The 72,089-nt window shown below is 40.8% G+C and overlaps 2 pseudogenes; both read left to right on the top strand.

Moving 5' to 3' along the window:
- The first annotated feature begins 5,671 nt into the window (after window positions 1-5,671).
- Window positions 5,672-6,199, top strand: LOC147609488 (phospholipase A1-Igamma3, chloroplastic pseudogene; annotated as a pseudogene).
- Window positions 6,200-46,055: 39,856 nt separating this feature from the next.
- On the top strand, window positions 46,056-47,480 carry LOC147609487 (phospholipase A1-Igamma1, chloroplastic pseudogene; annotated as a pseudogene).
- The last annotated feature ends 24,609 nt before the right edge of the window (window positions 47,481-72,089 follow it).

Raw genomic sequence — 72,089 nt, 5'->3', positions numbered from 1 at the left:
AGGGTTTTCCTTATTTGCCTACACGGGAGATGAGGCATCTTTGAAGCCTTCTTTAAAAAAATTTGATAATAGAAACACTACTTTGCAAAATAGTCACATTTGTTAACTCTGAAAGCAAGCTTCCGGGATGAATGGGCGGAGAAAGCAATTGGCTATGGGAGTGAAGAAGAGATTAGCAAAAGGGGAAGGGAGAGGGAATTGCCCCACAAGTAGGATTGCTAGTTCTAGATAACCTACATGATGCTCTATGTTATCCCACAATTGGGCACCCTATTTGGTTTCTTTTAGGCCCTCTTCTCCATAGGCCCAAAGGCCCTTCCTAGCTATCTAAAATATTTATATTTCTTTAAATTTTATCTTTGCTTGGGAAACTTCTCATGCTTAGAAATAACATTGTTAGGGACATGACCACCATGAACAACTTGAGGGCAAACATGAAGATTATCTTTTAGCATAGACTTTTCATTATCATTATTCTCTTAAATGAATGAAATAGAGAGTATATATCAATATCAAACCCTGAGCTCTTCTCAACATAGGCTTGATAACATTCATAAAAAATATCATTTCAAATTTTAGAAGGATCCACATCATCACTTTTCTAGAAAAAAAAAGGAGTTTTGGATGAACCTTATGTATCTTACATTAAAACCCCCACATGTGACATACTGTTAGAAATGTTGGCTATATATATAGAGACATTCTATATATAGCCAACAAGAAATCCCTTTAAAGTAGATTCTAAATCTACCACCTTTGAAAAATATGGACTTTATATGCTAAAGTTACACCTTCACTAGTAAAAGGTAGATTTCCAATGATTGTGGCATCCATGTAAATGCTGAGGCTGAACCTTCAAGTAGAGGGGTGCTCAAAAGGAGTTTCGGCACTGCAAGAAGTTGCTTTTAGGATCCTTTGTTGAGTGACTCTATTGAGACCTTCTAGAAGTCTACTTAGACAAGCAGGGTGGATAGCTCCCCTTTTGGTGGATAGCTCCCCTTTTGGTAGTTATGTACCTTCTCAAGTGCACCTTCTACTCCATAAGGTATGAACAATAGAGGTCTCAGAGGATTGATTGACTGTTGGGACTGGTCTCAATAGTGGGAAAAAACTAGACCAAATGGAAGAGGAGTTTAGACTACTTCCGAGAGAAAGGAAACTGGTAACTAGTAAGATAGGTGTTGGGCAGAAGTGCAAAAAGAATGGGTCTCTACAACCTTTCATAAGACCTATTAGATAAATGAGTGGGTTTGGTCTAATGGAGTCAAGTTGGATAAACAGGCACCCATGGTTCTATATATGGAACTAAGAAGGAGTGAGGTGAATGTAGAATACTGGAATAAAATCTAGATGTGAAAGGATGGAACTCTAGCATCTAGAGGAAGAAAGTGGAAGATAATTAGGGAAGAAAATATTCCAGTTTAAGCCGAAGTATTCTTGTGGAGAGTATGCATGTGCGACCTCCCTATTGGGCTCACTGCAACAAACAAAGAGCCATGAAAATTACAAAATATCCATAAATGCAAAAAACACTCACGCGATTGTAGGCGCAGCCATATACGTGGCTATAGGAGTGCATATAATCGCGTGTAGACTAGCACATATACTACATCGCGTGGCTATACCATCATCCTCTTGTAGTGACTTAAGCTATTATAGAGGAACTTCACTTCTGGATACTATCCTAGGTGGAAAACTATTATGCAAGATGGGAGGCATGCCTTTTGGGAATGTCCAGCTATTATATCAAAGGAACATGGGGCAGAATTGGGAAATGGGTCTCAAGAAGCATAGAGGTGCAAGGGTATTGGGGGGATTGGGTCCTTGGTAGATTGGGAGTGCTGCTAGGGCTTTAGATTTGTTCTTTAACATAATCAGATTCTGTTGCCCATGGGAGATATGGAATTATATAAACATTTTAATTTTTTAGAAAGAGACTAGTCTTGGGGTAGATGTGCTAGAGTTGATGTATAAATGTGTACATATGTGATGGGACAATATGTTATGTTAATAAATTGAATGATGATACTGTGCTATAGTTAATTCAAGCCCTTCAAGTTGGGATAAGATGATCTTTTCTATAGTGTGGGAGACTCTTGTACATACTAGGCCATCCTAACTGTTGTCATCATATAGGGATACTCAGGGCTTGATGTGAAAGCAAAGCAGCCTAACTTTGGGCCAAAAACAAGGAGGTGGTACCTGAAAGAGAAGTAGCCAAACTATACTTTTATGGCATTCATTGAGAACCCCCCCGGAACTAGGCTAGCCGTGTTTGGTCAAGAGGGAAAGTCTTGGAGAAGCATCCTGCATAAGGGCTGCATTTGTGGGGCCATTGTACTATGCAGTTGGGGTATCACATCTCATGGGGGCGATCTTCCTTTGTTTGGAGGGATGAAAGGTGGGACCTCATCTGCAAATTACTTAACAACAGTGAATTGGAAGGCCTCTGAATTTTGTTGTGGTATGTTGGATTCAAAGTATTTACTTGATATAATCGAATTCAAAGAAGGGTTGTGTTAGTAGGAAAAAGGGACTTTTTGTAAAAGGCAACTTTTGTTAATATTAATATATAACTATTGTTCGTGAAAGTGGCAATATATGGCTTGACTCTAAGGTTGCAATTAACCTAAAGAGAGCGAGATTTGTTGGGCACCCTAATAGGGCAAGCAATAATATATCCAATGCTTTACTAATGACTCTCTACACTTCTTGAGGGTTAAAATGACAATCTGAGACAAGTATTATTCATTATACAGGAATTTACTGAGGCTTCTAGGTCTAGATGCAACATACATTAGTTCAAGATAATCAGCTTAACTAAAGACAATCAATTTGACTTGGAGAGATGGGGGGGTGAGGTAATTAGGAGGTGCCAAATAATTAGACATCTGGGAGTTCCTTTTAATGTGGAGGTGAAAAAAAATAGCTAACTAACTGGGCCCTAGAGAGATTTATCTAGAAGCTAAAGAAATGGGAGGGGATTAGGGTTTCCTTCCATGATAGGGTGACTATTTGTAATGTTGTTTTAAATTCTTACATCATGTTTTTGTGCCCAGTGTTGGATTTCGGTAAGTGTCATTGGAAGACATGATTATAGGGCTTATAAGGGAATTTTTGTGTAGAAATGGGAGGATCGGTAGGAAAGTGGTATCTTGGCTTGTGTGGGACAAGCTGGCTATGTCCAAGAATGAAGGAGGCATTATCATCCTACACTTACCCACTCATGCTATAGCCAAGATAGTTATGTTCCTAAAAGGTGACATCCGCCACGGTGATAAGAGAACTACTGGAAGAAATTCATGTCCTTATAAAAGCTAGATGGCTGGGGCTAGGCTAGAAAGACCACCTGCTATCTTATGCTCCCTTGAGAATTATAGGTTCTCCTTTTTGTAAGTTCCTATGTGGGAAATGGAAGGAAGTGTTGGGGTTGGTGTTTTGGGATGGCTACTCGAGAGTCATAGGAAATTCTTTGTTTAGCCTAGGGTTATGGTGGACTCATAAGTTCACTCCTCCTTTGTCCCTTCTACTCCAGAAGGTATGAACAATAGAGGTCTTAGAGGACTGCTTGACAATTGGGACTGGTCAATAGTGGGAAAGAACTAGACCAAATGGAAGAGGAGTTTAGACTACTTTCGAGAGAAAGGAAACTGGTAACTACTAGTAAGATAGGTGTGGGGTAGAAGTGCAAAAAGAATGGGTCTCTACAACCTTTGATAAGACCTACTATAGATAAATGAGTGGGTTTGGTCTAATGGAGTCAAGTTGGATAAACGGGCACCCATGGTTCTGTATATGGAACTAAGAAGGAGTGAGGTGAATGTAGAATACTGGAATAAAATCTAGATGTGGTAGGATGGAGCTCTAGCATCTGGAGGAAGAGTTGGAAGATAATTAGGGAAGCAAATATTCCGGTTTAAGCCGAAGTATTCTTGTGGAGAGTATGCATGTGGGACCTCCCTATTGGGCTCACTGCAACAAACAAAGAGCCATGAAAATTACAAAACATCCATAAATGCAAAAAACACTCACGCGACTGTAGGCGCAGCCATATACGTGGCTATAGGAGTGCATATAATCGCGTGTAGACTAGCACATATACTACATCACATGGCTATACCATCATCCTCTTGTAGTGGCTTAAGCTATTATAGAGGAACTTCACTTATGGATACTATCCTAGGTGGAAAACTATTATGCAAGATGGGAGGCATGCCTTTTGGGATTGTCCAGCTATTATTTCAAAGGAACATGGGGCATAATTGGGAAATGGGTCTCAAGAAGCATAGAGGTGCAAGGGTATTGGGGGGATTGGGTCCTTGGTAGATAGGGAGTGCTGATAGGGCTTTAGATTTGTTCTTTAACATAATCAGATTCTATTGCCTGTGGGAGATATGGAATTCTATAAACATTATAATTTTTTAGAAAGAGACTAGTCTTGGGGTAGATGTGCTAGAGTTGATGTATAAATGTGTACATATGTGATGAGACAATATGTTATGTTAATAAATTGAATGATGATACTGTGGTATAGTTAATTCAGGCCCTTCAAGTTGGGATAAGATGATCTTTTCTATAGTGTGGGAGACTCTTGTACATACTAGGCCATCCTAACGGTTGTCATCATATAGGGATACTCAGGGCTTGATGTGAAAGCAAAGCAGCCTAACTTTGGGCCAAAAACAAGGAGGTGGTACCTGAAAGAGAAGTAGCCAAACTATACTTTTATGGCATTCATTGAGAACCCCCCCGGAACTAGGCTAGCCGTGTTTGGTCAAGAGGGAAAGTCTTGGAGAAGCATCCTGTATAAGGGCTGCATTTGTGGGGCCATTGTATGCAGTTGGGGTATCACATCTCATGGGGGCGATCTTCCTTTGTCTGGGAGGATGAAAGTTGGGACCTCATCTTGCAAATTACTCAACAGTTAATTGGAAGGCCTCTCAATTTTGTTGTGGTATGTTGGCTTCAAAGTATTTACTTGATATAATGTAATTCAAAGAAGGGTTGTGTTAGTTGGAAAAAGAGACTTTTTGTAAATGGCAGCTTTTGTTAATATTAATATATAATTATTGCTCCTGAAAGTGGCAATATATGAGGTTGCAATTAACCTAAAGAGAGCGAGATTCGTTGGGCGCCCTAATAGGGCGGGCAATAATATATCTTCTCCGTAACCCGTTCAAAGAGCCGATCAGGGGGAGGCGAGGGGAGAGCGCAGCGGATCAGGTCGAGGGCTCAGCATGTTGAGGTGGAGTGCGAGCGGAGGATTAAAATGTGTGTGTGAGAACTACCTATTCTTATTTTGTAGTGTTCCCAGTTTGCGGCCTTCAGAAATAAGTCACGTGCCTTTGAGCGGCTATATAAGTTTCCTCACGTCAGTGCACTAATCCGATCCAGTGAAACGCTTGCTGCATTGCTTGTGGTTTGTTCAATTTGTTTAGAAAATCAGAGACCCTTATCCCCGTAGTGCCTTCTAGTACCTCAGCAGAGACCCCGTTACCATCATCTCATGAGCGCCTCTGTTGGGGATCCTTCTGCGCCTCTGTTGCTAGCACCAATGGTAAAGCCACGTCAAGCGAGGTAAGTAGCCGATTGGCAAGTGTGTGGAAGGAAATTCAAGGGGAGAACAAGTGGAAGGGGCTCCTGGATGTGGAGCCCATCGATCCAACCCTCCATGGTAACGGTGTTCTCTTTTGCAGGGCCTAGGGTAGGCAACTGGGCCTTTAAGACAAGAGTGGAGGAGTTACGATTGAAGGTGTTGAGGGTGGTCAATGTGCATGACACTGTGCCTAAGATGCCTGGATTTTGGGTGAATGAAAGAGGGTTGTGGGGTGCCATCGCGAGAGCAGGCTATGGCTGGGTCCTCGACTTGTGGCCCTGGGCCTACTTCCACGTGGGACAGGAACTCTGCTTTGATAGTCATGTCTCGCCATACCTCCGAAAGCCTTCCTTCTTCTGTACACAAAACCTAAATCTCCACCACAACCTTGAGCTCTACCTTCACATGATAGACGGATTCCAAGGCTTCCGGCAGAAGTTTGTCTCAGTGTTTGGTCGAGATATTGCCCTAGTGAACAAGTCATCCGACATTTTGATGCGCGAGCTGTTTTGCCCATCCAACTGGTGGCAAGAAAGAAACAAGGGTCTCATTAAGAACGAGTTTGGGCGGTGGGTAGTTGCCCCTCAGCCTGAGTACCACTGACCCTAAGGCATCATGGAGGTAGCAGACAATACTTTGTATACAGTGTGGTGCTTGTAATAACTTATATGTTTCAATTGTAAGATGAACAAAATCATGGATCATTCTAAATAATGGATTAGTATTTTTTTAAAGATTATTAACAGCTGGAAAGCCTAAACCCACCGCACTCATTAACACAAATAATAGATAAGGTTACGCACAACACTCCACTTTTTGTTGCATGATACTAAATAAATAGCATGCCATGAATGCAGAACACTTCATAGAAACTATAGGTCTTGTAATGGTGCACACTACACAAATAGTACTATGCACACTTATATTAGCATAATACCTCTAGGTTCCTTAGTGCAATAAAAGGTCATGGAGAATAGTATTGAAAAAGAATACTAGCACTCGATACTACTATACTATAAAAAACTCCAACAATGCACGACACTTCCAAAAGAGCTTATGCGTATTATAATCCAATTGTGGACATGAATTAGTACCAAAAGCAACTAAGTGCTGTATCGTACAAATTTGAGTACACAATACATAATGGTACAACACAACAAATAGTAGAAAGTATGCACAATACTTCCAAGAAAGTACATACTATAAAGTTATAAATAGTACTAAAAAAGAACAATAGCACTTGATAATACTATACTATAAAACCTTCTAACAATGCACAAGTGACAAGACTTCCAAAAGAGGTTATGCCTATCATAATCCAATTTTAGACATGAAGTAGTACCAAGTGCAACTAAAAGTGCCGAATAGTACAAATCTGAGTACATAATACATAATAGTACAGCACAACAAATACTAGAAAGTATGCACAACACTTTTAAGAAAGTACATAAAATGGTGTTAACAAGAACATTATACAAACATAATAAATAATTATATAAACATAGTAAATACTACAAAATATGCACAACACTTCCAAGAAAGTACATACTATGGTGTTAACAAGTACTATAGAGCTTCACAAATGTAGCACAAATTGTAGAAAAGTCCTATATATAAAAAAGATTACAGAATTATACTTTAGATTCCCTAAACTACCAAGTATGCATAGCACTTCCGAACTTCTTTATTACTGCAAAGTACACAAAAGGGAGAAAATAGAAGTTTATTATAACATACCTCCGAGATAAACCAAGTTATAATTAAAGATAATCTTAAGTTTTGGATGCTAGAGATTTTAGTAATGAATTCCAGCAGGTTTTCAATAGTTTTTCAGTAGTAAAAATTCGAAGTGGTAAAATTAAGTGAAAACTCAATATTAAAATTAAGTGTTAATTTTAATTTTAAGTTTTCACTTATGCTTAAATCTTAATGCATATAGCTTATGCATATGACCTATGCATTAAGCTTTATACGTAAATCTCAATGCACAAGGCTTTTTCATAAATATGTATGTAGTTTATTAAGATATAAACTTGTAGATTGTCTTTGCAACATAAACTTGCAGTTTATAAACGTATATATTTGCTTAAACTTGTAGATTGTCTTGGAAACATAAGACAAACTTCGCAATGCAAAATCAACTTAACTTCTTCTCAAGGTAAGAGTACTTTTATTTTATAATTAATTTCTTTTCTTGTTTATGGTGCACCTCTGAGTGCTTGTGAGTATTTTATTTCATGATACATAAAGCATTAGGCTCATGCATTATGGCTTTCATCTATGCTTATGCATTATGTTTTTATTCGTAAAAGCCTTATGTATGAATCTTAATGCATATGGGTTATGTATTAAGTTTTATGCATAAGGCTTCATGCAATGGCTTATGCATCAAGCTTTATGCATAGGGTTTTATGAATAAAGTCTTAATGCATAAGGCTTATGCATTAAGCTTTATGTGTAAGCTTCATGCATAAGGCTTAATGCGCATGAAGCTTTACGGTAATGGCTTATGCATTAATTGTAATGCATAAAACTTTTGCATAAATATATATATAATTTATTAATATATATATATTTTCTTAAAGTTGTAGATTGTCTTTGCAACATAAGCTCAACTTTTCTTTTTGTCACAGGGCGGTAAGAGTACTTGTCTTTCATAATTCATTTCTTTACTTATTTATGGTGCATCCGCGGGTGCTTGTTGGGAGTATTTTATTTGATTATACATAAAGCACAAGGATCATCCATTATGGCTTTCATCTTATGCTTATGCATTATGTTTTTATGCATATGGATTTATGTAAAAACCTTCTGAATTAAGTTTAATACATATGCATAAAGCTTAATGCATATGGCTTATGCATTAAGCTTTATGCACATATATTAAACTAATGTCTTATGCATTAAGCTTTATGTATAAGGCTTTTTAATTACATTTTATGTATAAGCTAAGGCTATTCACCAAAATGAACATACTTCCTTTCATGAGAGAAGAAGAAGAGTAGAGAAAAAAGAGAATGCAAGGGTTGGTTTGGGGAGTAGCACTTAGCCAACCCTATTGAGGGTTAACTCCTCAATGTGAAACCACTAGGGACTCACTCCACCACTACTTGTTTCATCCAAGCTAACTCATCGATGTGAAGCCATCACGAACTCACTCCACCACCACTTAGGTCACCCAGGCAGAGCTTTCCTTAAGCTAGGTTGGGATCAATGAGAGAAGGAACTATGGTGAACTCAACTCCTACTCAATACCTTTATGTGGGCAAGAGTTAAGTGTTGAGAGAGGGAGAGAGACAAGACAAGAGACACCACATACTCTCCACAAGAATGAATCATATTAGTCACAAGTCACATATATATAGTCAAGGCCTACTAGAGTGAGTTAGGGCTAGATTTATATAGCTCCAACACCCCCACTCAAATAAAGGTCTCCAGCTGTGAGTAAAAAAACCCTTGGGAGCACAAGGGAAAAACCTGAGCTCCTACATATAAATGTACAATGCCACCTTAAAGTCCATGTGCAATGTGCTTCTATATACAAAGTACAAAGAATAAATATGCATGATGTGAAGTAATGTGTGAAGTGTCCTAAAGTCTATAGGCTATGTACAAGTCTAGACAAAATTGACATGACATGAGATGTGTTAATCTCCAAAAAGAGAGGCCGTCGCAACTCCAAGTTTTGATCGCAAAAGTGTAAACCGAGCTTCATGGAGTCCTTTGGTGAGAATGTCTGCAATCATTTGATCACTTGGACAATGTTCTACCATTATTGCTCCTTTCCTTACTTCATGTCGAACATAGTGATAATGAACTGCAATATGCTTGGACTTACTATGTTGCACGTAGTCCTTGGCTAGACTAATAGCACTTTGGTTGTCACATCTAAGAGGAGTGCTTGAGGAAGGAGAATGACCAATATTAGCAAGCAATTTTCAAAGCCAAAACCAATTCACGAGCTGCTAAAGATGCAGCTACATATTCAGACTCTGTAGTAGAAACTGTAATACAGTGTTGTTTCTTGCTAGTCCAAGATACCAAACAGCCGTTGATAAAGAAGCAATTACCACTGGTGGGTCGCATGGACAAGTTAGAGCTTGCTGCCTTTTGAGAACTTGGATCATAAAACTTGTAACCCTTTGAGTTGTAACAATAACCAATAAAAATAACCTTCAAACCTGAAGGTTCTAGCTTGTGTTGTGTCTCTTTTGGGACATGAATATAAGCAATACACCCAAAGACTTTGAAATGTGTAATAGAAGGAATTTGGCCTGTCCAAGCTATGATTGGAATCTTACCGGAAGGTGCAGTAGTTGGAAGATGATTTAAAACAAAAATGGTTGTCAATACTACTTCTGCCCAAAAAGAGCGAGATAATCAAGAATGAACAAGCATGCATGTGATTGCATTAATAATTGTATGATTCTTTCTCTCTCCAACTCCATTCTATTCGGGAGAATATGGAATGGTATACTCATGGTGGATGCCGTGGTCAGGGATTTAATATTCACGTGATCACAAGATTTTTTGTGATAATAACACATGTGAACAAGTTATTCACATGTTCTCATGTTACCGTTCACAAAATGACAGGTCACTTGCCGTTTGGGAACCCCGTAAAAGCTTGGCTGCTACACATGGGAATAAGCTATTCACATGTTCTCATGTTACCCTCTTCACATAATAGCAGGTCAGTGGCCACCTAAGAAGATTTTTTATGCCCGAAAAAGATACTTTTTTAGGCCCTTGTGAAAGCTTTGTGAATATAACATGTGATCACAAGATTTCCTGTGTTATTAATATATGTTATTAACATGTTCACATGTTCTCGTTTACGTCAGTGAAATCCCTGGCCGTGGTTGATGCAATGATCATGAAATAAGTTGGAAATATATTCACCACCATTATCACTTCAAAGAATTTGACTCTTGGACTAGTGTGATTCTCCACAGATATTTGGTACTCTTAAATGTGTCCAATGCTTTTGATTTATGTCATAGCAAAAAGACATTTGTATACCGTGAATAGTCATCAATAAAAGTAATGAAGTAATAGTAGCAAGACTTGGATGGAGGAAAGGTTCCACAAATATTAGTATAAAATGAGATCCAAAAGATTATTTGAATGAATATTTATAGACATTGGAAATGGCTTACGATGATGTTTGCCTAGAGCACAATATTCACATATCCCCATATGCGGGTGAGATTTGAGGTCCATACCTCTCACAAGATCATGACGATGAATATCAAGAAGCTTTGATAAATTTGAGTGAGCAAACCGATGATGCCATAGCTTACAATCCAGATCTCCTAGAGCTGTAACAACATTTGCAACATCCTCATTCAATGAAAGTTCAAAGAGATTACCATGTCAAGGAGCAATCGCAATAGTGGTGCCATCCTTTTCGATGCAACACTTTGTATCATCAAATCCAACAAATAGACCAAGATCCACGAGCCACGCAAAAGAAAGTAACTTTCTTTGTAAATCAGGAACATATAAAACTCCTCACAATATTTTGGTTGAGGAAGAAGTCGCCCCAATACCCATTACTTGGCAAGTTGTATTATCGGCAAGATAAACCACTTTCTTTTTTATAGGAATTGGATGATAATTATGTAACCATTGCAATTTATATGTCATGTTGCCAGTAGCACCAGAATTAACAATAACAAGAGAACCATCACGAACATGTAGTACCTTTTCTAGAGAGACATTATAATGAACCAAATTAGCCTCTCGGATGAACATTGTCTTCACCATCATGAGGATTTTGTTGAGTAGCATAAGCTTGATTTCGAGCTTCATCATAACGCCTCTTGAAGCATCGACTGGATGAATGCCTTGTGCTCCCACAATATTCATAAGTTGGAGAAGAGGAAGAACCCCTTGATAGACGAGGTTGCTTATTTGTAATACCATGTTCTTCATCATACTCTCGTGTCCAACATTCAGATACCAAGTGACCAGTTTTGTCACAATAAGAACAACAGTTTTGAGGAAATCTCAAACGAGAAGAATTACCTCCTCTTTGGAAGCCATGAGATGTAAATTGGGAGGAGGAAGAAGGGTGTTGCTGAAATGGACGTCTCTAGACAGCAATGGCTGTCTCTGATTCTATGTACTCTTGCGCAATCATGACCGTTTCATGAGTTACCAACGTCTAACGATCATGACGTTGAGAATATTCAATCAAAGAAATACATGTATGCTCAAAATCAATTCCATCCTTGTTAGATAATATAGTGACAATATTATCATACAAAGGATCTTTCACCGCATCAAGAAGGTGTTTAACCAATTGAGTTTGAGGAATAGGATCTCCTGTAGAGCAGAAAGTTGATTCATAATACCTTTGAAAGATTTAATGTGACTAGACATGGATGTACCTGTCTTGAATTGAAGCTTCCCTAGAAGATTAAAAAGATACAGAATCTCTGTAATAGTTTTCTTCTCAAACATAGTGATAAGATAGTCCCATATAGTATATGACATGGATAACGGATAAACATCTAGCATGAGTGAATCATTAAGGGCAGAAAGTATATACCGACGAGCAGCCTTATCACGAGACAAATCTAGTGTGCATGATCAATTTTCCACTACTCAAAAATAGGACCTTCGGTAATAAGGACATCATTCTCAAGTGGATCAATAGGTTGAGGAGGGCATGCAAGAAAACGAAGAACAATAACTGCCAATTCGTCTCCTTCCAAGATTAATAGCATCTTATATTTCCAACCAAGAAATCCTTGGCGTTGGAAAAGAGGAACAGAATGCTGTCCCTCGAAGGAAATCCGTTAACAAGTATGGTGTTTGCCATGTCGGGTTGTGAGAACACGTAGAAGATAAGATCGCAGAACTTGCAGACCATGTATGAGATATGAGAAACGTAGCCAAAAATAGGCATGCACCAGACGACGAGCATAAAGTGATCGTGTAAAGAATAGAACGTGAACCAAAATTAGAGCTCTAAAAGTGGAGACCTGTGTCTCATGCACATAAGCAAACTTAGAGGTCCATAAAAGACGAAAATAATAATAAGAAAAAGCACCGCGTTAAGAAAAAGCACCACGTTATGACGCAACTTGCATGGCAAGTTTTGTATCTAATTGTAGCTTGTATAGCAAGCATCCGAAGCTTTCATGGAAAGCTTTGACGATCAAATCCTTCTTACAACTCAGAGACAACTACCTGTTTGTTCTCACAAAGAACTTATTTTATTGTTTTAGATGCAGTTTGCCTGAACTGTCCTAACTTTTAACTTAGAACTCCGATTGACAAACCGTTTTGTTAGGATTCACCAGCAATGTACTATCTACATTCCTAAGACAACTTTTAGGAGACTAGGTATGGGAATTATGAGTTCACTATTCTTCCTTTCAGATTGACTAATGCACCTCCTACTTTCATGTGTTTAGTGAATAATGTGTTTTGTGAATATTTGGATGATTTCATTCTTGTATTCATAGATGATATTTTTTTGTATTCAAAGAATGAAAAAGAACACAAAATTCATCTTAGGAAAGAACTTCAAAAGTTGCGGGATCACAAGTTGTATGCAAAGATGAGAAAGTGTTTCTTTGCTAAAGACAAGATTGTGTATTTAGTCTGTGTCATTTCTAAGGAGGGTATTCGCATAGATCTTGAGAAGATTAAAGTGATTATGGAATGGTCTAGACCCAGGCATGTGACAGATGCAAGGAGCTTCATAGGATTGGCACAATTCGAGAGAAAACACATTACAGACTTTTCTAAGATAGCTTCTCCATTAACCGATCTCACCAAACAAGAAAAAAAGTTCAAGTGGGATGAAAGGTGTCAAGTAGCTTTTGACACTTTAAAAGCTAAGGTTGCTGAGAAATATATTTTGAAAATACCAAAAATGGGAAAATCTTTTGTAGTAATTTGTGATGGTAGTGGAACACAAATTGGGTGTGTTCTCTCTCAAGATGGACGAGTAGTAGAATATGAGTCAAAGAAACTTAGGAGCCATGAATAGAAGTATCCTACCCATGATCGCAAATTGAGCGCAATTGTGCATGCCCTTAACAATTGGAGACATTGCCTACTTGGTGTGAAGTTTGAACTTCGGACTGATCATCATCAAAGTTTAAAATATCTATTAACTCAACCTTTGGTAAACAAGAGGAAAAGGAGGTGGATGGATCTCCTATGCCAGTATGATTTTGAGATAAAATACATTGAGGGTAAGGAGAACAAGGTGGCTGATGCTTTGAGTAGGTGACCCTTGATTAATTCCTTGACTGTCACTCAATCGGACATAATGGAAAACATTAGAGATGAAATTGAGAGAGATCCCTTTTATGTGAGCATCCTAGAGAGAATTTCCAAGACTCCATCTCAGAGGGTTGAGGAAAAATATCATTTGTTCAAGGGGAACTTGCACTTTAATGAGAGACTTTGTGTGCCTAGTGAATCATCTTTTAAGGCCAAAATTCTTCATGATTGTCATGATGCACCATTTTCTGGACACGTTGGATATAACAAAATGTATAGTAAGGTCTAAAAAGCTTACTTTTGGCCTAGTTTGAAGAATGATGTCCAACTCTATATTAAAGAATGCATTGTTAGCAAGTGAAGATTGAACAACTTAGAATGCCAGGTCAAATGCAACCTTTAGACATTCCTTCTAGGAAGTGGGAATCAATTTAAATGGACTTTATCACTAAATTTCCCATTGCTAGAGGAGGATACTACACTACCTTTGTAATTGTCGATGGCTCACTTATTTCCTATGAAGAAGACAAATGGTACTCTTGAGGTAGCCAAGTTGTTTGTGAAAGAATTTTTTTGTTTGCATGGTGTGAGGTGAAAAAAAGAAAAAAGAACCTGCCTCTATAGCCCTTCACCTCCCAAACTTGGAAACACACAATACAACGGAGGCACCACCAGCCACCCACCCACCGGCTGGAACACTTCTCACACTTCACCACCGGCTGGAACACTTCTCACACTTCACCACCCACCGGCTGGAACACTTCTCACACTTCACCACCCACCCACGCCAGAAAGATAGCTCAAAACCACGATAAACAGATGATCATTCAGCAAACACACACCGGCTGGAACACTTCTCACACTTCACCACCCACCCACGCCAGAAAGATAGCTCAAAATCACGATAAACAGATGATCATTCAGCAAACACACAGCACCATCCACATTTCAACAAACTCAGCAAATACACCAAAAACCAGGACTCTGGCCAGGATTTACTGCCAAGGGAATGCACCCTTGTGTCTGACAACCAAGCCTCTGTCTCCCGGTCTCTGCACTCTCCAGAGGGCGCCCCACCAGCAACCCTTCTTCACTTCCTCTGTAGCCCGGCTACTCTCTGTCTGTTGCTACCTGCCAAGTGTCGTAGGCGAGTCCCACTGTCTCCAGCCCACACATCAGCACCTCTACTGCAGCCAACACACAAAAAAAACCAAGGCTCTCCCTCTGGTCAGCATCCACTCTCTGCGTGCAATCATCGACCACACAAAACTAGCTACTCCTCTCTTCAGAGGGCGCCCACACCAGCTAACCCTCAACTCAGCAGCTCTCACTCTCTGTGTGTCGTGACCAGCAGCTTTGCTAACACCAGAGCCTTGCAGCTCGTCAGCTCCTCTCGCTCTTCACACTGTAGCTCCCTTCTCTGTCTCTTCTCGATCACTCCAGCGTGACCCTTATCTTCACAAGGCCGCCAGCTTCTTATGACCAGAGGTGTCACCCATGCGGCCCACACCAGCCACTCACCTCTTCGCCTCTAGCTTTGCACAGCCACCCAAGAGGCTCCGTAATAAGGCGGCAACTCTACTCCACGACTGTCTTCGCGCCTCACACCCAACAGCAAGGCGATCTCCTTCTCTCTACCCGGCGACCACTCCACTTTGGCTCTCTCTCTTCAAAGTCACCCCTTGCGCCAGTCTGGTGTTACCACTGAGAGCCTTTGACGCCAGCCAGCTCTCTTCGCTGCTATCCCCAGAGTGCCTGCAGATCACCAGAGCCTCCCCAGCAGCCCTTTGCCTCTCACTGTCGTGGTGACCTCCAGCATAACAAGGCGGCAACTCAACTCCACGCTCTCCACCCATCTGCAGAACCCGGAGCTTCACTCTCTCTCGCCAGCCTCTATATCGCGCTCCCTTCACACCAGGCGGCTCTTCACCCCCCTCGCCTCTGCAGACTCACGAGCCTCTTCGCAGCTTCTCTTCAGCAAGGGCGACCTCCTTCTCGACCCGGTCTCTACTCCTTCGAGGCAGCCATCTTTTTGTTTCTTCTCGACCCGGTCTCTACTCCTTCGAGGTAGCCATCTTTTTGTTTCTTCACACCTTCGCCACCTTCTAGACAACGTGCTGGCAGCCAAAAAGAACCTCCATGTGGCTCCAATATTATTGGCCATGTGTATTATATATTTTTTATTTATTTTTTCTCAAACCTCAATAATGGCCACCATCCCTCTCATTACCTTGCTTTCCGGGTGAACATGCCGCGCCCATAACCTTCCTTCCAGTGCCAGAGCTGCCCACAGCCTCGTTATCAGCAGCATCAACTTACCAAACGCGACAATTTCCTAGTCGATGCCATGCATTTGGCAACCATCTGCACACCATACTGTTGCAAATAAAACTCCCAAATCTCCAGCATCTGCTCCCTAAAAAAACAACACGTGTACCAGCTCACTGCAAAACCATCTAGACTATACATTTGCTAGGGCATTCCAGGGCAAGGTTTATTTACACACCACGCATCCCATATGTACACAAACTCAAAATACCTTTCAGATTTTTGCCTGACATACTTTGCCCAACCCCTAGCCTGCTGAATCATTTATGATCAGCAGCAAGCATATGACCACGTTTTTCTCCGTCAATCCTTTGAGCATCATACAAGGTAATCAAAACATCTCTGTTCCAAGCCTAATCTGAGAAACACTGTCATCTTCCATAGGCGTAGTTTGCCATCCCACATCCCGCAACACAGCATAAGAACTTATGGAAACAAAGCTCTTGACATACACACCATCCTGCCTCATCTCAATACCAAACCCACTGATACAATCAGCACCAATATTGGAGAACCAGTGAAGCAACTCCTGCTAAGGATAAAAACTGATGAAAGCTTCATAAAGAAAAACCTGCTGTGCCATAGCATTTTCTTGTTCATCAACATAAGAAGCATCCCCATCAAAGCCAAGGCAAAACAAATTCCTCTTCAAAAGGCACTATTCCCAAAGCATCCACCTCCGTCCCTGTATGATCACCTTCATCAAGGCCAATAAGAAATTCATCTATCACAGCACCCATAATCTCATCCATAGCATCAGCATCATTCATAATCTTCTGGTGTTGCTCCTCCTTCATAGCATCAATTCTACTCATGGCTTTCTTAACATTAAGGCACATCTGATCATCCAACTCCAACTCAGGTTCATCATCCTGCAGACTTTTTATATCCCACTCATCCCACAAAGGTTCATTATCCAAAGACTTTAAAGCATACTCTTTCACATCATCCAAGCGTAATAGCGCCAATGGTGATCTTCACTGTTCCACATGTGCCTTGGAACCTGCGGGGCCGATTCCAGTACGAAAAGCTCTCTTGCCAAAGCTGATGGAATTACTAAAAGAAAAGATCAGGATGGGAATTTTGGAGCCATCATGCGCTCCATACTCCAACAAATGGTTTACCGTGCCAAAGAAAAATGGAGCATTGTGCTTCATTCAAGACATGCAACCTGTAAACAAGGTCACAATCAGGAATGTGGGAGCAGGTCCGATTGTGGACGAGTTTGCAGAAGCATTTGCAGGGAAAGCTATATACTCTATGGGTGATCTGTATTCGGGATATGATCAGTTCCAGCTGGATTTACAAAGCAGGGACATGACCAGAATGAAAACTCCTTTGGGTTTGGTAAGGATGTGCACCTTACCACAGGGAGCCACCAACTCAGTGGCGCATATGATGAATGAAATGAATAAAGTCTTATGAGACTTCATACCACAAATAACTATGCCTTTTCTGGATGATGTGTCCATAAAAGGCTGTGATGAAAAAGATAAAGATGGGGATTTGGATTCGAAAGGGTGCCGCAAGTTTGTGGCAAATCATATAAAAGATTGTGATAAAATTCTATCCAGGCTTGAAGAGGTGAATCTTACTTTGTTTGGATTGAAATCAGTGTTTGGGGTTGGTGAAGTACTAATCGTGGGGCATCTTTGTAGTACTAATGGGCGCAGACCTTGTCCAGCCAAGATAGATGCGATACAAAGAATGAAAGAGATATGCATTAATGTTACAGAGGTGAGGAGATTTCTTGGTGCATGTGTCTTTTATGTTATATGGATCCTACATTATGCACATGTAGCAGATCCTCTCTACCAACTTTTGAGGAAAAATCAGAGATTTTTTTGGAGTGCTGCACATATTAAAGCTATGCGGAAGCTGAAATGTCTGCTCCAATCATCACCTACTCTAAGGAAGGTAGATTATGAGTGTGGCAGGCCTGTGATTGTAACAGTTGATACTAGTCCTACTGGGATAGGATGGGCAGTAGGGCAAGATGATGAGGATGATTACAGGTATGTAATCAGGTTTGGAGCAAAGGTACTGAGCATTCGCCAGCGAAATTATCTGCAGATCAAGAGGGAGTTATTGGGAGTAGTCACTGCTCTAAAATGTGAAAAAGAATATCTTATTGGAGCATCCATGCTTGTGGAAACTGACTGCTTGCCACTCCTTGGGATAAATGCAAGCTGCACCACTCCAGATATCGCTATGCTCAGGTGGATTGCCTATATCAAGTCACTAAATCCTGAGTTTAAGCATATTGCAGGGAAGGACAACCCAGTTGCAGATATGCTATCAAGAGCCAGGTATGAAGATGAAGAAGGGATGATTAGTGACATTGATGATGTAGGCACAAAGTTCTATACTACTGCACATGCAAAAGGGGACCATGCTTGCTATCAAATGCACTTGAGTCTTTTACTGAGGAAATGTATGAAGGAGATTGGTTGCTTATTGGCCAATACTTGAGTACCTTGACAAGGTAGGAAAATTGGTCTGACTTAGAATTCAAGAGGATCCGCAGAAAGGCATATGGGTATTTTCTAAAGAATGGGTACCTGTGGAAGCATCCTAAGCAGAGGAATGCTATGCCACAAAGAGTTATATGTGATAAAGAGACTCAAGGGAAGCTCATGAAAGAATTCCATGAGAGTCTCTGGGCTGGACATCGAAGTGTGTGGGCCACCTTTACCAAAATAAAGGAAAGATATTGGTGGAAAGGAATGTACAAGGATGTATCCCAATATGTGGAAACATGCATGGTATGTCAAATGTACTCGAATGTGTGACATCGTGATGGCCTGCAACCAACCTACCCACCTGCCATGCACTACAAATGGGTAGTGGATCTAGTTACAATGCCCTTGGGAATCTGGCAGATGCGGTACGTAGTACTTGCAAGAGAAGACCTGACAAATCAGGTGGAAGGGCGTGCTCTTAGAACAAAGAGCACGGAAACAGTATGCAAATTTCTCTTGGAAGATATGATTTGCCGGTATGGTTGTGTTGAGAAAATAACAGCTGACATGGGTGAGCTAGATGCTGAAGAGGCAAGGGAATTCTTTTCTAGAATTGGCATCAAATTGGCCCTAACATGTGCTTACAACCCTGAGGGCAATGGTAAAAGCGAGCGAGGACATCTTCCAATCATTAAAGCTTTGGCTAAGGCATGCAGAGAAAGAATGCGGGAGTGGCCAAGGTTACTACCATATGCTTTATGGGCTGACCGTACAACTCATAGCTCAGTGACAGGATACATGCCTACAGAATTAATGTATGGTCAGAAGCCGATAATGCCAGTTGAAGAAGTAGTCCCAACTTGGAATGTATTACCCTGGGTGGAAGAATTGAACAGGGAAGACCTCCTTGCATTGCGAATGAGGCAGTTGGAGAGAAGGCCTGAAGATGTAGAGCTTGCTAAAGCTCGTTTGAAAGATGCAAGATTGAAAAATAAAGAAAGATTTGATATAAGACACAGACTCCGGCCAAAACCCATTGAAGAAGGTGATTGGGTCCTAATGCATGATAGTAGTCTTGACAACTAGTTCACTGTGGAAAGGAAGTTTGCAAAAAGATGGTTTGGCCCTTACATTGTCAAGCATGTGCATGGAAAACGTATACCTTGTGTGAGCTTGATGGAACAGAGATAAAGAATCTTGTAGCAGGCAAAAGGATCAAGATGTTTAAAAGAAGGCATGACAGTGATCCTTTTGATTCGCAGGAGACTCAAGATGAGAGGCTTGATAGTGATAGCATGGATATGGTTGAAGAGGAAGAGGATGATCTTCCTGGTAATGTAGAAGATGAAGACAACATCCATATATATGTGGATCTTAATGATGACTTGGCACATACCAGAGGATGTGCAGATTTAGAGGGGGCGGATGTCATGCCATGGCACGTCTATGGTGTGAAACCATGCATGTGAGGGCATTAAATACAAATTCAGATGCATGGGATTAAGTTTCATGACTTGAGTCATTATATGATGCCCATGTACATATGTTCATATTGTAAATGAGGTTCAATAAGACGAGCTGAAGCTGAGCCAGGTCTCAAAGCCTCAGTACATGAGTGTGGTGTGAATCGTGGAGTTTTTATGCTTATGGTGAACCTTGGGGGCTAGCAGAAGTCCTTGTGCCTGTGTACATATGGTGTGCGTGGTTTATGAATAAACTTTGCACTGAATGCCCTGGCAAATGTACAGAGCGGGTGGCTTTGCAGTGAGTTGGGCTCCGACGACTGGAATGGTCGTGTTTGGTAAGTTGATGTAGCTGACGAAGGCTGTAAGCAGCTCTTGTACTGGAAGCGTGGCACCATATATCATAATGAAGCAAGGTAATGAGAGCATTGTGTGGTCATCATTTTGGAGCTTTAAAAATAAATAAATAAAATATATGATACAAGTGGCCAATAATATTGGAGCCACATGGAGGTTCTTATTAGTTGCCAGCACGTCATCTAGAAGCTGGCGAAGAAGCGAGAAGGTGGCCGCTTAGAGATGAAACTGCCGAGGGGTCCAGAAGGAGTGGGGGGCCTGGGAAGAAAGTCGGCAGCAGAGCTGACGAAGAAGGAAGGTAGTCGCCTTGGGCTGGTGTGGGCAGAGCCTGGCTGGGGGGTGATTTGGAGACAGGCGAGAGGGCTGGTGGTGACGAAGGGAAAGTTGACGCCTGAGGAGAAGCTGGCAGAGATAGAGCGTGGAGCAGTCGAAGGTTGGTCGTCTTATGAAAGGGAACGCCTCGGGGGGGATTCTACAGACCACGGCATGCTGAAGAGAGGAGTGGCCGCCCTGTAGTAAGTGGACGCCTGCCCAGAGTTCGGTGGGACTAGAGACGGTTAGTAGCCGACTGCAGCGAGGAGAAGTCTCTCGGGTGGAGTGCAGAGGCTACCGGCAGCAGAGAGGACGGGCTAGGGAGCCGTTGGAGTGAAGAACTACTATGGCTGGTGGACAGCGTGACTGCAGCGAAGAGGTATGGGGGAGTTGGCAAGAGGCTGGCAGCAACTGGGGGCCGTTTAGCGTGGAGTGAAACCGGGCAACTAGAAGACAGGCGAGGCCGGAAGATGCTTGCTGGGGATCATGCAGAGACAGAGTTTTGGGCTGGAGTTTTCGTCGGGTGAGAAGACCCCTCGTGTGAGCGAAGAGAGCCAACGTAGAGGGGGTGGCCATTTTGCAGAAGAGAGGCTTCGTGTGTGGAAAAAGGCGCTGTAGAGGGCCAGGCGATAAGCTTTGGGACCGCCTTAGGTCGAGCTGCTGGGGCTCTGGGAAGCAGCTACAGACTGAGAAGAAGCTGGTGTGGGCAGAGCCGGCTAGGATTCGGCGGGACCAAAAGCGAAAGCGCTGGAAGAGGTGGCCGTCGTGTGTACAAGGAAGTGGAGGTTGGCGCAGAGGCATGCTGGGCGAGTATAGTCGCCGCCTCATAGATGACCAAGTGAAGAGTCCGGGGTATCTGCAGGCGTGAAGCAAAGGGAGCAGCCACCTCGTGTGAGAGGGGGGCCCTCGTCATTCTGAGGGAGCCACCTAGTAGAAGGCTCGGGCGCTTGTGCAGAGACAGAAGCTGGCGAAGAAGGGAAATGGCCGCCTAGTGGTTTTACTGGGGGGAAGTGTGCAGAAAAGGAATGGGAGGGAACTAGTCTTAGAAATCTGCAGAAACTCTCATTTTGGGAGGTTAACTTCTGTTCATGCCTTCGTGGTGCTTGAAATATAGAGGTTTAGAAGCTCTTTCAAAGGACATCAGCATCAAAAATCTCAAGAAAGTAACATGAAGTGCTGCTTGATTTTCTCAACGAGTGGAGTTTAGCATTTTTTTTAATGAGATAAGCTAATTATATACGATTTTCAAAAATCGTAAAACTTTTAATGGTTATAGGTTTGGTTTATATTCTTGGTAAATCTTGGGCACTCACGGCTCTGGAAAAATTTTGATGGTTTCTTTTGAGCTTTGAAAGCTGAGGGTCTCAAAGTAGGGTTGATTTTGGGTTTTGAACATGAAGCTTTTGGAAATCACATGATGATATATATATGCCATATGTTATTTTTGCTTTTGTGAAGTTGTTGGATTCAATAAGCAGGTTTTCAAGAGATCAAAATCTCATCTTCATATGATGAAGCTGGCAAAATGTGAAGTATGTTATGTGAATGGTTACATGTATATGGGAATCTTTTGAAGATTGTGCTATGCCTACATGTGTTATGTATGAGGCACTTGGAAAAAGGGTAAGGAGATCTATGCTTGAAGCGGGTCATGCTCTTGACTCGTAACGTATATGCATTCATCAAGCTGAATTTGGGGATGCTTTGAAGTGAATTGGCACATGTACATGTCGACCAAAATTGAGATGTCATAACCCCCTAGAAGAGTTATATGTTTTTGTTTCCTTGCTGGGATTTGAAGCTACTCTCACAGCCAGAAGTCTCGCACTTGCCCAGCGATACCACCCACGTCACGACAACGGTTTGTCAATCTGAGTTCTGAGTCAAAAGTTAAAACAGTTTAGGCAGATTGCATCTAAAATAGTAAAACAAATTCTTTGTGAGAGCAAACAGGTAGTTGTCTCTGAGAGTCGTAAGGAGGGTTTGATTGTCAAAGCTTTCCGTGAAAGCTACAGACGGATGCTTGCTGTACAAGCTACAGACGGATGCTTGCTGTACAAGCTACAGACGGCGGATGCTTTCCGTGAAAGCTACAGACGGATGCTTGCTGTACAAGCTACAATTGGATACAAAACTTGTCGTGTAAGTTGCGTCATAATGCGGTGCCTTTTCTTATTATTATTTTTGTCTTTTATGGACCTCTAAGTTTTCTTATGTGCATGAGACAGGGGTCTCCTCTTTTAGAGTTCTAATTTTGGTTCACATTCTATTCACTTTATGCTCGTCGTCTGGTGCATGCCTATTTTGGCTATGTTTCTCATATCTCGTACATGGTGTGCAAGTTCTGCAATCTTATCTTGTACGTGTTCTCACAACCCGACATGGCAAACACCATAATTAACGAATTTCCTTCTGGGTAGCATTCTGTTCCTCTTTTCCAAGGCAAAGAATTTCCTGGTTGGAAATACAAGATGCTATTAATTTTGGAAGGAGACGAACTGGTAGATATTGTTCTTGGTATTCTTGCATGTCCTCCTCAACATATTGATCCACTTCACAATGATGTTATTATTACCGAAGGTCCTATTTTTGAAGAATGGAAAATTGATCGTGCACACTGGATTTGTCGTGAGTGATAAGGCTGCTCGTCAGTATATACTTTCTGCCCTTAACGATTCACTCATGCTAGATGTTTATCCATTATCCATGTCATATACTATATGGGACTATCTTATCACTATGTTTGAGAAGAAAACTGTTACAGAGATTCTGTATCTCCGTAATCTTCTGGGCAAGCTTCAATTCAAGGCAGGTACATCCATGTCTAGTCACATTGAATCATTCAAAGGTATTATGAATCAACTTTCTGCTTCTACAGGGGGGGATCCTATTCCTTGAACTCAATTGGTTACACACCTTCTTGATACGGTGAAGGATCCTTTGTATGATAATATTGTCAATATATTATCTAACAAGGATGGAATTGACTTTGAGCATACATGTATTTCTTTAATTGAATATTCTCCATGTGATGATCGTCATACGTCGGCAACTCATGAAACGGTCATGATTGCCCAAGAGTACACAGAATCAAAGATAGCCTTTGCTATCCGAAGACGTCCATTTCAGCAACGCCCTTCTTCCTCCTCCCAATTTACATCTCGTGGCTTCCAAAGAGGAGTTAATTCTTCTTGTTTAAGATTTTCTCAAAAGCGTTGTTATTATTGTTCTCAGTTTGATTTAGAAATACAACACCATATTAGTGAATTTGGGAATTTCCCAATTCCCATTTTTGAATACTTAAAAAGGGAGACATGGATAACATGTTTGTAAGTTTCTCAAAACCCTATCATATGACCTATCGTTGGAAAGCGCTTGAAAAATGGAATCTAAAGTGCTATAAAGCTCTCATTTTGGATTAGTGGTGTTCCAGTTATGGTTAATCCAAACTTTTGACCACGTGTCCCAAACTTGTGGGAAATTCCCATATTCCCCAATATGGTGTTATACATCAAATGGATGTTAAGACGACTTTTCTTAATGGAGACTTAAATGAGAAAATATATTTGGAGCAACTTGAAGGATTTACAATTCCTCGAAAGAAACATCTTGTATGCCAACTCCACCGTGCTTTGTATGGACTAAAACAAGCTTCACAATCATGGTACATCAAGATTGATCATGATTGAGCCAAAATACATCCAATTGCAAAGTTTGAAGCATCAATATGGACATGAAAGATTTGGTTCCAATCTGGTGCCCGTAAGATGGGTGTAGACACTAATGCTTGCTTAAACTTTTCAAAGGATTCCTCACACTCGTCAGTCCCATTAAACTTTACAAGAAGAGCATATAATGGTCTAGCAAGGACAGCGTACATGTAGATGAATCGACGATAATAGCCACAATGTCCCATGAATATTTGTACCCCTTTAGGGTTGATAGGCCGAGGTAATGAGACAATGACATCAATTTTATCCATGTGTTGAAATACCATTGCGAGAAACAATATGGCCCAAAATCTTCCCTTATCTTACCATGAATTTGCACTTGTCAGGATTCAAGCATATACAATAAACTTGACACTTTTGAAACACAAGTCTCAGGTGTTCTATATGATTATCACGCTCTTGTGAGTGAACACATAAATCATCCATGAAGATCTCAAGAAATAGCCTAAGGTACTCCTTGAATACATGACTCATTAACCGTTGAAGGGTTGCAAGTGCATTTGTTAGACCAAATGGCATAACACAATAGGCAAAGATGCCATCTTCAGTACCAAAGGCTATCTTCTGTTGATCCTTTGGATCAATTGACACTTGATTGTAACCGGAGAATCCATCTAAGAAACTATATGCCTTTTTCCCTACAACACGTTCCAAAACATGATCCGTGATTGGAAGTGGGTAATGATCATGTACAGTAGTTGCATTTACCTTCTTGAGGTTTACACATACTCGAAGTTTTCCATTTTTCTTGGGCACCACTACAATAGGGGAGACCCATTCAGTGTGTTCAATCTCATAGATAAATTTTGCCTCTAAGAGCTTGTCTATTTCTTCTTTTATCTTTTGTACAAAATTCTCATTGTAAGTATAAGGACGTTGCTTGGAAGGCTTTGCATCCTCTCGCAATGGAATTGTATGCTGACATATGCTTGGATCAACTCCTTTGAGGTCTTTATAACTCCAAGCAAAAACATCGCGATACTCCTTTATTGTTTGAATTAATAACTTCTTCTCATCTAAGGACAAGTCTGTGGCAATCCACACATAGCGAGGCTCTTTTCTTGGCTCAGCGATATCAATTTTTTTTGCATCTTTTGGACCATCATATGAAACCCCTGGCATGCTTGGCTTTTGTCGCATGGGCTGTTGAAGAACAATCTTCTGATCTTGAAGAGTGTACTATGTGAAGTTGGGGGGAACATTGAAACCTTGTTCTTGTCCACTTGAGTCATCACTAATTGAAGACCATGTGGTTTTAAGCTCTCTTTTGTAATTTTGCATCAGAGTTTTTCGTTCAACCTTTATCTTTGCACTTATGACACTCTCTTTTGAATCTGTTTGAGACTTGAGTTTTTGTTTTGGTCTCTTTGTTTTTTTGTGATTTTTGCTAATAGTTTTTAGATTTTCTCCTGGTTGAATCCATTTGGTCGTTTTACTTGGTCTTTGATACTATGTTGTTTTTGGACATAGTATAGATATCCATTCTTTCCTGAGAAGTGAGGTGGTGGTCGAGAGTGTTCATTCTTAAAATCCTAGTCTTCTTTTTGTATTCTCTCACATCGTTCCCTCTAATCTTGTTTACGGATTCTCTTATGGCTCTTACAGCATTTACGTTTGGGTCGGCTTCGAGGGATCTCTATTTGAACCTCCCTTCCTCTCAAGAGTAGGCGTGCCTTTCCTAACTCCTCCTCGGGGATTATCACATCATCATCAAAATCAGAGTCCCATCCATCTTCCTTATCAGCATCATTAGCAGATTCGAGTGTTAAATCCTCCACTGAGACTTCCTCTACATGCAGTGCTGTGGATGCATCCCCATAGTACAAATCATCTAGAAGGTCACGTGGTTGTACCATTCGTATAGGAATAATGTCATATCCATCCGAGTCACAAAATTGAATTGGCTTAGGTAAAGCACGTCGGTAATGTTGCAACGACATGACTCCATTCTAGGGGATCAATTAAGTGCTCAGGGAAGGGTTGTGGAATGTATGCCTCATCTGATACACTTCGTATGCCTTAAGTCTTTCAGTGTTGAAATCCTTACATGAGGCTCCACACATCCACAGATCTTCTCGCCCATCTGACAATGTAACTCTTGAGCCCTCAGATGAAGCAGAATCAAACTCATCTATTGGAGACCTTGTTACATCACGATATGAGTGATTCTTTAGGTTGACCCTTGTGATGACAAAATCATGTCGGAGGTACAAATAATTGTATCCCCAATCTTGAATCATTTGAAATTGTTGCATGAATGGTCTACCCAATATCACTTCATAGTTTGGATGCTTTCTAAAATCCACTACTGCAAATGGGTGCTCATATTCAATCCCACATGTGGTGACCAATATGTTCTCTAGCAGCCTAATGGGATGTTCTAAGGTTCCATCTGCTAGCTACAAGCGCATCCTTGTACTCCTAATAGCTAGTTTGCCCCACTTTTCCCAAATGGACCTTGTCACAATGCCCACTCCTGCACCACTATCAAGTATTGCACTTGAAGCTACTTTTCGCACTTCTAATGGGAGGGTAGCATTTCCTTGATCGTCGTCACAAAATTTTCCTACTTTGTTGATAGGAACTGGCATAACATGCTTTGTCTCAGGGTGTATAGTACATTTATTTGGTGACCCTTTTGTAGCAATACCTGCTCTGACAAACATGTGGCAATATCATTCCATAACTCTGGTCGAAGCTTTATCAAATCAAGCAAAGGTAAGGTACAAGCCACTGGTGCTGATAAAATAGCTTACACGATACCCATATCCATCTCCTTTGTCAACCTTCTATGCATGGAGGATATCCTCAAGGTTTGAGAACAGTTCTCATATTCTCCCAAATAAGATGGTAAGGTTTTCATTGTATGCTTACTTCTAGGAGAAACAATTGTTTGAACTTCCTCCTGGATGCTTGGGCGTCTAAAGTTGTTTTCTATGCCCCTGGTAAAATCCACTTCAGAGAATGGAGGTGAAATAATAGAGGACATATTCTCATTAACTTTCTCATGAACTGCTTCCCACATTTCATTTGCCATGTCCTCGTTAGCATCATTAACTTCATCATTGCATGGGAAGGCAAGAGTAGGTGGTGGCAGAATGCCTTCTTTCAATGGGGTGTCAATTGGTGCAAACTTCTCGCTATGAGCTTGTGAGATCATCTCACTTTTCATTTCCCAACTTGATGACACTTCTGGTATGGTTTCTAATGTTGGCTTAAGAGAGGTTGGGCCCCGAGGGATAGGTGGAGATGGGCCCTCAAGTATTGATTGAGCTTCCCTAATGAGTTGCTGATGTACAGCTAGATTGATCTTCTCCTCATGAGGGTTTGGGTATTCTTGAAGCTTCTTGGGTAGCTCAGATAAAGCTGCAATGCGACTTCTATGAGCATCAATGATGGCATCTAGAGTCTCATTCACCTTATCCACAAAAACAGAACCCCCTGAACTATCCTTGGTTGTACTAGCCTCATCTTGTTTAGCACTAGGCCCAGGTTGAGGTTGATGCTCCTCATGCACTTCTTGGGATGTAAAAGCTTGATCCTTCATGTTTTGTTTAGAGACTTCTTGAGAACTAGTGGATGCACTCTTAGTTTGCTTGTTGCGGTTCTTTTTCCTCCTAGTGGTCCTTTTTCTATTGGAATGTAGGGTCTTGTCCACTAGATTTGCCTTTGCATCCCTAGTTCGAGGTGTCTCATCAGTCTGCATTTTAGCATTTCGTGTCTGTGATCTAGTCATGACTCTAAGTGACACGACATCCTCATTCTCTGATGAAGGTGGCGATGGAACTGCCTCTACAAAGTTGAGTGAGACCTTTGGTTGAGAGGTGCCTTCCTCATGTGGTTTCAGCAAACAATCCTTTGGAAAGTGTTCTACACAACACCCTAGACAATATCTTTCAATTGGTGAAAACTGTGGTACTGTTGTATGGGATCGAGCTGCTTGCCTTTGGCGATGTGGACAATCACAAGCCCAATGGGGTTCTCCGCACTCATAACAGGGGCCCATTAGTTTGGCTTCTACTTTCCTTTGCTGCCATTGACCTGAAGGGCCTGAAGGCCTAGGTTGGTAGCCGCCTAGCAACATCAAAGAATTTTGTTCCCCCGGTTGAGGCTCCAGTGCTTGGCTTGGATATGCGGGACTTTCAAAGAGATTTTCCTTGGATGAATATGATGCATATTCCTCCTCCACATAGCTTGGGTTTACCCAAGTCTCTACACATATTTTAATTGTCGTAGTCAACAAACCTCACAGGAGCAGTCCCAGGAGAAGGAGGTTGAGCTCCAAGTACAGGTCGTGCTTGCCCTTGTGCCATCGATGGCTTGCGTTCAAAAGTAGTATATTGTTGATGCATTTGTGGAGCCACTGCACCCCTTTGCTGCTCACGCTCTTGTCTCATTCTTGCAATGTGAGTACATTCCTATGTGGTGTGGGTATAATTCCAAGCACAAGCCTAGCACCACTTCTTTGTGGGTTGGTTTGTGACTAGAGGCAAAAAGGTATTACATTCTTTGGTTTTATGGTTATCGCCACATGCTCCACAAAGATGAGGACCTGTAGTACTTAGGTAGTACACTCCTCATTCGTCTGCTGTTGTTGTGGCTGCATGGGTGGGCGATAGGTTTGTCCCAATCTCCTTAGTACTAGGTTAGCTATCTGGTCTGGATTTACTAGTGCGCTAGACCCTAAACTTTGGTCATCACCCCACTGATCTCTAGGTTGCACCTCAGGGCCAGTACCATCTTGGAATTTGAAGTTATCCGTGAAATCCATAGCATCATGGCAACACTCATTGAAATTTGTATGCTTCTTTACATAGAGATGTGTGTGCAGTGTTGAATTTTTGAGTCCTTTTAAGAAGAGAGAAATTAATCGACTCTGGGTGGGCTTCTCATCTTCTGGGCAACAATTAATATACTGCTTCATCCTATTTACACAGTCTCTAACACTCTCAGTCTCGCCTTGCTTGAAAGAGTAGATGTTTGCTACTATGTCATGCTGAATCTCCATCAAGGAAAAAGCAACAAAATCTCTCTTCCAAAACTCGTGAAGAAGATTTGTCTGAAGCCTCTAGTGCCTGAAACCAAGCAAGGGCCTTTCCCTCAAGAGTGAGCCCAAATCCTTCAATTCGCGTATGCTTGTCCTCAGCTCGAACTGCTTGCCTAAATGCTACTACATGGTCATATGGATCTCCCAACCCTTTGTACTTCTTTACCAGTTTTTGAAGAGTTGATGGCCTTACTCGTCTTGAATACTCATCATCAGGCCTACAGCCTCTCACTCTTAGTGGTTCCTCTCTTTGGTAAGATGGTCCATATGCATCCCAAATTGGTGTGGGTCCCCTATTACCTCCCTCACCAACCCTCTCCAAAGATCCTGTTACCCGCATTTCAGGATGTGCATTTATGGGAGGCCGAGTTGGCTCCCCTACCCTCTGATTGTCATAGTGAGAGAAACGTTGTTGTGGTGTGATCTGTGGTCACACTTTTGGTGTAGGATAATATCTTGGTGCTAGAGTTGGGCTACTTGCAGTGGTCCACTTTGATGTTGAGGGTCCCTCTCTAGTGAACTCTCGTAGGGGAGGAGCAACAGTTTCTCCAAGAAAGGCTGTCTCTCCTGGTTTAGCTGTATTAGTTGAGAGCACTTCCATGAATAATGGTTGTCCTCTCCATGCTCGTATAGGTATAGCCAAAAGCATAGGCTCAATATTGTAAGAAAGCTTTTATGAAGATCATGTCACTTCTTATTATGAATACAATATAGTTTTTGCAAACTTATTTTCATCAAGTATATCATTGTTTTTTCTAGTTTGTATCATCAGTTTCTTTGTAAATGTATCAGAAATGACCTTAGGGGCCTAGGGGAGCAGTGCTAAAATAGTGCAAATTTTGAGCCGGCACTGTTGCTTTAGAGCCCAAATTCTCACTATTTTGGCACAGCTTCCCGAGCTCCAGAAGCAATTCTGATGCATTGGATGACAAATAATGTATTTTTACACATGATGAAAGGTGTTTTCATCTTGTAAACTATTGTTTCTCATAATCAGTGTACTCAATTTCTTTGTAAATACATCAAAAATGACCCTCAGAGCTTGGAGGAGGAGCAGTGCTAGAACAACGCAAATTTTGAGCCTGCACTGCCGCTGTAGAGCTCAAGTTCGCAATATTCTGGCACAGCTTTCCCAGCCCTCCAGGAGCAATTTTGATGCATTGAATGATAAACAATGTTTTTTTACATATGATTAAAGGTGTTTTTATCTTGTAAACTATTGTTTCTCATAAATCAGTGTACTCAACTTCATTATAAATGCATCAAAAATGATCCTAAGTGGTTGGAGGAACAGTGCGAGAACAGTGTGAATTTTGAGCTCGCATCGCCGCCGCTGTGCAGAGCCCAAATTTGCACTATTCTAGGACAGCTTCCCCAACCCTCCAGGAGCAATTCTGATGCGTTGGAAGACAAATAATGTAATTATCACTTCCCATATCTTTTATGCTTACCTCTATGCATGAAATTCAATTATGCTAAAAGTAACACTTTTATAATAAAATAATCATCTTTTATGCATGCCTCTATGCATGAATTTCAATTATGCTAAAAGTAACCCTTTTATAATAAAATAATTATCTTCTATGCATATCCCTATGCATGAAATTCAATTATGCTAAAAGTAACTCTTTTATAATAAAAAAATCATCTTCTATGCATATCCCTATGCATGAAATTCAATTATGCTAAAAGTAACTCTTTTATAATAAAATATTCGTCTCTTATGCATACCTCTGTGCATGAAATTCAATTATGCTAAAAGTAACTCTTTTATAATAAAATAATCATCTTCTATGCATACCTCTATGCATGAAATTCAATTATGCTAAAAGTAACTCTTTTATAATAAAATATTCGTCTCTTATGCATACCTCTATGCATAAAATTCAATTATGCTAAAAGTAACTCTTTTATAATAAAATATTCGTCTCTTATGCATACCTCTATGCATGAAATTCAATTATGCTAAAAGTAACTCTTTTATAATAAAATAATCATCTTCTATGCATACCTCTATGCATGAAATTCAATTATGCATAATATAAAAATCAATTTCTCTAGGATTACAATGAATATCTTTCAATTAATCTAGGATGATAATTCCTAGAATATGGTAGGAAGTCCTCTTTTTATGCTTTGAATGAAATTATTTTATGCGTAATTTTTATTAAAATTTTACCATAGCTCCGCTGCTATGACTGATAATTCTCAATTTTTCTAAGGGATAAAGCTTATCTTTAAGGAAATAATTAGAATGATCCCTAATTGGATCATTAATCCCTAATGGATTGAATCATCAATATTCATGAAATACATAAACTAAAAGCATAGAAAAAAGCCATTAATTTGGCCTCAAGCATAGATTAATCTTGGATTAAGAAAAAGCTTTATGAAAAGCTTCATTTGGATTGAGAAAGGGTCATGAGGATGACCATTTCTTGAGTGAGAGAGAGAAATTTCATAAAAACCATTTGAATTAAGCATAAATGGAAATTTATGTAATTCTTAACTATTATTAATCAATTAACTTCAATAGCATTCATCAATTTATGTAACTCTTCACTACCATTCATCAATTAACTTCAATAGCATTCAAAAACCATTCCAATTAAGCTTCTCAAGCTTGAGAGGGGTTGAGAAGAGAGAAGCATTGAGAAATTATAAAAAAGATCAAAATTCACCATTTACCTTAAAAATTGGTTGATTCTTTGTTCACAGTAGAGGCCCCCAACCAATCAATTGGTTAAGTATGTTGATGGAGCCACCAATGGGGATTGAAGAAAGAGGGAAGCTCCAATTTCTTCAATTTGGAGAGAATTTTAGAGAATAGTAGAAACTAGCATTATTTCAGCATAACTCTAGTATAGTAAAATTCTTCTCCTTTTTTTTCAAAAGACTCATGTTCTATTAATAGGAGAGGGAAGCTCTAACCAAAGCTAACTGAATTCTAGAATTTTCCAAATTCAGTTTGGTTGAATTTGGACTAGATTTGGACCTAGTTTGGTTACTTTTTGATTCGGTTTGGTTCCATTTTGATTTGGTTTGGTTCAAGAGAGAGGAGAGATAAAAATATCACATTATTTTTGAGTTTAAAACTCATTCAAGCATGTGAATTATGCACCTCCTTTAAAGAACTCCCCTTTCTTACATATGTGTCAAAATGAAATCATTATACCCAAAATATCTCATATTTTTAATATTGCTCATAAGTTTTTTTACTAATAAACCTTGTACATTTTCAACTCTTCATCTTGTGTGAGCATTTACTCATTTTTGGATACCCAAAATATCTCATATTTTTAATATTGCTCATAGTTTTTTACTAATAAACCTTGTACATTTTCAACTCTTCATCTTGTGTGAGCATTTATTCATTTTTGGATACCCAAAATATCTCATATTTTTAATATTGCTCATAGTTTTTTACTAATAAACCTTGTAGATTTTCAACTCTTCATCTTGTGTGAGCATTTATTCATTTTTGGATACCCAAAATACCTCATATTTTTAATATTGCTCATAGTTTTTTACTAATAAACCTTGTACATTTTCAACTCTTCATCTTATGTGAGCATTTACTCATTTTTGGGTATCTTCTTTTACAAATTGGATTTATCTCCTCTCTACACATGGATTGATGCTATTGGCCCATAGGAACCTTAATTGGACCATAATCCAAAAATTTCTGAAAATCTAGACCCTCAGGCTAAGGTCCTTCATACTCATTTCCAATTAATTCCAATTGCACATTGGAAAGTTCTTTTTGAGTTTCTGTTTAAGGGGAACTTATTTTAATAAGATGAGAAATTTTTCTATCTACAAATATTCAAAATCTAAATATTCTCTCTCTCTAAGTCAAAACAGTTAGAAATAAGGTCTTTTATATTTCTGAAGAGGGGATTGATTACAGGGGAAGATGCTGGACATTTTGAGAGGCTGGGGAGGAATCTTACATTCTCTCTCACTTGAAAAACGCGAGATGTCCTCATCTCGCAAACTTGGGATAATTTCGCAAGATGCACGAATATGAGACTTAGAGAAAAATTTAATTAAGATTAACCACCAAATAAAAAAGTCTCAAAGAGAGTAAGGGTCAAGACAAGAACAAGATTTAAACTTTATTCATTCTTGGAACATATACAGTAAAGATAGAAGAACTCTTTACACTTCCATAAGTTCGTCCATCATATGATCACAAAAGCAGCACTCACAAGCTGCGCACGTATAAGGTAACTCATCTATGGGAATAATTCTGTTGGTTATTGCCGCACCTATCTCAGTGGTATGAGGTGATCTAACAAAAGGACCTCTGAGAGGCAAGCCAAAAACGGGGTAAAGGCATATCTTCTGATGAGGAAGAAAACACGCCAGTAAGAAGACCCGCTCAGAAAAACCAAGATGCCTTGATCTCATGATGCAGTAGTATCGGGGACCCAAACCCAAGGCTTCAATAACCATGGCCAAGCGGACATTGTTACGAAAGTCCTGCTGACCCTAGGGTGTTACCCTAGTTATGTCTTGATAGGTCCGCCATTTGGTCTGAGCTACCGAAGTTCCCAAGTGAGGAAAAAGTGAGTGCTCATACTATTCTATAAAATCTTTCTTCACAGACTCGCTTGCGTCTTGAAGGTGAGAAATCATCATGGATAAAACTAATTCCTGTTGCCAAGCCATGAAGGAGATTAAGAAGAAGGGAGATCGATGGAAGTAAGATTACTGTGAGCGACAGGTAAAAGTTATGACTTATATAAAGGAAGGAGCTAGCGTAACTTAGAAGCCAACGGTATCTTGCCACTGAAGTTTTTTCGTCTTTCCATGATTTGGGTTTGGCACATATTTCTATGAAATACATTAAGAACTTTGAGATGAGGAGGTAAAAGAAGCTTGTAGGCTAAGTCACCTACTTTCATTGAATTCAGATATAAGGCTCACAATATCTGGGGGATAACTTCTTATACTCCCCAAGAGATAAAGAACTTCTTTTGGGCCGTACTCGAATGAAAACCAAAACCTTGGTATCTAAAACACCGATTTTCACTTCTGAACTCATTGTTCTGAATCCTTAAAACAGGTGTGACTCTTGAGAAGTATTCTAGGGAGAGGGTCTTCCTTTTTTAAACAGAATCTTTCTTTTATTTTAGAGAGGGAATAATTATAAGATCAAAAAGGGAGATTCTTACTCCTGTATACCTCGAAGGCTGGGGAATCTTACATTCTACCCCACTTAAAAAAGTGCGAGATGTCCTCATCTCGCAAGGTAGAGGACGACTCTTTTTCTTAGGATCCAATTTTATTCTGGGGTTCCCAGTATTCTGGTCAATCCAACAGAATACTAGGATAAATATCCCTTATATAGAACTCATCATTAATTAACAATTCATTCAGATCATATCATTCATATCTTTAACATGATAATGGTCCATTAGACCGAAAAAATTTCCTTCTGAACATTCCTCCACGGGAATTTCAGTCAAGTAAGTTCTCAATTTGTCATCCCTTAACTTGATCTACCGGTCAAGTGTTAACAGTAACAATTTGACAGCACAACCCACTAATCTCATAGTGATTTGCTGAAATCATTATCATCATTCTAGTTATGAATATCATCACAGGAACTCGTCCCATTCATCCTCATTGTGGTTTTGTTCAGGTTATTATATTTCTACTAAATTTCAGAAATCATCATTTTTTAATCAGCATCCAAATCAATTCATCAATTCTCAAACAGAATTAAAAATCATATCAACCACATTCGAAATCATCACCTGGATAGCATTAACGCTTATAATTGCAAGTCTTAGATTTACTCGTATATACTGTCAGTATAGAGCTGCAGTTATACTCTCGGTATATACGGGTAGTCACACGGCCCTTGGAATTTTAAGGAAATACCATCATGTCTAGGCCTCAAGCAAGTCAAGGGTTCTATATAATTGCGGTACTTCCATCTGAAGACCCAATTACCAAATTATGAATTTCAATTTGAATATCAAATTGTATGACTTATATCACACAATTACAACCTTTTTGTGTTTCTTGATAAATTTTTGACATATTTGTCTTCTCAGTTGATCTTTATTAGCCGAATGGCTCTGATACCAACTATGAGATCCCTGTTCCCACCGAGCAATAGATTCGGGGTACTAGCAGCGAAAGTAGCACTTCTCGCGCGGGACAGGGGTCCCACATTTGGGGCCTCATCCACGGATATCCGGATAAGAGACTAATCCGTCGGTTTTTCCAAAATCGGACTCGGAAAAACTTCCCTTACCCGGAAAGCACAGGCGATTCCAGCAGGATAACTATTTACTCTAACGTAGTCAAGACCATTACTGAACAAGCTGATCCGATTGCACCTATAAAGGTACTCGTTCGGATCAAGGAAGAAACTTGCACTTGGATCATTGGAATCAACGCTTTTTTCCCCATCAAGAGACACAGCCGTTGATTCCTATCCATAGAACAATTACTATCCGCGGGATTTACTTTATCTATCATAAAAACAAAAATTGAGTCTCGATTTACGGATGCATCAGTCCAGCCTAACCCCATCCGATCCCATGGGTTAGCCAACTGCCCAACCACTATAGTGATGGGATCCAATTTGGAATTTGGTTAGGTTTTGTCCCGGGTACCAAAGGAAAAGAGTTCCAAGGCCCCTAGCCGGAAGTTCATGCAAACATAAAATTAGGCACACCACTTACACACCCAATATGAAATTGCCTTTTTCTTAGCATCAGCTAACTTTAAAACAATCCTTTAATGAAACCATAGTACCACTGATCACAGTCTTCCAAATTATCTGGTTGATTCTCAAATTTTCCATCATTCCTTCATCAGAGTATCTATGGCATCATTGGCAACTAGAACGCTCACCACCTGTCCACTCAAGGGCCTTTTCAATAGTTCCTAGCCCATAATACTCGGCAATATAATTACTTATAAAAATCAAGATGGACTCTCGTTGAAGATCAGCAAGATCAACCAACAGATCCATAAAAAGAGCCGTGGACTCATCCATTGAAGACCAGCAAGGTCAATCAACCAGATCTATGCCCGGTTTCAGAAAAACAACTCTTACTCCTTGTTCCAATATCTTCCTCGACGCAGGCGTGGGTATCCTAGGTGACCCAGAGCCCGAGCACCGTATGGTCAACACCCTCTAGGTTCCTTTGCAGGTGACCTAGCGCTTCATTCATAGGCCGCTTCCTTGGTCCCTCATCCACCGTACCGGAAGCTCACCATTTTAATCAAACCGAGGCTGGTCAAGACCTCGGCCGACTTTGCTACGCGAGACGTCCTCTATTGACTCTCCGTCAGCAGTTGCAACTTTATTAGTTAGGTCTCCACGACCTTAATCACAAGACGGTCAAAATGCTTCCCCAGCATTCTTGACATAAAACAGCCATTTACAAACAGTTTACAAGTACAGTTTTTATACTAACTCTCATTTTTCCACATTATCCCTCATTAATCCACATTACTTATTCCACATTCCATTTATATGTGTACTCATCCAATCACCTCATTTTCCATCTCTTCAGATTCCTTCACATCACATATCATATATTCACATCCATATCCACATCCATACATCCACATCCACATCCACATTCACATCCATACATCCACATCTACATGCTTATCTCCATTTTCACATCCTCATTTATACATCCACATCCCATATCCACATTCATACATACACATCCATATCCACATCCACATGCATACATCCATTATCACATCCTCATTCATACATCCACATCCACATACATACATACATCCATATCCACATTCCCATTCACATCTATACATCCACATCTACATGCACATTCATATCCATACATCCACATCTATATGCGTACATTCACATCCACATGCATACATCCATATCCACATTCATACATCTACATCTACATGCATACATCCACATCTCCATGCATACATCCACATCCACATCCACATTCACATCCATACATCTACATCTACATGCATACATCCACCTCCACATTCACATCTATATCTATACATCTACATCTACATGTATACATCCACATCTCCATCCATGCATCCACATCCACATCCTCATTTACATCCATACATCCACATTCACATTCACATCTACATGCATACATCCATACATACACATCCACATTTACATCCATGCATCCACATCCACATCCTCATTCACATCCATACATCCACATTCATGCATCCACATCTACATGCATACATCCATACATACACATCCACATTTACATCCATGCATCCACATCCACATCCTCATTCACATCCATACATCCACATTCATGCATCCACATCCACATGCATACATCCATACATACCCATCCATATTCACATCCATATTCTCACCCTATCACAACCCATATACATCTTATCCCATCACATACACTTCTTACCTCATCCCCTACACATCCTATCACTTCTTAACTCATCTTATCACATCTTAACTCATCTCATATACATCTTATCACATCTTATCACTTCCCATATCTTTTATGCTTACCTCTATGCATGAAATTCAATTATGCTAAAAGTAACACTTTTATAATAAAATAATCATCTTTTATGCATGCCTCTATGCATGAATTTCAATTATGCTAAAAGTAACCCTTTTATAATAAAATAATTATCTTCTATGCATATCCCTATGCATGAAATTCAATTATGCTAAAAGTAACTCTTTTATAATAAAAAAATCATCTTCTATGCATATCCCTATGCATGAAATTCAATTATGCTAAAAGTAACTCTTTTATAATAAAATATTCGTCTCTTATGCATACCTCTGTGCATGAAATTCAATTATGCTAAAAGTAACTCTTTTATAATAAAATAATCATCTTCTATGCATACCTCTATGCATGAAATTCAATTATGCTAAAAGTAACTCTTTTATAATAAAATATTCGTCTCTTATGCATACCTCTATGCATGAAATTCAATTATGCTAAAAGTAACTCTTTTATAATAAAATAATCATCTTCTATGCATACCTCTATGCATGAAATTCAATTATGCATAATATAAAAATCAATTTCTCTAGGATTACAATGAATATCTTTCAATTAATCTAGGATGATAATTCCTAGAATATGGTAGGAAGTCCTCTTTTTATGCTTTGAATGAAATTATTTTATGCGTAATTTTTATAAAAAATTTGCCATAGCTCCACTGCTATGACTGATAATTCTCAATTTTTCTAAGGGATAAAGCTTATATATTCTCTCTCTCTAAGTCAAAACAGTTAGAAACAAGGTCTTTTATATTTCTGAAGAGGGGATTGATTACAGGGGAAGATGCTCGACATTTTGAGAGGCTGGGGAGGAATCTTACACGTGCAGGCCAAGCACCATGCCTATGGGGAGCATTGGTCTGCAACCATTCAAGCCGAGCATGACTTTTTGCAGCCTTGCGTGCCTCTTGCGCAAGCTTTGATTGTTGGGACCTACATGATGCTCTTTGTTATCCCACAATTGGCCACCCTATTTGGTTTCTTTTAGGCCCAAAGGTCCTTCCTAGCTATCTAAAATATTTATATTTCTTTAAATTTTATCTTTGCTTGGGAAACTTCTCATGCTTAGAATCAACATTGTTAGGGACATGACCACTATATGAGCAACTACAGGGCAAACATGAAGATTATCTTTTAGCATAGACTTTTCATTATCATTATTCTCTTCAATGAATGAAATAGAGGATATATATCATGGACTATATCAAACCCTCAGCTCTTCTCAACATAGGCTTGATAACATTCATATAAAAATATCATTTCAAATTTTGAAGGAATTGATCTATCTAAGTAATCAAAGTCTCACCATCCATACATATTTTGATAACTATCCTAACATTAGTTTTAAAAAGCTCATCATTTAAAAAAATTAATTGATTAGTAAAAAAGCCTTCACCTTCATGAATATGAACCTTAATGGAATTTATTTATGGACCTTAGCCAACCTATGGAGACTCTAGCTCTCTGAAAGGACATATTGACTTGGAGAGATTAGCATTCTTGGAATTTATTTATGGACCTTAGCCAACCTATGGAGACTCTAGCTCTCTGAAAGGACATATTGACTTGGAGAGATTAACATTCTTTGACGTGTAGCTCTTATAATAAAAGGTTGTACAATGGATGTAGCTACATTTTAAAAAGGGGCAAAAGAAGAGGTAGGGGGCACAATTTCTTCCTTAGAAGTAGAGGTGGATGGAGGGTTTCGCTTGTTTGCTTGAATGGGAGAGAGGTATCTTTGAAGCCTTCTTTCAAAAATTTTGATAATAGAAACGCTACTATGCAAAATAGTCACATTTGGTGACTTTGAACAAGCTCTTGAAATGGAGACATTTGAAGTTCCCAACATATTCATCCACATCAACTTGCATATAGAGTTGGGAAGTAAGACACAATGCTCCTTCATCGATGTTTGGCACTGCACATTGATCGGCAGAAATTGTGCCGAATAGGGTTTTTTTTTAACAACAGACATAGTGTAAACAACCAAAGCAACATGGAGGTGTAGAAGGGAAACATGAAGATTATCTTTTAGCATAGACTTGTCATTATCATTATTCTCTTCAAAGAATAAAATAGAGGGTATATATCACTAACTATATCAAAGCTTGATCTCTTTAACATAGGCTTGATAACATTCACAAAAATATCATTTCAACTTTTAGAATGAATTGATCTATCTAAGCAATGAAAGTCTCATCATCCGTAAGACAACCGTCCATACATAAATTGATAACTTTCCCAACATCACCTTTAATAAGCTCATCATAAAAATAAAGTGTTAATTGATCAGTAAAAAAGCCTTCCCCTTTATAAATAGGAATATTAATGGAATCTATTTATGGACCTTAGCCAACCTAATGGAGACTCTGGCTGAAGGAAAGCACATATTGCCTTAGAGAGTTTAACATTCTTTGAAGTGTAGCGCTTATGATAGATTGTACTATGGATGAAGCTACATTTAAAAAAGGGGAAAAATAAGAGGTAGGGGGCAAAATTGCTTCCTTAGGAGTATAGGAGGATGGAGGGTTTTCCTTATTTGCCTACACGGGAGATGAGGCATCTTTGAAGCCTTCTTTAAAAAAATTTGATAATAGAAACACTACTTTGCAAAATAGTCACATTTGTTGACTCTGAAAGCAAGCTTCCGGGATGAATGGGTGGAGAAAGCAATTGGCTATGGGAGTGAAGAAGAGATTAGCAAAAGGGGAAGGGAGAGGGAATTGCCCCACAAGTAGGATTGCTAGTTCTAGATAACCTACATGATGCTCTATGTTATCCCACAATTGGGCACCCTATTTGGTTTCTTTTAGGCCCTCTTCTCCATAGGCCCAAAGGTCCTTCCTAGCTATCTAAAATATTTATATTTCTTTAAATTTTATCTTTGCTTGGGAAACTTCTCATGCTTAGAAATAACACCATGAACAACTTGAGGGCAAACATGAAGATTATCTTTTAGCATAGACTTTTCATTATCATTATTCTCTTAAATGAATGAAATAGAGAGTATATATCAATATCAAACCCTGAGCTCTTCTCAACATAGGCTTGATAACATTCATAAAAAATATCATTTCAAATTTTAGAAGGAATTGATCTATCTAAGCAATCAAAGTCTCGCCATCCATAAGACAACCATCTATACATATTTTGATAACTTTCCTTACATCAATTTTAAAAATCTCATCATTAAAAAAAATGTTAATTGATCAGTAAAAATGCCTTCACCTTCATGAATAGGAACCGTAACGGAATCTATTTATGGACCTTAGCCAACCTTTAGAGACTCTAGCTCGCAGAAAGGACATATTGACTTGGAGAGATTAACATTCTTTGAAGTGTAGCTCTTATAATAAAAGGTTGTACAATGGATGTAGCTACATTTTAAAAGGTTGTACAATGGATGTAGCTACATTTTAAAAAGGGGCAAAAGAAGACGTAGGGGGCACAATTGCTTCCTTAGAAGTAGAGGTGGATGGAGGGTTTTGCGTGTTTGCTTGCATGGGAGAGAGGTATCTTTGAAGCCTTCTTTCAAAAATTTCGATAATAGAAACGCTACTCTGCAAAATAGTTACATTTGGTGACTTTGAACAAGCTCTGGAAATGGAGAGATTTGAAGTTCCCAACAGCATACAGAGTTGGGAAGTAAAGACACAGTGCTCCTTCATCGACGTTCGGCACTGCACATTGATCGGCATAAATTGTGCCGAATAGGGCTTTTTTTTAACAACAGACATAGTGTTGATACGGCATATATTTGCCGTGTAAGATTTGGCGCACACACGCATGTTTTGCGTGTAAGGCCGATTAATGTTGTACAAAGTGCATGGTCGATTGCTATTATTTAACGTTCTCACGGACAAGGATGCGCTTTTGTAATTATACTTGTATTCGCACATGTCTATTTGTAACTTTTGGACATGTGCGAGTATTAGCACTTGAAGGTCTCCATGCAAGCAAGGAGTGTTTTGCAAGTGATTACGGACAATAATCACATTTAACTTCTCTTGAACACTTGTTTTTTCATAACTATGTTGAGAAATGTGGTGCCAAAGAGCACAAGGAAAATATGGAGTGAGTGTGAGAAGCCACATCACCAAGTGAGAATCATCCCACATGCAAGATAAAGGCCATGTTGTACTCTTCTCATATAAAAGGAAGACATTTCAAACAATGGAATACAAGTACAACATCTCAAGTCTTTTTATGAGTACATGTTTCCATCATGTAACCTAACTGAACTTGAGTCTAAACTTAATTAGCACACACTCATCACAATCAGTCGTATTCATTTTTATCCATCTTAGATTAGTGTTGTCATTAGTTGTAAGATTAGTTTATGATTAGGTAAATGTCTTGTTATTAGACAGTTGTTTAGGAGATCTCGATGAATGTTTCCAACAAATTGAAGGGGCCATCTTGTACACACGAAGAAAGTTCCCAAGTGCAAATCTCTATTCATTTAGATTACGCATATATATATGTATTTAGATCTATGCATACACTTTATGCATAGACCTATGTCATTATATCTATGCAAAATCTTATGCACAAAGCTATCAACATAGCTCTTGTTTTCGCCTTTCTAACACCTTGCCCTTTTATTGAGGTAATCTTTTGATGAGGTGATATCTATATACTAAACCCTTTATATGGGATTTTTTTCCTTGGTATGTTGCAAAGGAACTCTCACAATGAAATATGTATAGATTTTAAGAGGTCTCATACATGAGATCTATAGGCATGAGATCTATAGGCATGAGATCTTCATGCATATTAAGATCTTTGCAAGATAGCTCTAATTGCATGAGATTTCATACATAATAATTGTGTATGCATAAGAGCTCTCTACACATTAGAGCTCTTTTCGATGAGAGAGCTCTAGTTTCATGAGAGCTCTCATGCACATTAGATCTCCCTATGCATACATGCACTCTAGGTATGAGAGCTATTTTGCACGATATGTATATGCATGGCTTCTCTCTTACATAAGATCTATATGTATGAGAGCTCTCTGTCCATAAGTTCTCTCTATACATGAAAACTCTCAATGCATAAAAGCTCTCACAATGGCTATCATAATGGCTCTCATAATGGCTCTCACAATGGCTATCATAATGGCTCTCACAATGGATCATAACTCTATATGCATCAGAGCTTTGTATGTATAAGAGCTCTTTTGAATGAGATCTCTCCTTTGTATAGAGATCTATTTACATGAGGGATTTCATTCATGAGACTTATATGCATGAGAGCTTTTTTGGATGAGATCTCTCTTTTGTATAGAGATCTATATGCATGAGGGCTTTCATTCATAAAACCTATAATCATGAGAGTTCTCTACGCATTAACATGCATAAGAGCATGGACGTAATATTCTTTTGATTTTTTCTCTTTTCTTCTTATAGGTTCTTACTGTGCTTTGTTGAGCTCCTCATCATTTCGTACTAGCTCTTAATTCTCTTATGGTTAAACCTAACACTCTTTTTCTTTTTTTCCACACCCTTGAGTACTATGGGGGAGTTTGATCAGAGCATCAGGTCTCTCAAAATGCATTAGGAACAATCTGTAATAAAAAAGTGTCCTCTAAGAGGATCCACATCATCACTTTTCTAGAAAAAAAAAGGAGTTTTGGATGAACCTTATGTATCTTACATTAAAACCCCCACATGTGACATACTGTTAGAAATCCCTTTAAAGTAGATTCTAAATCTACCACCTTTGAAAAATATGGACTTTATATGCTAAAGTTACACCTTCACTAGTAAAAGGTAGATTTCCAATGATTGTGGCATCCATGTAAATGCTGAGGCTGAACCTTCAAGTAGAGGGGTGCTCAAAAGGAGTTTCGGCACTGCAAGAAGTTGCTTTTAGGATCCTTTGTTGAGTGACTCTATTGAGACCTTCTAGAATACTACTTAGACAAGCAGGGTGGATAGCTCCCCTTTTGGTAGATAGCTCCCCTTTTGGTAGTTATGTACCTTCTCAAGTGCACCTTCTACTCCAGAAGGTATGAACAATAGAGGTCTCAGAGGATTGATTGACAGTTGGGACTGGTCTCAATAGTGGGAAAGAACTAGACCAAATGGAAGAGGAGTTTAGACTACTTCTGAGAGAAAGGAAACTGGTAACTAGTAAGATAGGTGTTGGGTAGAAGTGCAAAAAGAATGGGTCTCTACAACCTTTGATAAGACCTATTAGATAAATGAGTGGGTTTGGTCTAATGGAGTCAAGTTGGATAAACAGGCACCCATGGTTCTATATATGGAACTAAGAAGGAGTGAGGTGAATGTAGAATACTAGAATAAAATCTAAATGTGAAAGGATGGAACTCTAGCATCTGGAGGAAGAGGTGGAAGATAATTAGGGAAGCAAATATTCCAGTTTAAGCCGAAGTATTCTTGTGGAGAGTATGCATGTGCGACCTCCCTATTGGGCTCACTGCAACAAACAAAGAGCCATGAAAATTACAAAATATCCATAAATGCAAAAAACACTCACGCGACTGTAGGCGCAGCCATATACGTGGCTATAGGAGTGCATATAATCGCGTGTAGACTAGCACATATACTACATCGCGTGGCTATACCATCATCCTCTTGTAGTGGCTTAAGCTATTATAGAGGAACTTCACTTCTGGATACTATCCTAGGTGGAAAACTATTATGCAAGATGGGAGGCAAGATGGGAGGCATGCCTTTTGGGATTGTCCAGCTATTATATGAAAGGAACATGGGGCAAAATTGGGAAATGGGTCTCAAGAAGCATAGAGGTGCAAGGGTATTGGGGGGATTGGGTCCTTGGTAGATTGGGAGTGCTGATAGGGCTTTACATTTGTTCTTTAACATAATCAGATTCTATTGCTCGTGGGAGATATGGAATTCTATAAACATTATAATTTTTTAGAAAGAGACTAGTCTTGGGGTAGATGTGCTAGAGTTGATGTATAAATGTGTACATATGTGATGGGACAATATGTTATGTTAATAAATTGAATGATGATATTGTGGTATAGTTAATTCAAGCCCTTCAAGTTGGGATAAGATAATCTTTTCTATAGTGTGGGAGACTCTTGTACATACTAGGCCATCCTAACTGTTGTTATCATATAGGGATACTCAGGGCTTGATGTGAAAGCAAAGCAGCCTAACTTTGGGCCAAAAACAAGGAGGTGGTACCTGAAAGAGAAGTAGCCAAACTATACTTTTATGGCATTCATTGAGAACCCCCCGGAACTAGCCTAGCCGTGTTTGGTCAAGAGGGAAAGTCTTGGAGAAGCATCCTGTATAAGGGCTGCATTTGTGGGGCCACTGTATGCAGTTGGGGTATCACATCTCATGGGGGAAATCTTCCTTTGTCTAGGAGGATGAAAGTTGGGACCTCATCTTGCAAATTACTCAACAGTTAATTGGAAGGCCTCTCAATTTTGTTGTGGTATGTTGGCTTCAAAGTATTTACTTGATATAATGTAATTGAAAGAAGGGTTGTGTTAGTTGGAAAAAGAGACTTTTTGTAAATGGCAGCTTTTGTTAATATTAATATATAACTATTGTTCCTGAAAGTGGCAATATATGAGGTTGCAATTAACCTAAAGAGAGCGAGATTCGTTGGGCGCCCTAATAGGGCGGGCAATAATTATCTTCTCCGTAACCCGTTCAAATAGCCGATCAGGGGGAGGCGAGGGGAGAGCGCAGCGGATCAGGTCGATGGCTCAGCATGTTGAGGTGGAGTGCGAGCGGAGGATTAAAATGTCGTAGAACAACCATTGGAAAGAGGCGTTCACGCAACACGAATTTGTGCATACTCAGAGTGTGTGTGTGTATTCTTATTTTGTAGTGTTCCAAGTTTGCGGCCTTCAGAAATAAGTCACGTGTCTTTGAGCGGATATATAAGTTTCCTCACGTCAGTGCACTAATCCGATCCAGTGAAACGCTTGCTGCATTGCTTGTGGTTTGTTCAATTTGTTTAGAAAATCAGAGACCCTTATCCCCGTAGTGCCTTCTAGTACCTCAGCAGAGACCCCGTTACCATCATCTCAGCCCGCTAATATGAGCGCCTCTGTTGGGGATCCTTCTACCGCTAGCACCAATGGTAAAGCCACGTCAAGCGAGGTAAGTAGCCGATTGGCAAGTGTGTGGAAGGAAATTCAAGGGGAGAACAACTGGAAGGGGCTCCTGGATGTGGAGCCCATCGATCCAACCCTCCGTGCGGAGATCATCCGCTATGGTGAACTTGCACAAATAAACTACGATGCGTTCGACTTCGACACTCACTCGATCTATTTCGGCAGCAGCAAATATGCTGCCCGGCATCTTTTCGGGCAGGTCGACAAAGAGAACTGCGGCTACGAGGTGATCAGGTACCTCTTCGCCACTTTGGACATCAAGTTGCCCAAGTTCCTCCTCATGTCAGAGAGAGATGCATCAGAGCGGTGGAGCGGGGACTCCAACTGGATCGGCTACGTCGCAGTGGCAAACGACCAAAAGACGAAACGGCTGGGTAGGAGAGACATCGTCGTCGCATGGAGGGGCACAGTGATGCAGACGGAATGGGTAGCAAATCTAGCAGATATTCAGACGCCTCCGGAATTTGAGCCCAGCCAGAAACAAGTGAGGGTCGAAAAGGGTTTCCTGAGCTTGTACACTTCCAAGAAGGCGGGGTCCAAGTTCAACGAGACCAGCGCCAGGGAGCAACTGGTACGGGAGCTGGAGAAGCTTTTGAAGATGTATGAAGCAGAGGAGGTGAGCATAACCATAACGGGGCACAGCCTTGGAGCGGCACTAGCTGTGTTGAGTGGCTATGACATTTCTTCCAACATAGGGGAGTTGAGCGGCGGAACTGGACGACGGCCCATGGTAACGGTGTTCTCTTTTGCAGGGCCTAGGGTAGGCAACTGGGCCTTTAAGACAAGAGTGGAGGAGTTACGATTGAAGGTGTTGAGGGTGGTCAATGTGCATGACACTGTGCCTAAGATGCCTGGATTTTGGGTGAATGAAAGAGGGTTGTGGGGTGCCATCGCGAGAGCAGGCTATGGCTGGGTCCTCGACTTGTGGCCCTGGGCCTACTTCCACGTGGGACAGGAACTCTGCTTTGATAGTCATGTCTCGCCATACGTCCGAAAGCCTTCCTTCTTCTGTACACAAAACCTAAATCTCCACCACAACCTTGAGCTCTACCTTCACATGATAGACGGATTCCAAGGCTTCGGGCAGAAGTTTGTCTCAGTGTTTGGTCGAGATATTGCCCTAGTGAACAAGTCATCCGACATTTTGATGCGCGAGCTATTTTGCCCATCCAACTGGTGGCAAGAAAGAAACAAGGGTCTCATTAAGAACGAGTTTGGGCGGTGGGTAGTTGCCCCTCAGCCTGAGTACCACTGCCCAGACAACCAACAACCCTAAGGCATCATGGAGGTAGCAGAAAATACTTTGTATGCAGTGTGGTGCTTGTAATAACTTACATGTTTCAATTGTAAGATGAACAAAATTATGGATCATTCTAAATAATGGATTAGTATTTTTTTAAAGATTATTAACAACTGGGAAGCCTAAACCCACCGCACTCATTAACACAAATAATAGATAAAGGTTACGCACAACACTCCACTTTTTGTTGCATGATACTAAATAAATAGCATGCCATGAATGCAGAACACTTCATAGAAACTATAGATCTTGTAATAGTGCACACTACACAAATAGTACTATGCACAGTTATATTAGCATAATACCTCTAGGTCCATTAGTGCAATAAAAGGTTATGGAGAATAGTATTGAAAAAGAATACTAGCACTTGATACTACTATACTATAAAAAATTCCAACAATGCACGACACTTTCAAAAGAGCTTATGCGTATTATAATCCAATTGTGGACATGAATTAGTACCAAAAGCAACTAAGTGCTGTATCGTACAAATTTGAGTACACAATACATAATGGTACAACACAACAAATAGTAGAAAGTATGCACAATACTTCCAAGAAAGTACCTACTATAAAGTTATAAATAGTACTAAAAAAGAACAATAGCACTTGATAATACTATACTATAAAACCTTCTACTAACAATGCACAAGTGACAAGACTTCCAAAAGAGGTTATGCCTATCATAATCCAATTTTAGACATGAAGTAGTACCAAGTGCAACTAAAAGTGCCGAATAGTACAAATGTGAGTACATAATACATAATAGTACAACACAACAAATACTAGAAAGTATGCACAACACTTTTAAGAAAGCACATAAAATCATTTCAAAAACCAAAACCAGGAAAATTTCCCATGCCCGGAAAGCGGGGACGTTCCACCATTTTGAATTTCTTAACAATTTTTTCTAACGAAGTCAAGACTGATCTAACCTTCATCTGAATAAACCATATAGAAGGGAAACTATAACAGACTTAACTTGAAGGAATCAACGCTTTTTTTCTAATTGAATTAGGCACAGCCGTTGATCTATTCATTTGAGAAGTCTTCCGACTTTTAATTAACTACTCGAGTTCTAAGCGTAATCCTATTAATCAATTTTATTATTAAAACTCTACTGATTCCAGCCTACTAACCCTATCCGGAGCCATCGCCCAACCACTGGAATTGGTAGAACCAGACAAGTACTCACCCACCCATAATTGAAAGCCTTTCTTAACTTTTGCTTTAGAATACATATACTCACACACTCCTCTTTAAATTTTAATTTATAAAACAATCCATTGACAAACAATTACTGGGTACAGATTTCACAACTCAAAATTTCCATTCAATCCTTGTTTCTCACAAAACAGTATCACTCTAGACTCTCCATTGAGACCAGCAGGTCAACGACGAGATCCAATAAAACAAATTACAATAAGTTTCTCGTCATCATACATATATATCTTCCTCGACATACGCATGGGTGTCCTCTGCACCGCGAGCCCGTGCATCACCTGGTCAGAACCTTCTAGGATCCTCCTTAGGTGTTCTGGCACTTCACTCAGGGACCGCTTCGTCGGCCCTTGTCCATCGTATCGGAAGCGCACCATTTTAACCATACTGAGAGGAGGCTGGTCAAGACCTGGGCAGGCTTTGCCATGTGAGCCGTCCTCCTTTGAACACTCCCCGCCAGCTATTGCAACCGAACTTCCCTTAGAACACACATATACCAAATGCTCCCTCCAGCATTTTGGCATAAGACAGTCCTTTAAGAAGACAGGGTTTCTATGCAAGTTTTCAGTTTTGATTTTTTTAATACAATGAGTATATCTTAATTCCGTATCCCAAGACTTCTAGATCACAGGTCTAGATTCCCAAGCAAAATTCCTCGAATTCTGAATTCTTGATCCTCAGATCAAAATCAAAGGTCTCAACTTAGTTTCAGATTCGGTGGGTGATTTGAGTGTAGATTAGTGAATTGGTCACATCGTCATTTCCTTGAAACTGACGAAGGAGTTATGTCTTGGTCATTGTCTGATTCAGGGTTTGAGTCTGAAAGGGTTCTCCCTGAACTATCTTTCTCGAAGGTAATATTTCAATTACTACTTTACTGAATTCAAATCTAAACACGAATTCCTATGAGAAATAAATTAGTCATTTATCTAAAATTCGGTCTTCGAAAGTTTTTTTTGAATTTTCTCATTACCATCCTAGAGAATATGAAACGGTATAATTTTCCTTCACTCACTTTTTACTTATTCATTTTTCCAATATTCATGGGATTTAAACATAGGATTCAAGTAAACTCTTATTTTGATAAAAAAAATTCTTTTATGCATCATTTTATGCATAAAAATCAATATTGGTGAAAGCAACACTTTTGTAATAAAAAAATTCTTTTATGCATCATTTTATCAATAAAAATCAATATTAGTGAAAGTAACACTTTTACAATTAAAAAAAAATATGCATAAAAATCAATAATGATGAAAGTAACACTTTTATAATTAAAAAAATTATTCTTTTATGCATCTATTTATGCATAAAAATCCATTTTGATGAAAGTAACACTTTTATAATTAAAAGAATTCTTTTATGCATCCTTTTATGCATAAAAATCAATAATGATGAAAGTAACACTTTTATAATAAAAAAATTATTCTTTTATGCATCTATTTATGCATAAAAATCCATTTTGATGAAAGTAACACTTTTCTAATTAAAACAATTCTTTTATGCATCCTTTTATGCATAAAAATCAATAATGATAAAAGTAACACTTTTATAATTAAAAAAAATCTTTTATGCATCTATTTATGCATAAAAATCCATTTTGATGAAAGTAACACTTTTATAATTAAAAAAATTCTTTTATGCATCCTTTTATGCATAAAAATCCATAATGATGAAAGTAACACTTTTATAATAAAAATATATTCTTTTATGCATAAAAATCAATAATGATGAAAGTAACACTTTTATAATAAAAAATATATTCTTTTATATCCACACACTGGGTGCTAACTACTTATCTAAACATGCTCTGATGGGGATCAAACTTTGCAAGTATGTGGAGGTGGGTCCCCCCGCATGCTTGTAAAGTTTGGTCCCCATTGGAGCATGTTTGGGTACGATGGTATGGGGAAGGCCCGGATTTTCCATGGCCTCTTAAGCACCAAGAGACTTTAGAAAAATCCTCCTTGGGCACTAATTTACTAACCCAAGTAGGCTCTGATGGTGACTAAACTTTGCAAGCATGTGGGGGTGAGTTTCCCCCACATGCTTGCAAAGTTTGGTCCCCATCGGAGCATGTTTTGGTACAATGGTCTAGGGAAGAGCAGGATTTTCCATGGCCTCTTAAGCACCAAGAGAGTTGAAAAATCTGCATTGGGCACTAATTGCTAATCCAAATATGCTCTGATGATGACAAAACTTTGCAAGCATGTGGGGGTGGCTCCCCTACACATGCTTGCAAAGTTTGGTCCCCATCGGAGCATGTTTGGGTATAATGGTATGAGGAAGAGCGGGATTTTCCATGGCCTCTTAAGCACCAAGAGACTAGACAAATCCACATAGGGCACTAATTGCTAACCCAAACATTCTCTGAGATGGTGAACAAACTTTTCAAGCATGTGGGTGTGGGTCCCCCCCACATGCCCGCAAAGTTTGGTTCCCATCGGAGCATGTTTGGGTACGGTGGTATGGGGAAGAGCTGGATTTTCCATGGCCTCTTAAGCACCAAGAGACTTGAAAAATCCACAGTGAAAAGATGCAGGGGGGAAGAGAGCTTGAGCTCTTGCAAGCACACACACACACTCACAAAACCCTAATAAAGAACACACAAGGTGAGAGGCTGAAAATCTTCTTCTTCTCTACTCAACACTCAACACACCATATACAAGAATAAGAGTACACAATAATATGAAAGGTACTCAACCAATACATACACGGGTTCTCTATAGTGTGAACCCGACTAAATGAGCTGGCGCTATAACTATGCCAGTCTCTAGAATGGCTGTCACACAGCCTGTCATCCCACTGGCCGCATATCACCCAAGATCTCACCAACCATGCCAGTGGTGTAAGTGTGGGGCCTATCCCCCAAGCGGGTCATCAGTGGCCACCGCCTCACTAGACGAGCTCGATATCTCAACACTCCCCCTCGAGCTCAACTCCATCTCATGTACACCAAGCGAAGCCCTGAATCTGCGGAGCTTCTCTGTACCCAATGCTTTGGTGAAGATGTCAGCTACCTGATCCTCTGTGCTGACATAAACAAGGTCAAGGTCTCCTGCCAAGACCTTCTCTCTGACGAAGTGGTAGTGGACCTCTATGTGCTTTGTACGAGCATGAAAGACTGGGTTCCTGGCCAACTGTATACTGCTAATGTTGTCACAGAAAATGACAACTTGTCTATCCACTGATAGACCCAAATCTGCAAGTAGCTTCCTCAACCAAGCTACCTCACATGCTGCCATAGCAGCTCCTCTGTACTCGGCCTTTGTACTCGATAGAGCAACCGTAGGCTGCTTCTTGCTGCTCCAAGTCATAGCAGCACTCCCCAAAGAAAACATGAATCCACTGGTAGATCTTCTATCTGAGATACTACCAGCCCAATCAGCATCTGTGTACCCATGTACACATATCTCTGTCCCAGTCTCATAGAATAGTCCACAATGCAAAGTAGACTTCACATACCTCAGTATGCGTCTCACTGCATCCAAATGCGGTTTCCGTGGAACCTGCATAAACTGACTCACCAACCCAACAGCATAGCTCAAATCTGGTCTGGTGATCGTCATGTAGATCAAACTTCCTACTATGCTCCTGTACATAGTAGGATCCTCCAAGATCTCTCCTGAATCTGCACTCAACTTGCCATTCTGATCCAATGGCACAGAAATAGGCTTACAGCCTGTCATACCATACTTGGACAACATGTCCAAGCCATACTGTCTCTGCAGTAATCCAATACCATGTGGTGACCTAATCACTTCAATGCCCAAGAAATATCTGAGCTCCCCCAGATCCTTCATCTCAAACTTCTATCTAAGCAAGATCTTTACATCAAAGATCTCTGCATCATGGTCCCCCGTAATGATCAAGTCATCTACATAGATGACAACAAGCACAACTCCTCTATCACAATGTCTCACATACAGCGAGAAATCTGCATTGGCTACATGAAAGCCAATAGTGACAAGATATTCAGAAATCTTGTCAGACCATGCTCTTGGTGCTTGCTTTAAGCCATACAAGGCTTTCTTCAACCTACAAACATGCTCGGGGTGACCCACATCCTCATAACCAGGTGGCTGCAACATATACACCTCTTCTTGCAAATCCCCATGCAAGAATGCATTCTTTACATCCATCTGATGTAAAGACCATTGCTTTGACGCAGCCACTGCTATCACAACTCTCACCGTTACCATCTTGGCAACTGGGCTGAAAGTTTCCTCATCAATCCCATATGTCTGTGCATACCCTTTGGCTACCAATCTAGCCTTGTACCTGTTTATGCTTCCATCACTGTTATGTTTAACTTTGTACGCCCACTTGCATCCAATGGCTTTCTTGCCTTCAGGCAATTGCACTAAATCCCAAGTTTCATTTCCATATAGTGCATCCATCTCCTCATCCATAACTTTCTCCCAACACACATTTCCAACAGCCTCATCAATGCATGTGGGCTCAACAACCTGCACAACCTTTGCCATATATGCATAGTGATGTGCCACATAACCATCATATGTAAATCTCTGCACACGGTTCTTCACTCTCCCTGATCTTCGTAGCTTTTCATTCATGGCTTCCATAGCCTTCTTTACACCAGGTGTTCTCATAGCTGGGATCCCAAGCTCCTCATCAAGGCTCATATCTGAGCCACTCTCCATCAACATGAGAATGCCCTGCAGAAATGTCAGGCATACCAAGGGGCTCAACCAGTTTCTCTTTTCCTTTACGTGATGTAGTAATCACATTTGCAGGACTGGTATTATGACGCAGCCTGCCACTCCATGGTCTATCAACAGACCCACTAGATGAGGACTCTCCTGGTCCACTCAAAGACTGTGATTGCTGACCTGCATTCTGTGCAACCACACTTCCACTCACATCAGCCCCAACAGCTTCTTTTTCAGCAGCATACCAGCTGCTCATCTCATCAAAGACAACATCCCTACTTACCCTCAACTCACGTGTAGCAGGGTTATAACACCTGTATCCCTTTTGCTCAAGGGAATATCCAATAAACACACATTTTTTAGCTTTCGGATCCAGCTTAGTTCTCAGCTCATGTGGCACATGCACATATGCAATGCATCCAAAAACTTTCAGATGAGACAAATCTGGTTTTCTGCCAGTAAACCTCTCCTCTGGAGTTACATCATGTATGGCTGCAGTTGGAGTCATGTTCATAATGTATACTGCTGTAGAAACAGCCTCAGCCCAATAGCAATGCGGCATATTCTTCTCTTCCATCAATGCTCGCGCAATCTCAGCAATGTGCCTATTTTTCCGCTCAGCAACTCCATTTTGCTGCGGAGTGTATCTGCATGTGAACTGTCTCCGAATACCATTCTTCTTCAAAAAATCAGAGAACTCGTTAGAGAAGTATTCTCCCCCTCCATCTGACCTTAGGCACTTGACATATTTCCCTGTTTGCTTTTCAACCAAAACTCTGAAATTCTGAAAGTGAGTGAACACCTCACTCTTCTCTTTCATGAAATATACCCACACTTTCCTTGTGTGGTCATCAATGAAAGTCACATAATACCTGCAGCCTCCCATAGATATGGTCTTCGTAGGACCCCATACATCTGAATGCACAACATCTAGTGCATTTCTGCTCACATATCTGTTACGTGGAAACACATGCTTTGTTTGCTTCCCAAATTGGCATGCTTCACATATTTTCTGCATACCTTCCACTTTAAATTTTGGCAGCCCTGTCACAATTTCTTTTGTCTGCATAGACTTTAATCTCGGCACATTTACATGTCCAATTCTTTTATGCCATATGTCTGTGTCTGCAACAACTCCTGAACCATTTGCAAACATCGCAGCACTCATTTCAGGCATGTTTACATTCAACGTAAACATTCTGCCCACTCTATTGCCTTTTGCAACCAACCTGCACTTGTCTTTGAAATCTTCAACATAACACCCATCAGGGTTAAACCGAACCTGCAACCCTTGCTCAATCATCTGGCCAACTGAAACCAGATTCTTTGTTATGTTCGGTACATGAAGTACATCTGCAAGGTACTTCACTTTGCCATCCTGCATAGACAATGGCACATCTCCAACGTGAGCAATTGGATGAGCAGTGTCATCCCCTGTTTCCACAAAACCTAGTCTTTCCGGGTTTTTCATCTCCTTGAACCACTCCCCATGACTCGTCATGTGGTTCGAAGCGCCTGAATCCACATACCATACATTATCTTTTTGTGCTGCATCAACATTTTCAGACATGGCATTCACAACATGCTGCATAACAAACAACCTTTCATTATCCTCATTATTTCTACTTGAGGATGCATAGTTGTTTTGCTGCACTTTCCCATTTTGCATGTCAGCCTGCTTCTTATAACATTCTGACTGCACATGTCCAGGCTTACCACAATAGTAGCATTCACGTGCATCATTATATTGCCTTTGCCAATTTCCACGGCCTCTTTGACTCCCCCTACCTCTGAATTTGCCTCTTCCACCTGCGTGTTGTTGTTGTTGTTGATTCTGGGACTATTGTTGTTGCTGCTGCTGCTGGCCATAATTCTGATTACCTGTTCGGCCACCTCCTTGACCGCGTCCACGGCCTCCTCTACCTCGTCCTCTTCCTGAACTCGTGTAGAAGGCCTGTTGCTCTGAACTGTTTTTGCTTTATACACCAGGGCCTTTGTTGTGGGTGTGCCCGCCCTTATGAGGTGTTTTATCATTTTTCCCCACTCTCCGTATTTTTTCCCATTTTTCTATGGCTTGGGAGAGGTAGCCCTGAGGTGGCTGGAGGACCCAATAGCTGGCCGACTGCTCAGACATCAGTCGTGGAGTGTCTCAATGCTGGCCGACTGGATGTATGCAGTCGTGGGCCTCATGTGCTGCTGGCCGACTGTTGCTACAGTCGTGGAGGGCCTTTGCAGAGGTCGACTACCGATCTGGGGGCACATAAATAGGCCCCCAGTCCCATACCACTAAGTGTATCATATCGGGATCTTCTTGTGTATATCAGAGCAGAGTTACACGCCTATATTTCTCTCTCTCTCTCTCTCTCTTGTGCTGTTTTTTTGCATGTGTTTTTTGCTCTTGTGTTCCCAGATCTGGTCATCATCTCTGCTGTGTATTCTGACATGGTATCAGAGCCCTAAGCTCTAGATAGTTCTTGGGATTTGTGTGAGCAAGAGGGGGACTATTTTGTGGCTGATTAGTGGACTGTTTTGGACTGTTCGGGAAGAGGAGAAGCAAGAGGAAGGTGGGCTGATTTGCTGGACAGCCACTTGCAGGTTTTAGTTCTTCTTTGTTCCCACCCACTCACTCTTTTCAAAGTACATCCCCGCAATAGCAGATCTGTTTAAGATGGCTGAGAGACATGTGAAGATCCCGACACTCCCCACGTTCCCGATGGACCGTCAGTTGGACGGGAGCAACTACGGCATATGGAAGGTTATGATGGAATCTTTTCTGGCGTCCTATGACCTCGCTCTGATTTCGTCATTGTTGGGGTTCCACGCCACTTAAGTGTGGATACGCTGCAGGTGCGGGCTTTCCGGGACCAGATGGTGGATAGCTTGCCAGTAGATGGTAGTAGTTGGCAAGAACTTTCTAGTACTAATGTTGGTAGTTCTTGTGTTCGTCAGTCAGAGGAAGCTGAACAGGTCACTTATGCTCTGATGTCTTGTAGTATTCGGGACAAAGAACCTCCAGTAGTTGAGGATGTTCTTTCCACGGGGACCTTTCGGAAAGCCAGGCAGGTGGCAGGTGCTTACTTGCAGAAGGAGGTGGTTTCTCCAGGCTTTGTGGTTTCGGATTCAGAGGGAGTGGTTGACAAGTTTCATCAGGTTTCCAGGACTTGTTTGTGCACCGTAACAAGTGTTGATCCTTGTGAGCAGTGTGATGTTTTTGTGACTCAGAAGCTGTATGGTTCATTGATCTGGTTGTTGATGGACACCAGATTGGACGGGAGCTTCTTGATGAGGCAGTTGAGCTCATGGTTGCGGATGACTCTTTGGGAGGCAGGATTGCGTTTCCTATGGTGTCTGCGGCATGCGAAGGATCAGGGACTCTTGTACACAGGAGGGGGATTGTTGGATGGAGTCCGACTCCACGGTTGGAGTGACTCGGTTTGGGGAGGAGATCTGAACACAAGGAGATCTACTTCAGGGCCCAGGAGCAGTTTTATGGAGCAGTGAGAAGCAGTCAAATCGTTTGCCTTGTCGAGTACAGAGGCAGAGTACAGGGCTGCTTGTGATGGTGCTTGTGAGGTGGTGAGGATGCAGAGGTTGCATTGCAGGTTTCGGCTTGCACTGGAGGAACCCATGGTCATCTAGAGGCACTTTGTTCGTGAACAGATCGTTGCTGATGACATCTTGCTAGAGTTCTCTTCAACGGAGGACAGTACGGTGGACCTCTTCATGAAGTCTCTCTCTCAGGATTTGCTCAGGAGGCACCCTAGCTCCCTGTTGTTGGTTTCACAGCCAGGAGCTTAGAGGGGGTGTTAGAAGTCATCTCCCGTCTAGATTTATACACCAGGGCCTTTGTTGTGGGTGTGCCCGCCCTTATGAGGTGTTTTATCATTTTTCCCCACTCTCCGTATTTTTTCCCATATTTTTTCCATTTTTCTGTGGCTTGGGAGGCAGCCCTAAGGCAGCTGGAGGACCCAGTAGCTGGCCGACTGCTTAGACATCAGTCGTGGAGTGCCTCACTACTGGCCGACTAGATGTATGCAGTCGTGGGCCTCATGTGCTGCTGGCCGACTGTTGCTACAGTCGTGGAGGGCCTTTTGAGCAGGCCGACTGCCCATCTGGGGGCATATAAATAGGCCCCTAGCCCCATACCACTTAGTGTATCATATCATATCGGGATCTTCTTGTGTATATCAGAGCAAAGTTACATGCCTACATCTCTCTCTCTCTTGTGCTATTTTTCTGCATACATTTTTTGCTCTTGTGTTCCCAAATCTGGTCATCATCTCCGCTGCGTATTCTGACAGCAACCTGGGGACACAGAGGGAACTTCCCTGCAAAAAACAAATGCCCACAGATAAAGGAGAATGGGGACGGCCAGACAATGGAGTTCTCATGGATGGATCATGGGTGTAGAATAGATCCTGGCTGGAAAAGGAACTCGAAACCCGAGCCAGAAGATACATGATAACCTACCAGGAGAAGACCCTCATGAACAGATGAGATACAAACCCTCCGAAAACAAGAGGATGCAACCACCAGAGGAATGGAGGATGGAGAAGGATGCATGGAAGAGTTTGTTCGTGCATACAGTTTTGCATGAACATGTCTATGAAGCGGACGAAGAGGACAATGTGAAGGGTGCAAGGTGGTATGTTGAAACAGATGGGGATCGGAATGGAGAAAGAAAGCCAAATTAAAACGGCCTAACAAGGCAGCAACACCCCACGTGACAGGGAGATCATTGGATGGGATAAAGGATAAGTCCCGTAAACTAGTGATAATGGAGTACAGAGAGGCTAGATTCACCATAAATCGACATCAACATTCATATAGTGCTTCTGTGGAGTATTGGAGCATGCAGGTCATGCAACGGAACGTGGGAATCATAGGTGAAGCAATGGGAGCTTGTCATCACAGGCACCTGAACATCACACACAGGGATATGATACACAAGCCATCAATGACAAACAGGCGGTCAGATTCTCAGGTATGTTACGCGACATATAGCATTGAAACACACGAATATGCCACCCACAACACAACTAAGCTTGGGTGCCATCAAGTTTGGCATTCTAGAATGTTGCATTGGATCATCTCAAACAATGGCATGATTAACGTAGAGGACGAGCACAATCAACAAGAACATTGGAATACTTGTGTATGTTTCATTTTTGGTGAGTATGGGGATTTCATGGAACTCAACACAGTCCCCACTACACCCATGCAATGGTTACTAATGTGGGAGCATCAAATTGATCAAAGCAATCAGTCATTTTACCCATGGATGGTACCAGCTCATGTAAACCCAATAGAAAACCCAACACAGAGAGATACAGGTCAGGTCGCATGCGGAATCATGCAATCAAAAACAAGCTCACTGGAGGCTATGGAATGCACAGGAAAATACAGGCTATGGCTGATTGCCTGGATCAATACATACATACACCGACAAACCACAACAGCATACTATCAGCCCCCACTTAACATTGAATATTACAAATGGGGAGACACCTGCATGGGATAACCAACAAGCAGCCACACACAAGATATGTAGGAGACATAAGCCTAGAGGACATGCTTACATATGTCGCACAATTGTATGTACATAAAGATGCCAAAGGACGGACATGTGCAATAACACTCAGATAGGAGAATATTTAGATTTCTAAATGGTTACAAAAGGCATAAAAAAATTAGCCAACGGTAAAGCACCCGACACGCTCCATTTTAATTCAGAGATGCTTAAATGGACAGGTAACCGGACACGGCAATGGATATGTGGCCTTCTTAATAAAACCATCACACAAGGGCTGCCCATAGATTGGCAAAAAAATTGGATCAAAGCACTATTCAAGAAAGGAGATGCAAATCAGCCCACTAACTATCGCACTATCACGATGGGGTCTTGTATGTCAAAACTCTTGGGGAGCATTCTGGAACAAACCATAAGCTCATGGGCAGAAACAAATGGCAAACAGGCCAAGGGGCAAGCGGGCTTTAGACCCAAGCACAGCACCATTAATTATCTCATCTCGCTAAGAGTTCTAATGGAAGAGAGCAGGCTGAAAGGGAAAAATCTGCATTGTTGTTTTGTAGATTTCACAAAAGCATTTGATACAATTCCAAGAGCCGGCCTATGGCAAAGAATGGAACATATTGGGGTTCCCATGCATCTTCGAGTTGCGGTGGCACAACTATATTAATAGGTCAGATGCCAATTAAAACCACACACAGGTTTCTCCAAGGAATTTTCAAGCATCATGGGAGTAAAACAGGGGTGCCCTCTATCCCCCACACTCGTTGGATTATGCAGAGACCAACTAGAGGACTACATGCCTCCAGCATAAGAAGAATATAGGGAAGGGCCAGCCATCGGAATGCTCACACTCTTACTACTCATATATGCAGATGATGTGGTTCTTTTTGCACATGACAATAGCTTTGCAAAGATTGGTAGATGCGATTCATGCTTTCTGTGAAGCCACCGGTCTTTCCGTGAATGTGGACAAGACAAAGTTCATAATAGTGAGTACTCATAAGAAGGAAAATCAGCCTATGCTCAAATATCGAGGACAGCAAATTGAACAAGTGAACAGTTTTGAGTACTTGGGGATAGATGTCCCATCTACCTATGCTTGGAGACAATGTGTACAAAACAGAATTGATGCCGGGCATGCCAAGTACTATCAATTTGAAAACATGTGCGCGTAAAAAATTATCAGACGCTGGGAGATAAAGGCCATCATTTTTGACACATGTATAGTGCAAACCCTTTTATAAGGGGTGGAAGTTTGGGGTGCTAGCATTTCAGCCCACACATGGAATGAGATCAAAAAGATACAAAAGAAGTTTCTATGTAGACAATTGGGTGTCAAGAAAACTACACCATACTCAGTGTTGCTCTACCACACCAAGCCTGAGCTCTACTTTCACATGAGAGACGGATTCCAAGACTTTGGGCAAACTTTTGCATCAGTGTTTGAGACCTGCCCTAGTAAAAAAGTCATCCGACTTTTTGGTACACGAGCTGCTTGCGAAAAAGTCATCCAAATTTTTGGTACGCTGTCGTGCCATGGCACGTCTATGGTGTGAAACCATGCATGTGAGGCCATCAAATGCAAATCCAGATGCATGGGGTTAAGTGCCATGATGAGTCATTATATGATGCCCGAGTACACATGTTCATATTGTAAATGAGGTTCAATAAGATGAGCCGAGGCTGAGCCAGGTCTCGAAGTCTCTGTACATGAGTGTGGTGTGAATTATGGAGTTTTATGCATATGGTGGACCTTGTAGTAGGGAACACCCTTCTTTACATGTATGGAAATGCAAAGGTATGTAAGATGTGAGGTTTGATTTTGAAAGAATGCCTTTTGAGATATCGTGTCTTGGAATGCCATGAATTCTGTGCTTGCTCAGAATCGATATAATCGGAATACTTTGGATTTTTTTTCAACTGATGATGCTGGAAGGTTTGATGCCAGAAGACTTTAAGCTTGGAGAAAGTGAAAATGTTTTCCATCTCTTTTGACAAAATGATGGGAGAAGGTATAAAGCCAAATTTGGTCACCTTCATTAGTGTACTTAATGCATGCAATCACACAGGTTTAGTGGATAAGAGCCAGGTACACTTTGAGTCCATGAGCGAAGATTATGGCATTACCCCAACTCTTGAGCACCATGCTTGCATTATTGATATCCTTGGTCGTGCTGGCCAACTAGAGGAAGCGATATTGATGATAAACAAGATGCGGGTCCATGTAGTACAAGGTTAAGGTAATGAGAATGCAAGACAAGCAAGCGCCAGCTGGAATTATTTATGTAAGGTGGCGGGTGGCAGCTTGCGTGGTATAAAAGAATATTTTAATTGGAAATTTCTGGATATTATGCAAAATATGAGCAAGCGCAGCCTTTTAAAATGGAAAATCCCGAATTCTGGGCTGCAAAAGGTGGTGAGGCGCCGCTTTCCTTGCGGGAAAAAGAGGAAAAACCAGAGTGTAAAGGGGGCGGCGCATATCAGAGTTCGGGGGTCTGCAGAGAGAAGAAAAACCAGTGCGCTATCTACCAGAGAATTTCAAATGAAAGCTACTTCTACTGTTCATAGCTTGTAGGTGCTAGAATTGAAGAGGGTTTTGAGTACTACAGTAAGAGATGCTTTCTGTTTTCCACACTTTCATCAACGCGCAGACTGCAGCAAAGCGACCTTTGAGACTAGAGAAATAAAAATCAAGAAATGTTTCACTTGAATACCTTCAGATAAGTGATTTTTTTTTTATTTCTTTTTTATCACTTCCTACGATTTAGAAAAATCGTATAACCCATATATCCTAAAAGGTTTTGGAAATGAGAAAAAGGCTTTGGAGAACAAGTTAAAGTTTTTGGAACTTGGAGATTTGAGGGAAAAAGGTATCAAAAATATATTTAAGTCGTGGGAAGTTGGTCTTACTTTCTACTCGATTGAATTTTGGAAATCATGAGCATGTTATAGTTATGTCATATGCCATCTTTTGCTTGTGAGATGTTAGAATTTAAAAGCAGGTTTTCAGGTGATAAAGAACATCTTGAAGTGATGGATTTGATGGCACTGGGGATGTATAGAATGTAAATGGTCACATGTATGTTGGAAAAAAATTGAAGGTTATGTTATGCCTACATGTGATTGGTTCGAGGGATTTGGAAAAAGGAGCCAGTGAATCTATGCTTGGAAAGGGACTAGCACTTGGTACAAAATTTTGTGCAATCATCAGGATGAGTTCAAGGATGTATTGAGGTGAATTGACACATGTATATGTCATTAAAAAAATGGAGATGTCCTATGCTCCTTGGGGAATTTTATGTGTGAGTTTCCCTACAAGTTTATTAACAATCCAGATGCATCTGCTAGTTCATGTTGTAGATGAGGTTGCAGTTGCTGGAACAGTCCATTCAAGATGGATGTTCTTTTTGGAGAGGTTTATGAAGACATTAAAGGGATTTGTTCGCCAAATGGCTCGCCCAGAGGGTAGTATGTCAGAAGGGTGGCTGATACAAGAGTCCCTTGTTTACATCACTGAATATTTAAGTTCCTCAGATCCAGAGATACCTCGACTATGGTCTCAAGAGTCCAACAGGCGAGTCATTGGTGAGGAACCTCAAGGCCAAGGCATTAAGAGAAAGATGGATAACACTTTGAGAGAAAAAATCAACAAATTTTGCATCTTGAACTCTCATGTAATGGAGAAGTGGATTGAGACATATGAAGCTCTCAAGCGACAGCGAGTACAAGATCGTTTAAGTTTCAGAAGGAATCGCACTACAAGAAATCTCCCATATCCAGAAGGTATGCAAGCTCTTCCGGACTTTCCCACAGGTAGATGGCTAGAAGCTACAATTTTAGAAGCCAAACGTGCTGGTTTACCTATAACAGAGGAGGAGGAGGAGCTTACAAAAGGATGCGATTGGCATGTAAGTGTTTAAGTTCTACATGTCTCTCATTTTTTTCTCTACATGTCTCTGTGTTTGATTCTCCATCAACAAACTTTTTGTGCTATTTGTAGTATCACAAATATGGGGCGTTTTGGTCACATGGACGTCATTTTCGAGTAGAACGAATAGACCAAAGAAGAGCAACCTTTGATTGTGGTGTCACAGCACAGTTTGTTCAAGAAAGTCGTGCAAGTGCAAGTGATGAAGACACAATTACTGGAATGCTTGATTACTTTGGATACATTCAAGATATATTAAAGGTTGGCTTCAGAAGTTTTGAGTTGTTTATCTTTGATGTGAAGTGGTTCAAGGTAATCATGAATGGGCCACATGCAACTGTACGTAGAGACAAGAGTGGCCTCATCCAAGTGGACTCCACAAAGGTATGGACCGATCAGCAAGATACTTTTGTGCGCCCAGAGCATTGTGAGCAGGTTGTCTTTAAAGCAGATCCAAAAGATCCACGCTGGCTGTTTGTGGTTCAAGTCGCCCCCCGCAGTAAGCAAATTTTTGAAGAATTTGAGCTACAACAAGGTGATGTGGATGCACAGGGTAATGGAGAGCAGCAAGAACAAGCCGATATCAACAATGAAGAGGAGCAAGCAAATGAAGAGGAGCAACTAGAGCAAGATCCAAATGAAGAGGTGCAAACCAAGGAAGCTGAAAAACAAGTTGAGGAAGAAGACATAGATGATGAAGAAATCCTTCATCAAGGGACTTTTAATGATGAGGATGCTGAAATGTACATAGACATAGATCTCTTTGGGGCTACTGATCTTAATGAGGATGATAGAATAGATAATGATTTTTAAAATGATGTATCTTAATGATTATGCAAATAGTTATGACATATTTGTAATGGTTTTATGACATTGAAGGTCCATTCATTGTTTACCATTGTTAATGTTTACCATCATAATCACTACTGTAGGAGCAAGTTGATATAGTTTTACCAATGTTGCTTATCATTGTTAATGTTTATCTTATGGTTCTTTCATTCATTGTTTACCGTGTAATTTTCATTCCGTACAAGTTTGTCATATGGTTTTTTGTCCAACAGGCCATGGGTGACTCACCGCCCTACGACTACAGTCCAGATTTCTCATTTAATCCTACACCGCAGGGCATGAGTCCCCAGCAGTTATATGGTTTTCTTTCGTCCATGACTCCAGAGCAGAGAGCCATGGCTCAGAGTTATTGGGGTTCTGGAGCAGGGACATCTGCCTCACCATCTAGCTTCCCGACGCCAGTTCCCACACCCGTGGGTACGACAGCAGCTCCCACACCTCATACCACACAGCCTTCCACTCCTCTTACAGCTCGATCTACCACCTCTTCACATAGACGGCGCTCACGTAGTAGGTCTTCAGGGGGAGGTTGTTGTGGTGGTAGTGCCACAGATGCTGTGACACCACCACCACGTGAGCGTCGTCCTTCGCTCTCATCTGTTGATAGCACACCCATAGGGTCACCTTCCACTCCCTGGGGTGCACATGACCATGACAACAGCAAGATTTACACAATTAGGGATGGGGCACCAATAATGGATAGTGCAGGGAAGGCAATGAAGACACGCATTTGACAATTATGCACTATACAGTTTCATGACTCTGTCATGACTAAATGGGATCAGCAACACAAGGGGAAGAAAAATTATATAAACACAAAGATAAAGCAAGAGTTCCAGCCATCTGACCCTATGAATGTCGTCTCTAATGAGTGGATACAGTATACAGCTCGTATTTTGATGGGGCATCGTAGGTCAGAGGCGAGGGACGCATTCAGAGAGGGGAAGGAGAAACCTGTTTGGCTAGATGACAGGGAGTGGGCAGCCATTGCTCAGGAGCTCACCGAGACACCAGACAGGTTTCAACAACAAAGAGAGGCGGCAAGGGCAAGACTCCAAACAGTAGGGGCTTCTCATCTCGGGAGTGGTGGTTATGAAACCATGCGCCATGAATTCGTAAGTGTTTGTAGCAATTTTATTTATTTAAATGTATGTATGTGGGCTAAATGTTGATTTCTAAAAGTTATAATTGTTAATCGTGTGTGCAGGAGTTGGCCATGAATCGCCCACCAAGTAGGCGAGAGGAGAAGTACGCTCACAAACATGGCCTTGTGGCCTTGTTTGAGATGCTTGAAGAAGAAGGAGAGACCGTCAATTGGGAGGCATTACCATGATGTAAGATGACCTTCAAACTAATGAAATATGATCAAAACATTCTTGAGTATTAATGTTTAATTTAATTTCTTGTTTGTCGATCAGGAAAATATGCAAACGAGCACGGTTGTTTTTGTGCTCTATTGTAGACAGAATGGTGCTGTCTGTTTGCTGTTGTTGATCCTGCTCATTGCAGGCAGCTAGGCAACAGCCAGGCAGCACTATTCTGCCCAAAAAAAAATTTCTGCTACAGCGTCGGTATATGCCCCGGTACCAGAGTCGGTATAACATTGGTATAGACGCCGGTTTACGCCTCGGTATATAATCCGGTATAGACGCCGGTTTATCCGTCGGTATATAAACCGGTATAGATGCCGGTTTAAGCGTCGGTATTACCCCCGGTGAGCGTCGGTATAGGCGCCGTTATATGCGCCGGTATTACCACCCGACACTTATACCGACGCTTATACCGGCGCTTATACCGATGACGAGGATTTTTTAGACCCCGTTAAATAGCGTCGGTACAAGCCCCGGTATTAGGCTAATATGTAGTAGTGACGTCACGATAGCTTTTGGTGAACCCGACGTGAAACTGCTGGGGTGAGAGTGTGGTGAAATATACAAGGAAGCTATGGCTGAGAATTCTGAGGGTCAGGGGGTTCATTTTGACCCTGGAGTTATGCAGATGTTTCAGATGTTTACCATGTACATGCAACAGCAGCAAGCTGCTGAGAGGGGACAAATTTCCACGACCAAAGCATTACAATCAATTGTGAAAAAGGTGGATCAATTTGATGGGAAGGATATCACAAAGTACCTACGCAATTACATAAAGAAAATGGAGCTAAACAGGGTGACTGAAGAGGATATGGTTCGAAGTTTTGAGCTGGTATGTGTTCCTGAAATAAGAGAGCGCATAAGAGGATTGCAGACAGCACATGGTGGCAGAAATTGGGAGGAGTTCAAGCTTGCTTTAAAGGACGAATATTTCATGGAGGATTCTAAGCGAGTGACCAAACGAACTTTCTTGGAATGGGTCACAAAACCTAAAATGGGAATTTCTGCCACAGAATTGCTAAGAGAGTTTGAGAAGTGCTATGCCCAGCTGTCAAGGATAGAGCGCACAACTTTGGACAGAGAAAAAACAGAGCTCTTCTTACAAGCAGCTGGGAAAGAGCTCCAAGAGAAATTGGAAATCCTCCTTGAGGATAAGGATACAGAGCAGGGACTAAAGAGTGATTGGAATGATGTTGAGGATGCGGTCACCATGTTAGCAAAGCGGCAGCGAAGGAGGGATAAAATGGTGATGAGCTCTGCAACCCCTATAACTGTCGTTACCCCTGAGAATCTACCAAAACCAGCTGCTACAATTCCAAAGGTAGAAGGGCCGATGGATGAGCTTATTAAGGGTATGCGTGACCTAAAATTGAAGATGTCCAGGATTGAAGAAAAGGGGCTACCATTGGGGCAGGCTTCTATGCAAAGGCCTCAAAGCAAAGAAGGGTTTACATACAGATGCATATGGTGTGATGACCCAGAACATGCAAAGAAAGATTGTGCTAGCTATAAAGAAGCTCTTAAAAATCAACTTGTGTTTTTCAAAGATGGGAAAATCCATCTTACAGAGACTGGTCTTCCATTGAGTACAAACTTTGGGAAAGGAGGGATGAAAAAGCTGGTTGAGGATATGGCTGCTAGTCATGCCATTTCTATGGTTGAGGCAGCAACCTATGGATTAAAGGTTGGTCAATTAAAGCAGGGATTTGAGAATGATGAGGATTATGAGAATGAGGATTTTTGGCCATCAACAATGGAATTAATTGCGTCAAAGAAGGTGTCTAAGCAAGCTTTGCATGAGGCAGGTGATTGTATACGTCTTGAGACTGGCTGGGAGGAGCCTGTGGATTCTTTATCTGTTCATGCCTACATTGCTAAATGCCAAAATAATGAGGCACAGGTAGAGGAGAAGCGTAAAAGGGAAAATGAGGAAGGAGGGCCATCAAAAAGAGTTACACGTGGAAGTGAAAAGAAGGATCCTGGGCCATCACATATGTCTCCACCGCATAGCAGACCTCCACAGGAAGTATCAATGGAAGAAGTGCCAGCAAAAATGAAGCATGAGAAGGAGAAGGGTAAAGGGAAAAGTCCACTCTACAAGCTTCAATCTGATATTGAAGCTGCAACAGATCTCAAAAAGGTGCTTGAAGAGAGGATTCTAAATAGCAGGGTGGAATTTACACTAGGGGAAGTCTTGGGGATTGCAAAGAAAGAATTTCATGATGAGATAATTGATATTATACGAAGGAAAAGGTAGTCCATAATTGAATCTATTCCATCACAAGGGGAGGCAAGCACTTCCAAGACTCATGGAGTACAGGTACAGCAAAAGGAAGAGAGAGAGAATGTGGTGGAATGTAATCACTCTGCTGATGGGGCACGACAAGTGCGCTTTGTGGAAGAGGACGATGAAAAAGAAGTTCTTACAAAGAGCCATTATTCCAGAAGCCATTGGGCAAGAGCAACCACTGAAACCCTTGTCAAGATAGGTGATTTGGAAGAGCCATATGTCGCTCTAATTGATCATGGGTCTGAAATAAATCTTATGGCTAAAAATCTCTACAACAAATGTAAGTGGCCAATGGATGTGGATCATGGGTGGATGATTAAAGCAGCTAATAACTCATCTGGAGAGCTCTATGCAGAATGTCCAAATGTAAGGGTAACTATAGGGGATGTGAAAGATGATCAGAACTTCTTTGTTCAGGAGATGTCATCGTATCCCCTTATCCTTGGGCAACCCTACATTACAGCTGTGAGGATGGAAACAAAGGTTTTGGATGATGGCTCGACACATGCAAGAATAAGGAGTAAAGATGGCAAAAAAGCTGTTCAGTTTTTGACAGTTTGTATTAACCATGAAAGGAATCGTGAGTCTCTTCGAGCACAGTCACTCCCAAAGATAAATAGAGAATTCATGAATTACAGGGAGATGAGGGATTTTGGCCAGGTGCCATTGTAAAGCGGGATTCCAATGGTACAAGGAAAAATGAGTTCTCGCAGGACTCAATCAATGTAAATAGCTTTTCAGTAAATTTTCAGGGATTCTCCAGCTATGGGTCACTGGTTTTGGTAAAAAGCAAGGATTTGAAGCGTGGCATGCGAAAACATATACAAAATGAACAAAAAAGTTTTGAGCAGTGTGGTCTTTTGGAGAAGAATGAGTTTATTTCAGGGATGCTTGATGAGGTGTCATTTGTAGATACTATGGATGTGCTTTTTGATATGGGAAGAGCATGCTTACAGGGTGGAAATGAAATGATAGAGGTGTCATCTGTGGAGATGTATGATATAATCCAAGAATTCGAGGGGGTGGAATGTAAAAACATGAATTGCGAGATGGATGCTCATGTTGATACAAAGTACAAAACAGTTACAAAGAAGGTGAAACCAGTTGCCTTGCCTTTGCGGAAGCAAGAAGAAGATAGATGAAGCTTCTACGCAACCAAATCTTAGAGATCCGAAGAAAATTGGGCATAAGTTTACTTAAGAAACTCTAAAAGAGCTGAAGATTGGTGAGAAGGATTTTCTGTTGCCAGTTGAAAGGGAATGCTTTGAGGAGATACTTGTAAAACATGGGAAAGCCTTTTCTTTTCAGCCGCATGAGATAGGCTGTGTTGATCCAAGTGTAACAGCACCAATGGTGATCTTTACTGTTCCACATGTGCCCTGGAACCTGCGGCCAATTCCAGTACCAAAGTCTCTCTTACCAAAGCTGATGGAATTAGTAAAAGAAAAGATCAGGATGGGAATCTTGGAGCCATCATGTGCCCCATATTCCAACAGATGGTTTACTGTGCCAAAGAAAAATGGGACATTGCGCTTTATTCAAGACATGCAACCTGTAAACAAAGTCACAATCAGGAATGTGGGAGCAGGTCCGATTGTGGATGAGTTTGCAGAAGCATTTGCAGGGAAAGCTATATACTCTATGGGTGATCTGTATTCGGGATATGATCAGTTCCAGCTGGATATACAAAGCAGGGACTTGACCACAATGAGAACTCCTTTGGGATTAGTAAGGATGTGTACCTTACCACAGGGAGCCACCAACTCAGTGGCACATATGATGAATGGAATGAATAAAGTCTTACGAGACTTCATACCACAAAAAACTATGCCATTTTTGGATGATGTGCCAATAAAGGGCTGTGATGAGAAAGACAAAGATGGGGATTTGGATTCAAAGGGGTGCCGCAAGTTTGTGGCGAATCATATAAAGGATTGTGATATGATTCTATCCAGGCTTGAAGAAGTGAATCTTACTTTATCTGGGCTGAAATCAGTGTTTGGAGTTGGTGAAGTGCTAATAGTGGGACATCTTTGTAGTACTAGTGGACGCCGACCTTATCCAGCCAAGATAGATGCAATACAAAGAATGAAAGAGACATGCATTAATGTTACAGAGCTGAGGAGATTTCTTGGAGCATGTGTCTTTTATGTTATTTGGATCCCACATTATACACATGTAGCAGATCCTCTTTATCAACTTTTGAGGAAAAATCAAAAATTTCTGTGGAGTGTAGTACATATTAAAGCTATGCGGAAGCTGAAATGTTTGCTCCAATCATCACCTACTCTAAGAAAGGCAGATTATGAGTGTGGCAGGCCTGTGATTGTTACAGTTGATACTAGTCCTACTGGGATAGGATGGGCAGTAGGGCAAGATGATGAGGATAATCACAAGTATGTAATCAGATTTGGAGCAAAGGTATTAAGCTTTCGACAACGAAAGTATCCACAGATCAAGAGAGAGTTATGGGGAATAGTCACTGCTCTAAAATGTGAAAAAGAATATCTTATCGGGGCATCTGTACTTGTGGAAACAGATTGCTTGCCACTTCTTGGGATGATAGCAAGCTGTACCACTCCAGATATTGCTATGCTTAGGTGGATTGCCTATATCAAGTCACTAAATCCTGAGTTTGAGCATATTGCAGGAAAAGATAATCCAGTTGCAGATATGCTATCAAGAGCCAGGTATGAAGATGAGAAAGAGATGATTAGTGACATTGATGATGTGGGTACAAGGTTCTACACTACTGCATATGCAAAGGGGGACCATATTTGCCTATCAAATGCACTTGAGTCTTTTACTGAGGAAATGTATGAAGGAGATTGGTTGCTTATTGGTCAATACTTGAGTACTCTGACAAGACAGGGAAATTGGTCTGACTCAGAATTTAAGAGGATCCGCAGAAAAGCATATGGTTATTTCCTAAAGGATGGGTACCTCTGGAAGCATCCTAAGCAGAGGAATGCTATGCCACAGAGAGTCATATGTGATAAAGAGACTCAAGGAAAGCTTGTGAAAGAATTCCATGAGAGTCTCTGGGCTGGACATAGAAGTGTGTGGGCTACGTTTACCAAAATAAAGGAAAAATATTGGTGGAAAGGAATGTACAAGGATATTTCCCAATATGTGGAAACATGCATGGTATGTCAAATGTACTCAAATGTGCGACATCGTGATGGATTGCAACCAACCTACCCACCTGCCATGCACTACAAATGGGTAGTGGATCTAGTTACAATGCCTTTGGGAATTTGGCAGATGCGGTATATAGCACTTGCAAGAGAAGATTTGACAAATCAGGTAGAGGGGCGTGCTCTTAGAACAAAGAGTACGGAAACAGTATGTAAATTTCTCTTGGAAGATGTGATTTGCCGGTATGGTTGTGTTGGAAAAATAACAGCTGATAGGGGTGAGCTAGATGTTGAAGAAGCAAGGGAATTCTTCTCTAGAATTGGTATCAAACTGTCCCTAACATGTGCTTACAATCCTGAGGGCAATGGAAAAAGTGAGCGAGGACATCCTCCAATCATTAAAGCTTTGGCTAAGGCATGCAGAGAAAGAATGCGAGAGTGGCCAAAGCTGCTACCATATGCCTTGTGGGCTGACCGTACAACTCATAGCTCAGTGACAGGATACATGCCTGCAGAATTAATGTATGGTCAGAAGCCAGTGATGCCAGTTGAAGAAGTAGTTCTAACTTGGAATGTATTGCCCTGGGTGGAAGGATTGAGCAGAGATGACCTCCTTGCATTGCGAATAAGACAGTTGGAGAGGAGGCCTGAAGATGTAGAGCTTGCTAAAGCTCGCTTGAAAGATGCAAGGTTGAAAAATAAAGATATTGAAGAAGGTGATTGGGTTCTAATGTATGATAGTAGCCTTGACAACCAATTCACTGTTCAAAGAAAATTTGCAAAAAGATGGTTTGGCCCTTACATTGTCAAACATGTGCATGGAAATGCTACATATACTCTGTGTGAGCTTGATGGAACAGAGATAAAGAATCTTGTGGCAGGCAAAAGAATCAAGATGTTTAAAAGAAGGCATGATAGTGATCCTTTTGATTCACAGGAGACTCAAGATGAGAGGCTTGACAGTGGTAGTATGGATATGGCTGAAGAGGAAGAAGATGATCTTCCTGGTAATGTAGAAGATGAAGACGACATCCAGTTATATGTGGATCTTGATGATGATTTGGCACATACCAGAGGATGTGCAGGTTTAGAGGGGGTGGATGTCGTGCCATGGCACGTCTATGGTGTGAAACCATGCATGTGAGGCCATCAAATGCAAATCCAGATGCATGGGGTTAAGTGCCATGATGAGTCATTATATGATGCCCGAGTACACATGTTCATATTGTAAATGAGGTTCAATAAGATGAGCCGAGGCTGAGCCAGGTCTTGAAGTCTCTGTACATGAGTGTGGTGTGAATTATGGAGTTTTATGCATATGGTGGACCTTGTAGTAGGGAACACCCTTCTTTACATGTATGGAAATGCAAAGGTATGTAAGATGTGAGGTTTGATTTTGAAAGAATGCCTTTTGAGATATCGTGTCTTGGAATGCCATGAATTCTGTGCTTGCTCAGAATCGATATAATCGGAATACTTTGGATTTTTTTTCAACTGATGATGCTGGAAGGTTTGATGCCAGAAGACTTTAAGCTTGGAGAAAGTGAAAATGTTTTCCATCTCTTTGACAAAATGATGGGAGAAG

The sequence above is a fragment of the Cibotium barometz genome, chromosome 51 (assembly GCF_041138505.1).
Source record: "Cibotium barometz isolate CiBa-2024 chromosome 51, ASM4113850v1, whole genome shotgun sequence".
Lineage (NCBI taxonomy): Eukaryota > Viridiplantae > Streptophyta > Polypodiopsida > Cyatheales > Cibotiaceae > Cibotium > Cibotium barometz.
This window is presented reverse-complemented; position numbering and strand designations above follow the sequence as displayed.